This window comes from Zalophus californianus, chromosome 11 (genome assembly GCF_009762305.2).
Source record: "Zalophus californianus isolate mZalCal1 chromosome 11, mZalCal1.pri.v2, whole genome shotgun sequence".
Lineage (NCBI taxonomy): Eukaryota > Metazoa > Chordata > Mammalia > Carnivora > Otariidae > Zalophus > Zalophus californianus.
This window is the reverse complement of record NC_045605.1, coordinates 7,177,437-7,238,123: the sequence shown is the minus strand read 5'-3', so window position 1 is coordinate 7,238,123 and position 60,687 is coordinate 7,177,437. Positions and strand designations below refer to the sequence as shown.

At 40.7% G+C, this 60,687-nt stretch overlaps 1 long non-coding RNA gene and 1 pseudogene across 3 annotated transcripts; one reads left to right on the top strand and one right to left on the bottom strand.

Moving 5' to 3' along the window:
* Positions 1–18,310: 18,310 nt before the first annotated feature.
* On the bottom strand, positions 18,311–18,746 carry LOC113913746 (annotated as a pseudogene).
* Positions 18,747–48,321: 29,575 nt separating this feature from the next.
* On the top strand, positions 48,322–57,952 carry LOC113915184. 3 transcript variants are annotated; one of them, XR_003517601.2, is made up of 4 exons: positions 48,322–48,517; positions 48,894–49,024; positions 49,781–49,945; positions 57,481–57,952. It is a non-coding gene; the product is annotated as an uncharacterized LOC113915184 (long non-coding RNA). The 3 variants fall into 3 exon arrangements; XR_003517602.2 differs by having other exon boundaries at positions 48,894–49,087; XR_004819436.1 differs by lacking the exon at positions 48,322–48,517 and having other exon boundaries at positions 48,836–49,024.
* Positions 57,953–60,687: the final 2,735 nt, after the last annotated feature.

Here is a 60,687-nt window from a genome sequence, read left to right as displayed (position 1 = left end):
CCATACTATACAAAGCAATCTACAGATTCAGTACAATCCCTATACCAACAGCATTTTTCATAGAACTAGAACAAATAATCCTAAAATCTGTATGGAACCAAAAAAGACCCCAAATAGCCAAAGAAATCTTAAAACAGAATAACAAAACTGTAGGTATCACAATCCCAGAATTCAAGTTATACTACAAAGCTGTATCAATTGACACAAAAATAAAAACTGAGGTCAAAAAAACAAACTAGAGAGCCCAGAACACATGATTATTTGGTCAGTTAATATACGACAAAGAAGGCAAGAATCTGCAACACAAAAAAGATAGTCTTTTCAACAAATGGTGTTGGGAAAACTGGTTGGCTACATGCAAAAGATTGATACTGGACCACTTTCTAACACTATACACAAAAAGACAATCTCAAAATGGATTAAAGACATAGGGGGCAGAGCAAGATGGTGGAGGAGTAGGAGACCTGGATTTCGTCTGGTCTCAGGAATTCAGCTGAATAGGGATCAAACCATTCTGAACACCTACAACTCAACAGGAGATCGAAGAGAAAAATAGCAACAACTCTCTTAACAGAAAAGCGACCACTTACCGGAAGGTAGGACGTGCGGAGAAGTGAATCCGAGGCGATATTCGGGAGGATAGACATTGGGGGAGGGGGCCTCCATCGGCCACTTCTGGCAAGTGATAGAGCCGCGGAGCACAAAATCGGAACTTTTAGAAGTCGGCTCCGCTGAGGGACGTCGCTCCAGTGGCTGAGCTGGGGGTGGAACCCTCGCGGGACAGTGTGGTCTCAGGACCCTCGGGGTCACAGAAAGACCGGGGGAGCCTGATTGCGGCAGAGCTCCCAGGTATCGGAGTGGGGAAGCCAGATGCAGAGACGGAGCCGAGGTGTGGGCTCTCAGCTTGGGGTTGCCATAAACTGTGATCCGCGGCCCAGTCGGGCCACTGCTCCTCCAGCAAGGACCCAACAAGCGGCAGAACCGGGGAGACTCCCCTTCCTCCCCCTGGAGGAGCTGCCCGGGAACGCACCGCAGGGATCTGCTGGGATTGGAGACTTCACACCGAGTTGGGTGCCAGAGATAGAAACGCTCAGTCACAGGCCGGGGGAGCACAGAGTGCGGCCAGAGACCGGGGACACGGGAGTGACTAACTGCTTTTCTCTGGGGGCGCACTGAGGACGGGGGACCCTGAGTTCTCAGCTCAACCGGGGTGGAGATTGGGAGCCCACCATTCTCACTCTCGTCCTCCAAAGCTGTACCAAAAGCTTGCAGGGAACAAAAGCTCCCGAGAGCAAGCCCGAGGAGATGACTTAGCCCGGACCCGGCAAAGGCGGGGCAATTCCGCCTCCAGCAAAGACATTTGGGAACCACGGCAACAGGCTCCACCCCAGAAGATCCGCATGAACAGCCAGCCAAGACCAAGTTTACCGATCAATGAGAACAGGAGAACTCCAGCGCTAGGGGAATACTGCACATAGAATCCATGGCTTTTTTTACCATGATTCTTCAGTCTTTCAAAGTTAATTTTTTTAAACTGTCTTTCTTTTTTAATTTTTCTTTTTCCCTTTTTCAACCAACATCTTATCAATCCCTTTTTTAAAAAAACATTTTTATTTTTCATTTTTAGAGTCATATTCTATCCCTTCATAATAGTTACCCTTATTTTTGGCATATATATATATATATATATATATATATATATATATATATATATATATATATATATATATAAATTGTTCTCTCTTTAAAAATTTGAGATACAGTTTCTTCTAACAGATCAAAACATACCCTAAATCTCTTGTCTATGGCTTTGTTCTAGTGTCCTGCCTGAGCACATTCTCTCCCCATTTTTTTCTTTTTTATTTTTTTAAATCCTCTTTCTTTTTTCAAACAACTTCTTATCTTATCAATTCCTTTTATAAAATTTTTTATAATTTTCATCTTTACAGTCACATTCCATCCCTTCCTCATATCAACCTTTATTTTTATACATACATAAGTTTTTCTTTCTTTGAAATTTTGGGAGGCACTTTCTCCTAACAGACCAAAATACGCCCAAAATCTAGTGTGTGGAACTGATCTATGCACTAGCCTGATATTTGATCATATTCTGTTTTATTTGTTTTGTTCTGTTTTTATCTTTATCTTTTTCTTTTTTTTTTTCCTCTTTCTTTTTTCCTTCTTTCTCTTTCTTCTCCCCTGGTTTCAGGTCTTTTCTGATTTGTTTAGAGTATATTTGCTGGGGACGTTGTTAACCTGTTAGCATTTTCTCATTCATCTATTCTCCTCTGGACAAAATGACAAGATGAAAAAAAATCACCTCAACAAAAAGAACAAGAGGTAGTACCGTCTGCCAGGGACCTACTCAATACGGACATTAGTACGATGTCAGACCTAGAATTCAGAATCGTAATTTTAAAGATACTAGCTGGGCTTGAAAAAAGCATGGAGGTTATTAGAGAAACCCTTCCCAGAGAAATAAAAGAACGAAAATCTAACCAAATCGAAATCAAAAAGGCTATTCATGAGGTGCAATAAAAAATGGGGGCACTCACTGCTAGGATAAATGAGGCAGAAGAGAGAATCAGCGATATAGAAGACCAAATGATGGAAAATAAAGAAGCTGAGAAAAAGAGATAAACAACTACTGGATCACGGGGGCAGAATTCGAGAGATAAGCGATACGATAAGATGAAACAACATTAGAATAATTGGGATCCTAGAAGAAGAAGAAAGAGAGAGAGGGGCAGCAGGTATATTGGAGCAAATTATAGCAGAGAACTTCCCTAATGTGAGGAAGGAAACAGGCATCAAAATCCAGGAGGCACAAGAGAAGCCCTCTCAAAATCAATAAAAATAGGTCAACACCCCGACATCTAATAGTAAAACTTACGAGTCTCAGAGACAAAGAGAAAATCCTGAAAGCAGCTTGGGAGAAGAGCTATGTAACCTATAATGGTAGAAACATTAGATTGGCAACAGACCTATCCACAAAGACCTGGCAGGCCAGAAAGGACTGGCATGATACCTTCAGAGCACTAAACAAGAAAAATATGCAGCCAAAAATACTATATCCAGTTAGGCTGTCATTGAAAATAGAAGGAGAGATAAAAAGCTTCCAGGACAAAAAAAAAACTAAAAGAATTTGCAAACACGAAACCAGCCCTCCAAGAAATACTGAAAGGGGTCCTCTAAGCAAAGAGGGAGCCTAAAAGCAGCATAGACCAGAAAGGAATACAGACAATACACAGTAACAGTCACCTCACAGGCAATACAATGGCACTAAATTCATAACTTTCAATAGTTACCCTGAATGTAAATGGGCTCAATGCCCCAATCAAAAGACACAGGCTATCAGACTGGATTAAAAAACAAGACATCAATATGCTGTCTGCAAAGGACTCATTTTAGACCCAAAGACACCTCCAGATTGAAAGTGAGGGGGTGGAAAACCATTTACCATGCTAATGGACCCCAAAAGAAAGCTGGGGTGGCAATCCTTAGATCAGACAAATTCGATTTTAAAACAAAGACCGTAATAAGAGTTGAGGAAGGACACTATATCCTACTTAAAGGGTCTATCCAACAAGAAGATCTAACAATTGTAAATATCTATGCCCCTAACATGGGAGCAGCCAATTATATAAGGCAATTAATAACAAAAGCAAAGAAACACATTGACAACAATACAATAAACTGGTGGACGTTAACACCCCCCTGACTGAAATGGACAGATTATCTAAGCAAAAGATCAACAAGGAAATAAAGACTTTAAATGACACACTGGACCAAAGGGACTTCACAGACATATTCAGAACATTCCATCCCAAAGCAACAGAATACACATTCTTCTCTAGTGCCCATGGAACATTCTCCAGAATAGATCACATCCTAGGTCACAAATCAGGTCTCATCCGGTACCAAAAGATTGGGATTATTCCCTGCATATTTTCAGACCACAGTGCTTTGAAACTAGAACTCAATCACAAGAGGAAAGTCGGAAAGAACTCAAATACATGGAGGCTAAAGAGCATCCTACTAAAGAAGGAATGGATCAACCAGGAAATTAAAGAAGAATTAAAAAAATTCAGGGAAACAAATGAAAATGAAAACACAACTGTTCAAAATCTTTGGGATACAGCAAAGGCAGTCCTGAGAGGAAAGTATATAGCAATTGTTTCTCAAGAAACAAGAAAGGTCTCAAATACACAACCTAACCCTACACCTAAAGAAGCTGGAGAAAAAAACAGCAAATAAAGCCTAAACCCAGCAGGAGAAGAGAAATAATAAAGGTCAGAGCAGAAATCAATGAACTAGAAACCAAAAGAACAGGAGAACAGATCAACGAAACTAGGAGCTGATTCTTTGAAAGAATTAACAAGATTGATAAACCCCTGGCCAGACTTAACAAAAAGAAAAGAGAAATGACCCAAATCAACAAAATCATGAATGAAAGAGGAGAGATCACAACCAACACCAAAGACATACAAACAATTATAAGAACATATTATGAGCAACTCTATGCCAGCAAATTAGATAACCTGGAAGAAATGGATGCATTCCTAGAGATGTATCAACTACCGAAATTGAACCAGGAAGAAATAGAAAACCTGAACAGACCTATAACCACTAAGGAAATTGAAGTAGTCATCAAAAATCTCCCAACAAAAAAAAGCCCAGGGCCAGATGGCTTCCCAGGGGAATTCTACCAAACATTTAAAGAAGAATTAATACCTATTCTTCTGAAACTGTTCCAAAAAATAGAAATGGAAGGAAAACTTCCAAACTCATTTTATGAGGCCACCATTACCTTGATCCCAAAACCAGACAAAGACCCCATCAAAAAGGAGAATTGCAGACCAATATCCTTGATGAACATGGGTGCAAAATTCTCACCAAAATACTAGCCAATAGGATCCAACAGTACGCTAAAAGGATTATTCACCATGACCAAGTGGGAATTATCCCTGGATTGCAAGGTTGGTTCAACATCCGCAATCAATCAACGTGATACAATATATTATTAAAAGAAAGAACAAGAATCATATGATCCTCTCAATAGATGCAGAAAAAGCATTTGACAAAGTACAGCATCCTTTCTTGATCAAACTCTTCAGAGTATAGGGATAGAGGGTACATACCTCAATATCATAAAAGCCATCTATGAAAAACCTACAGCGAATATCATTCTCAATGGGGAAAAGCTGAGAGCTTTCCCCCTAAGGTCAGGAACGCGGCAGGGATGTCCACTATCACCACTGCTATTCACCATAGTATTAGAAGTCCTAGCCACAGCAATCAGACAACAAAAAGAAATCAAAGGCATCCAAATCGGCAAAGAGGAAGTCAAACTCTCACTCTTTGCAGATGATATGATACTTTATGTGGAAAACCCAAAAGACTACACCCCAAAATTGCTAGAACTCATACAGGAATTCAGTAAAATGGCAGGATATAAAATCAATGCACAGAAATCAGTGGCATTCCTATACATCAACAACAAGACAGAAGAGAGACAAATTAAGGATTCGATGCCATTTACAATTGCACCCAAAACCATAAGATACCTAGGAATAAATCTAACCAAAGAGGCAAAGGATCTGTACTCAGAAAACTATAAAATACTCATGAAAGAAATTGAGGAAGATGCAAAGAAATGGAAAAATGTTCCATGCTCATGGATTGGAAGAACAAACATTGTGAAGATGTCAATGCTACCTAGAGCAATCTACACATTCAATGCAACCCCCATCAAAATACCATCCACTTTTTTCAAAGAAATGGAACAAATAATCCTAAAATTTGTATGGAACCAGAAGAGACCCTGAATAGCCAGAGGAATGTTGAAAAAGAAAAGCAAAGCTGGCAGCATCACAATTCCCGACTTCCAGCTCTATTACAAAGCTGTCATCATCAAGACAGTATGGTACTGGCACAAAAACAGACACATCGATCAATGGACAGAATAGACAGCCCAGAAATGGACCCTCAACTCTACGGTCAACTAATCTTCGACAAAGCAGGAAAGAATGTCCAATGGAATAAAGACAGTCTCTTCAACAAACGGTGTTGGGAAAATTGGACAGCCACATGCAGAAGAATGAAACTGGACCATTTCCTTACACCACACACAAAAATAGACTCCAAATGGTTGAAAGACCTAAACGTGAGACAGGAGTCCATCAAAATCCTAAAGGAGAACACAGGCAGCAACCTCTTCGACCTCAGCCACAGCAACTTCTTCCTAGAAACATCGCCAAAGGCAAGGGAAGCAAGGGCAAAAATGAACTGTTGTGATTTCATCAATATAAAAAGCTTTTGCACAGCAAAAGAAACAGTCCACAAAACCAAAAGACAACCGACAGAATGGGAGAAGATATTTGCAAATGACATATCAGAGAAAGGGCTAGTATCCAAATATATAAAGAACTTATCAAACTCAACACCCAAAGAACAAATAATCCAATCAAGAAATGGGCAGAAGACATGAACAGACGTTTTTCCAAAGAAGACATCCAAATGGCCAACAGACACATGAAAAAGTGCTCAACATCCCTCGGCATCAGGGAAATCCAAATCAAAACCTCAATGTGATACCACGTCACACCAGTCAGAATGGCTCAAATTAACAAGTCAGGAAACAACAGATGTTGGCGGGGATGCGGAGAAAGGGGAACTGTCCTACACTGTTGGTCGGAATGCAAGTTGGTGCAACCACTCTGGAAAACAGTATGGAGGTTCCTCAAACAGTTGAAAATAGAGCTACCATTCGATCCAGCAATTGCACTACTGGGTATTTACCACAGAGATACAAATGTAGGGATTCGAAGGGGTACATGCACCCAATGTTTATAGCAGCAATGTCCACAATAGCCAAACTGTGGAAAGGGCCATGATGTCCATTGACAGAGGAATGGATAAAGAAAATGTGGTATATATACACAATGGAATATTATGCAGCCATCAAAGGGAATGAGATTTTGCCATTTGCAACGATTTTGCCATTTGGAAATGGAGGGTGTTATGCTGAGTGAAATAAGTCAATCAGAGAAAGACATGTGTCATATGACCTCACTGACATGAGGAATTCTTAATCTCAGGAAACAAACTGAGGGTTGCTGGAGTGGTGGGGAGGTGGGAGGGATGGGGTGACTGGGTGATAGACATTGGGGAGGGTATGTGCTATGGCGAGTGCTGTGAACTGTGCAAGACTGTTGAATCACAGATCTGTACCTCTGAAACAAGTAATGCAATATAGGTTAAGAAAAAAAAAAAAGAAGAAGATAGCAGGAGGGGAAGAATGAAGGGGGGGAAATCGGAGGGGGAGATGAGCCATGAGAGACGATGGACTCTGAAAAACAAACTGAGGGTTCTAGAGGGGAGGGGGTGGGGGGATGGGTTAGCCTGGTGATGGGTATTAAAGAGGGCAGGTTCTGTGCGGAGCACTGGGTGTTATTCCCAAATAATGAATCATGGAACACTACATCCAAAACTAATGATGTATGGTGATTAACATAACAATAAGAAAATTACAAAAAAAGTTACAAACTTCCAGTTATAACATAAATTTGATTTGGGAATACAAAGTACAGCATAGGGAATGTACTTGATAATATGTAACAACTTTGTACGGTGACAGATGGCAGCTAGATTTGTCATGGTAATCACTTCACAATGTATATAAAATGTTGAATCACTATGTTGCACACCTGAAACTAATATAATATTGTATGTCAGTACACTTCAAAATTAAAAAGTAAATAAATAAAAATAAAAAAAATTAAAAAAATGGATTAAAGACATAAATATGAGAGCTGAAACCATGAAAATCTTAGAAGAGAGAACAGGCAGTAATGTCTCTGACATTGGCCATAGCAGCATTTTTCTACATATGTCTCCTGAGGCAAGGGAAACAAAAGCAAAAATGAACTATTGGGACTACATCAAAATAAACAGCTTAGGCACAGTAAAGAAAGGAATCAAAGAAACTAAAAGACAACCTGTTGAATGGGAGAAGATACTTGCAAATGACATATTTGATGAAGGGTTAGTATCTAAAATACATAAAGAACTTATACAACTCAACACCAAAAAACCAAATAATTCAATTAAAAATAGGCAGAAGATATGAACAGACATTTCTTCAAAGAAGATATCCAATGTCTAACAGACATATGAAGAGATGCTCAACATCACTAAAAATCATCAAGGAAATGCAAATGAAAACCACAATGAGATATCACCTCACACTTGTCAGAAAGGCTAAAATAAAAAACATAAGAAACAACAAGTGTTGGTGAGGATGTGGAGAAAAAGGAACCCTCTTGCACTGTTGATGTGAATGCAAACTGGTGTAGCCACTGTGGAAGACAGTATGGAGGTTCCTCAAAAAATTTAAAAAAATGATATGAGGGGTGCCTGGGTGGCTCAGATGGTTAAGCGTCTGCCTTCAGCTCAGGTCATGATCTCCAGGTCCTGGGATCTAGCCCCATGTCAGGCTCCCAGCTCAGCTGGGAGTCTGCCTCTTCCTCTCCCTCCATCTCTCCCCCTGCTTGTGCTCTCTCTCTCTCTGAAACGAATAAATAAAATCTTTAAAAAAAAAATGATATGATCCAGCAATTCCACTACAGGGTATTTACCCAAAGGATATGAAAATACTAATTCAAAAAGAAACATACATCGCAGTGTTTATTGCAGCATTATTTACAATAGTCAAATTATGGAAATACCCAAGGGACCACTGATGGATGGATAAAGAAGATGCAGCATACACACACACACACACACACACACACACACACACACACACACACACACAGGAATATTACTCAGCCATAAAAAAGAATGAAATCTTCTCATTTGCAACAACATGGATAGATCTAGAAGGTGTAATGCTAAGTGAGATAAGTCAGTCAGAGAAAGCCAAATACCATATGATTTCACTCATATGTGGAATTTTAAGAAACAAAATAAACAAACAAAGAAAAAAGAGATGAAAAACAGACTCTTAACAAAGAGAACAAACCGATGGCTACCAGAGGGAGGTAGGTGGAGGGGGAATGGGTGAAATAGGTGACGGGGATTAAAGAGCACACTTATCGTGATGAGCAGTGAGTAACGTATGGAAGTACTGAATCCCTATATTGTACACTGTAAACTAATGTAACACTGTCTGCAAATTATACTGGAATTAAAATAAAAAAAAGAAAAACGAGGTATCAGTATACCTCTAGTAGAATGGCCAAAATTCAAAACACTAACAACACAAAATGGCAGTGAGGATGTGGAGCAATAAGACTTCTCATTCATTGTTAGTGAACTTCTCATTCATTGTTAGTGGGGATGCAAAATGATAGAGGCAATTTGGAAGACAGTTTGTCCGTTTCTTACAAAACTTAACATACTTTTGTCAAATGATTCATCAAGTACATTCTTTGGTATTTATCCAAAGGGTTTGAAAATTTATGTCCTCACAAAAACCTCCGTACAGATGTTTATGGCAGCTTTATTCATAATTGCCAAAACCTGAAAGCAACCAAGATGTCCTTCAATAGGTGAATGGGTTAATGAACTGTGGTCCATCGAGACAATGGAATATTATTCAGAGCTAAAAGGAAATGAGCTATCAATTCATGAAAAGATATGGAGGAACCTTAAATGCCTATTACTACGTGAAAGAAGTCAGTCTGAAAAGGCTACATACTATGTGATTTCAACTATATGGCATTCTGGAAAAGGCAAAACTATGTAGACAATGAAAGGATCAGTAGTTGCCAGAGGTTAGGGAGAGGGAGGGATGGTTTCGGTAGTGAAACTATCTTATTTGATATTACAACGGTGGATAAATGTCACTACACATCTGTTAAAACCATAGAGTGTATAACACTGAGAGTGAACCCTAGTATAAACTACTGACTTTGGGTGATAATGATGTGTCAGTGTAGGTTTATGGATGGTAACAAATGTACTGCCCTGATGTGGGATGCTGATAGTGAAGGAGGCTGTGTGCATATGGGGGTAGGTGCTAGAGAAGTCATTTCTGTGGCTTCCACTTGATTTTGCTCTGAACCTAAAACTGCTCTAAAAATAAATCATATTTTAAAAAACAACAACAGTTCAACATCCAATTAATAAAAGTAATAAAGGAGCTCTTTTGCTTAGACGTTAGCAGAAAAGATGAGGTAAGGTTGTCAGTCAGTTCACATAAACTGTAAACACACCAAGAATTCTTGCTGCTTAAAAATACTCATCATTGACTTTATCTGTTAATACAAGACTACTGACAAAATGTTAAGGGTTATCTGCATGATTAGTTTATATTTTCCTTGTTCAGCAAAAGGCAAGAGAAAAAATAACTCTGAGTTGCAACATGAAAGCAATTTACCACCTCATCACCCTTAAACAAAAGGTTCAAAGCAAAATGTGTTCAATCTTGACATACACCATATGCCTGAAAATGCTCACTGAATAGGAACCTAGATGTGAGAATAATAATGCATATGAATGGCAACCAATAACTATTTCAATGAAATTTCTTATTCTGCACAGTTGGGTGTTGGATAATTCAGGTGCTTGGGAGGGAGGGCTCAACTCCTTTTGAGATGAGTATACCAGGGTCAAAAACAGTGAAGTGAGTTAGCCAGAAACACAACAACGACTAAAGCTCAAGTTATTTTTGATTTCCAGGCTCAGTTACATTTTTTAAAGTAGTTCTAGGCACAGTATTGGCCTAGTACCTAACTAGTGGTAGGTACTCAATGAACACTTCCTGGAGAAATGCTGGTTGAATTGGAAGAGTGTGAACTCATCAATGTATCTCTAGAACTGTCCAGGGGAGAGATGCATCGATCAGGTGATAAATCAGAACCTACTGGAGTCTGCTCACCATCACTTGGTGAAAATAGGTTTTTTTTTTTTTTTTTTTTTTTAAGGTTTTTTATCTCCTTTCCTCAGTAAGTCTATAGTAACCTCACTTTTAGGCCAGCAGATGGTGAGGTCAGCCTGCCACCCAGCCCCTGTTCTGGCTCTCATTATGTCTCACCTGAACTACTTCAATATCGTTCTACATTAGCTCTCATCTTTTAGTCTTATACCATTTTATTCTCTTCTGCACGTGCCTCTGAAGTTGTTTTTAGAAAACACAAAGCTTGTCATATCACTTCCTATGCCTAAAGCCCACTGCCAACAGGCTAAAGTCCAAGGTCCTTAGCATGAGGTACAGGGAACCTTACAATTTAACCATGGCTTGCCTTTTCAACCTGTTCTTCTTCTCCTCTCCATGCTTCCGAATGCTCTATAATTTCCAGCTGATCTGTTGCTCAGGCCCAAAACCTGGGAGCGTCCATGACTCCTTGGTTTCTGTTATATTTCATATATAACCCAGCAGCAAATCCTGACAGCTCTACCTTGACAATACATGGAAATCACCAGAGGCCTTTTCACTGTTAAGCTAATAATGCCTTGTGAATGTATGAGAAACTGAGAAACCCCTCCAGTTCTATCTGCTCATGCTGTCTGCTGGAGGACAGATTTTGGATTTTTTTTCCCCCACAACAAGATAAAACAAAACACAAAAGCAAAATATAAGCAAAGTCGCACCATGTCTAGCCACATACATGGATACCACCCTGGTCCAATTAACCATAATTATCTCTTGTATAATTTACTGGAAAATTTGTAACTGGTTTCCCAGTTGTCTATGCATCATAGAGTAGGGTCATGGTTCTCTTACAACCTATCCCCTGCTCAAGTCCTCCAATGACTTCCAATTCACTTAGAACAAAATCCAGAGTCCTTACAATGGCCCTAGAGCTTCTGCTACTCTCCCTCTAGTTCACTCTGCCTCAGCCACATTGGCTGGTGTCCTTTCCTCCTGTATCAGGACCTTTGCCCATGCCCTCTCCTCTTTCTGAGCATGCTTCCCCAGCTAGTCACATGATCAACTCCTTCATTTCCTTCTTGTTTCACCCTGAATGTCACCTTGTGAATGAGGCCTTACCTATACAACTTATACAAAATAATCTCTCTCTCCTTACCCACGAACACTCTTACCCTGCTTCATTTTTTTCCCCTCCTGTATTCATCAATATCAGATGTGCTGATTTGTATATTGCCAGGCTTTCACATCAAGATATACATTTCTTGAGAGAGGGCAGTGCTTTTGTCTGCTTTGTGCATTTCTCCGTTTTTAATTCTACAACAGTACCAGGCACAGAGTAGGGGCTCAGTAAAATATCTCTTACATGAATTGAAGTGACCGAGAGTATGGGACAGTTTGGCTTCTTTCCCAGTGTTAAAGAGTGGATTATTAAGTTCAGCTTCTTGTGGGTCACTATCTGGTCAGTCCTTTGCTCTAAGTCACAGGGTGTCTGTATTGGGATCCCAGGTATTTGTATTTCTAATACCAATCCTCTATATAGGACATCTGTAAAAGGCTGTATTTTCTTTACAGTGATTTCATTTTTATTATTTTAGTTGGCCCTCATAACACAGTATGGAAAGTACCATCATTGTTATCTCCGTTTCTTTTTAAGTTAGGAAATCTGATACTTTATACCAAGAAGTGAAGCCCCAATACTTTAAAGATAACAGTAATCCCACAAAGCATATGGATTCAACCAAGACCTTAATTTAGTCTGGAAGAAAGGGGAGACTTAGGTAGATAATATAAAGATTTTGATACTTTAAGTACAGTCTGTGGAACGATAAACTTAACTACACAAATAGTGTGAGATAGATGTTTGTAACAGTTAGATCCATCCAAAACTGCAGCAGGCCTCCTAAGGAGTGACATCGTTAGAAATGGTGCAGCAGAGACTGGACCACTGGCCTCTAGGCAAACTTGTCACAGAGGGGGTACCAGAAAGGGAACTCCAGGTATTCTTGCAACCTACTCATCTATGAATCCAAAACATGCATCCCATTTCTTGCTCCAAAGAACATTTTCAATCCTTAAGTGATAAAAAAACAAAACAAAAAACCCCCAAGAGCTATCATGCGTAAGGGTGAAATGAGTCACGGTCTTGCACAGCTCCCTTCCGTGGCTCAGGCAGACGGTGAGAAGAAACTGTGGTAAAAGTTACAAGGAAAGAACTTGAGGGCTTAACAATGAGATCAAGGAAAGAACATCGGCTTGGGCAATACCAAGCAGTAGCACCAGAACAAAGACCATAAATTTCCTTTAATGCTTGATGCAAAATCCCAGTTCTGTGCTTAACCTCTCACCAGCGGGCCAGGGTGAGGGGGCAGCGGCCCAGCCAGAAGAATCTGTTGTTGACAACGTAGGAAACAGTCGCAAAAGGTCAGATGCTATTAGGAGATGGTGTTTCACATCCAGGGGAGGGAGCTGTTGTTTGCGAGTGGTTTTGACAGAAAGAGTTATTTATTTCCTGGCTTATCTGCAGCCAAGTGTGTGGGCCAGAAATTCTCAACAGATAAACAAGGGTCCCACCCCAAGGCACTCTCCCAGAGGCTCGCTCACTCAAATACTGTCTTTCACCTGCAAGGTTTAAGATAAATAAAATACCAGGGTGTCGCTGACATCCAACTCATTTTATTTAATAAATGTGATACTTGAAACCGACATCTGGGGAAAGGAAGAGGGGTCAAAACAGACCCCTTAACAAAAGGGCACAGGAAGAGATGAGCTTTTCATTTTGTTGAGTTTCCATTACAGGTTTAAATAAAAAACAACCTCCTATGCAATATTATGTTAATTATATATAAGAACACCATGGAAGCCACTGCCATGAATATATGAAGGGAAAACTGACCTTCTTCCAGGGTCTTCTATGAAGGAACTTCAGAGGCACTAAATTCCTATGGGTATTAGTTGAGGAACAATCCTGAACAAGAAACTTGAGAACTTAAGCGTTGGTTTGAAGAATATCCTGTTGTCTCTTTATTGTCACATAACTCGAATTTTTTTCCTTCCAATTTCTTTTCGAAAGCTCTCTCGGCCTCCTGTCTGATTATGTTGCCCTCTTGCTTAAGGGCTTCTGCTGGGTGCCTTCTGGACCAATCTCAGACTCCTGTGTGGCGTGGAAAGCCCTTGACAGCCCCTGCACCCAGGCTGAGTCTGGGCACCGGCCTCCGCCCCACAGCACAGCCCGGGTCTCCTGAGCCCGCCAGGGGCTCTGCCTTGGGACATTTTAACTGCGCTTGGAATGCTTTTCTTCCCCTCCAGCCAGCGAGCTCCTTCTCATTTTCAACCCCAGGGCTTGTTGGTGGTGGTGGGGCCGTGACCCTTTCTGAGGTGTTGCCCAAATCCCCGGATGGAATTATTTTTCTCTGTGCACCGAGGAGTTTTTCATACTCACCATGTTAGGCTGTTACAGCCTTGATGCACATATTTATGGCTCATGTTGGGTTATTAATTGAAACGAAAAATATCTTGTTCCTCCTGACAGTCTTCGGCATGATGAAGGTTAGAACACTGGTTCTGGATGGAGCCAGGCTGCCTGTCCCTTTCTACGTGATGAGCCTTCTCTTAGCGTGTAAACTAGGCCTATTACCTCGACTTCACAGAAACCATTTGGCTTAAGGTCGGTCCCTGTGTACTCAGCATATTTTAGCTATTATGGTTATCTTTATATGCCCAGAGCCTGGCAAGTTCCTGATTCTTAATAATCATAACAGCGAAGAAAAGCAGAAGATGTCACCCCAAAATATGGCTTCTTTGGCATAAGGATTGTTTTGAGAAACAGTGGGCATGAGAAAACATCTGCAAACAGCAAAGTTCCCTTTTGTAAGGGAAATTTACATTCATAAATCAAATCTCCATTCGTAAGGGTGTCTCCCTCTCTGTACCAGGAAGAGACGGTGACTCTAAATCACAAGAGAATCTTATCAGTGGAAAAGGTACCAACTTGACTCCGGATAACAAACCTCACCCTTGGTTACTGTGCTTTTCCTTGTAACTTCCCCTAACTGGCCTCACCGCTCCCTTCCTTCTCCTGTCTTCACCTGAAGATGGTATTTAAGCTAGTGGTTTAGAGGATACACAAGGTACACACATTAATAAACTGCATGTTTTTGTCTTGTTATTCTGTCTTTCATTACAGGGGTCTCAGCCAAGGACTCAGAAGGCTAGAGGTAACATTATTTTTCTTCCTTTACAACAGCAAACCCCAAACGTGTGTTATGTGTTAGTGTTAAGTACCTTTCATACGATGTCTCATTAGTTCACACATTCAAGGCCAAGACTTGGGAGAGACTAGCAGGCGCGTGGGGCACAAAACTTAAGAAAGTTCTCACTCTCAGGGTTGATAAGTGCCCTCTGTTGACCCTAAACTCATGTGGCCCTGAGAATGAGTGCCTTCTTCCACTATTGAACAGCTTTCTTGAGACAAAGTTCACACACTATACAATTCACCCATTTCAAGTGCATAGTTCAGGGGCTGTTAGTATAGTCACAGCGTTGTGCAACCATCACAACCAATTTTAGAATGTTCTCATGACCCCTCCAAAAACCCATGCCCATTATCAGTCACTCCTCAATTCCCCCCAAACTCCCAAACTCTGGGCCACCATTAATCTACCTTCTGTCTCTATAGATTTGCCTATTTCAGACATTTTATATAAACAGAAACACACAATCTGTGGTCTTCTGTGACTGGTGTCTTTCACTCACCGTAGTGTTTTCCAGGTTCATCTATGGACCATCTATCACTACTTTATTCTTTTTATAACCAAGTGACATTCCATTGTATGGAAGACCACATTTTGTTTATCCATTTATCAGTCATGGATATTTGGATTGTTTCCATTTTTTTTTTTTTTTACTATAATGAATCATGCTATTATGAACACCTGTGTGGATGTTTGTCTTCATTTCTCTTGGGTATATACCTGGGGGTGGAATTGCTGGGTGAAATGGTAACTCTGTGTTTAACATTTTGAGAAACTGCTGGACTATTGCCCAAAGGGGCTGCACCATTTTACTTTCCCGTCAGCAATTTTCCAAATCCTTTGTACCCTCACCACACTGTTAGTCTTCATCTGTTTTTGTTATAGTCACCGAGTAGGTGTGAAGTGGTATCTCATTGTGGTTTTGACTTGCATTTCCCTAATGCAAATGAGGTTGAGCATCTCTTAAGTGATTATTGGCCATTTGTCTATCTTCTTTGAAGAAATGTCTACTTAGATCTTTTGCCCATTTTTTTAAAGTATTCAGCTTTCTTGAGGTATAATTGACAAAGTTGTAAGATTTAAACTATAAATCATTGTTGTACATATGTGCACAATGTACATATGTGTGTAATGTGTACATATTGTGCAAGGATTCACCTCATCTAGTTAATGAACACATCCATCAGCTCACATATTTATCTTTGTCCCTCCCATTTCTTTTAATTGGGTTGTCTTATTATTGAGTTGTAAGAGATCTTTGTATATTCTGGATACAGGTCCTATCGGACATGATTTGCAAATATTTTCTCCCATTCTGTGGGTGTCTTTTTATTTTTTACAGTGCCCTTTGAAGCACAAAATTTTTAAATTTTAATTCAATCCAGTTTATTTTTTCTTGTGTTACTTGTGCTTTTGGTCTTCTATCGAAGAAAGCCTTGCCTCACCCAAGGTCATGAAGATGCACTCTTATGTTTTCTTCTAAGAATTTTATAGCTTTAGCTCTTGCATTTAGGTGGGTGACCCACAAGAGTTAATTCCTATGTGACCTCCTTAAATTTTGCTTTCCAGAAGACTCACTCATTTCACCCTAGGACTGCCCTGCTTTCAACAATTCCCTGAAGTCAATAATAATATTATCTCCATTTATAGATACTTAAATTAAGGCTGGGGTAGTGAAATAGTCTGTCACATGTTACACAGTGAGTGGCAGAGATACAATTTGTACCCAGCTCAGTGTTGGAACTCCTACTCACATGGCTGTACCGATGGTTTCTTGGTTTATACTGATGGGCTCTTGAATGAATATATAATTGACAAAAAGCTAAATTCCAACTTATGATATATTCTCCATTAGCCTGTTAAATAACAAAAATTCAACTGAGTACCTTTGAAGATCTAATTGGCTTTGTTAAACGATTCATGAATTGGGCAGAATCCCATCTAGCAAATCGAAAGGAGCTCCACTGAGCTGCAGAAAAGGAAAGGTTTTTAAAGGTAGAGAGGGAGTGGGAAAAAGGGAAATTATTAGCAAAGGATGCATTGTGCTAGACAAGGTCACCCTTCTAAGGGGAATGGAAGGAGTCTATCCGAAAATTTTCTAGTGCTGATCAGGAAATTCCAGGTTGACTTGCTAAAGGTTACATTCCTGGCATGAGGGAGGCAGGGTGCAACTGCACTTAGGTTGGGGGTTAAGTCTTGTTTTGCTGATGTGGGGCTCTTAACATAAGTGACTTCATTTGGGGTTTTCATTTTAATACACCTATGGAACTGTGGAAAAACATCCTTAGCTGCTATTTCTTCAGAAATAAAAACAGCTTGAATTACGGACATAGAGTAGACGAGACCTCTATGTTGCCCAGACTTTAATTGGGGTTGAGGATTTGCCCTGTCAGTGCCACAGGAGAGGGGAGAGAGGGCAGTTGAAGATCACGAGAGTTATAGTTTAACAAATCCCAGGTAGTGCATCTATTGTGTGGATTCAGTAATGTTTGATTATAACTTTCTGTTGTCAAGATACTGGGGTATCATGTTTCAAGAAAAATGTAGGAAAAGAAATCCATACTTAGACATAGCCTAGTGAGGTGTTATAAATATTCCAGTATAGAGAGACCAAACTCTTAATAATAAAACAAAAAACAGATTCTCTACAAAGGAACAATAAAATCAGGTTTACTATAGGAGAGAGAAAAAAAAAAGGACTTCCAGGTGTGAAGGAAACAGAAAAACCAAATTCCTGGCACATCACAAACACTTAGTAAATATTTGTGGGTTTTTTTGGGGGGGGTAGTTTTTATTTTTATTTCTTTTTTTGTTGAAATTGTTGTTAAATAAATGTATGTTCTCTTGTATGCAAGTTCTCAGAAAGTACACAACTCAGTTACCTTTCCTAAAGAAGTTGCTTTAACTAGAACAGTGAAAAATTATTGCATGGATGTCCTGCTGAGAACTCTGTTCGTCTTTTTCTGTTGTCTGTCTGTTCCTAGATCTCATGGCTTCTTCTTCCCTTCTTTGGTGGAGTGCAACCTCTCAACAGTAGTTCCCAATCTATTAGGCTTCAAGACTCTTATACTTTTGAAAATTACTAAGGACCCTCCCAAAAAACTTTTGTTTAAGTGAGTGACATCTATTTTTTTTACACAGTACGAGACTTTTTATTCACCAATAAACTAAAAGTCCATTTCTAGATGTTTCTTTCTTTTGCATGCTTCATTTGTTTTATTAGCAAGCAAAATCCTATGAGGGTTTTCACATAGTCTTCAGACTCAGATCCATCTTCACCTTGAGTAATCTGGAAGTAACAAAGTTTTTAAGTCTCCTTGTCGGATGCAACCACAGAAAGCCAATCACGAAGATTGTTGTTCTTAAGGTATTTCTTGGTAGGACATTTCGAATACGTTTCAGAGAACTATTTCTCAGAAACAACTGTGATTTTATTCTTGATGCGTTCAATGTGAACAACATTCCCCAGATTTCCAGTTTTTCCACTGACTTTAACCTTCTCTCTCAGAAACTATTCAAAATTTCCAGAATCAAGAATGTCATCTTCTACTAGATGGGTTAAGGTCCAAATTAAATTTCCAAGTTGACTTCTGAGGCTTCTTATCTTTTGGCGCCATCTTGAAAGCCAGCTTGGCAAACAGAGAGAAAGCTATAGTTGCATATGGACATCTATTAATTTTTATGTGTTAGAAGTTAAAACTGAGAAACTTAAAAATATTCATTCATTCATTTATGCATGCATGCATTCATTCATTCAAAATAAGGATAATGAACATATTACCTGTTCAAATATCCAAAAATTAGTGAGACGAGTGTCATTGTTTTACATTTTGGCAAATCTCTTTGATGTCTGGTTGAATAAAAGACAGCTGGATTCTCATATCCACTTCTGCATTCAATCTGCTGTAACATCAAATGCCATGTAGCTTCAAGGAAACCCTACTCTTTGCTCGTGAGAGAATAAGAGCAAAATACAGGTGACATCTCAGTATGGTAATGAAAATAGTTTGCTCTAGTGGACCCTCTGTAAGGCCTTAAAAATCCCCAGGTGTCTCGAATCACACCTTGAGAACCACTGCTCTAGTAACTTCCTGAAGAAAGGCAAAAGTAAAATTTTGAAGACTTGCAAATCTACCAAGTTGTTTTCCTACTTGCACTTGATTATTTAGGTAAATGTAAACTTCTGGGTTGTTGTCTTTTGCCTCAAGGGTCATTGGCATGATGTTTAGTGACATTCTGATTCCAATTCTTTCTACACGGCCCATTTTTCGTCACTTGAAGCTTTTAGGATTCTCTCCTTGTTTCTAGTTTTCATTGCATTTGTTCTTTCAATCTTCAAAGTTATGTCTTTTCTCTCTGTGAAATTTTCTTGCATAAATAATTCCATCATTTCTTCTCTTCCATTTCCTGTTTTCCTTCTGGAACTTTCATTGTTCAGTATGTGATCTCTTCAACGGATCTTTACATTTTCTCTATTTTCCAACTCTTGTTTTACTGTCTGTGAGATTTCCTCAATATTATATTGTAACTTTTCTGTTTTCATTTTAGTTACTGTGTTCTTTTAATTTCCAGGAGTAATATTACTTTCAATTAAGTTTTTTCTTCCTACTGTTTACCTTATATCTTTCTCTAAGTTCCTTTGTTAAAAATACTGTTTTCTGAGCCTTTCCTCAAATGGCCAGTGATCCTTGACTGTCTGCTTTCAGAGTGGGACATTAAACAACTAGACAGCAGGGCATGTTGAGTGATGGGTCTCCCTGAGGCTTAGGAGCAGGGACTGAGCCGCTTCACTGGGAGATCTGTATCTGTCAGCATCTGCAGACGTGTTCTCCTGGCTGGTTGGGAGGAATCCTCCCATTTTCCCCCTGGAGGGTACAAACCTATGCTCCAGCATCTTGAGAGAGGAGCAGAGAATGAAACTCCCCACTAAATCTTGGTTTTCACCTCCACCTTCAACCATGTCTGCCTTTGTGGACCAGATCTTCCCTCTTCTGAATTCTCTCCATAGTCAATAGCCTGCCTTCTGCTGGAATTGGGGAGGAGAACTCATGTGCCTACATGAACTGGGGGGCCAGGGGTTTGGGGGATCTAGTGTTGTCTGCTCCAGACTTGTCATCATTCTTCCTTTTCCAGTCCCAATTTCTGCTCTCCCAGGGTCTTTTAGCTTTTTGCATTACCCTCTACGAGCCCTTGGGTTTCAGCTTTCTCTGTTTTGCTGTCAGCTACCATCCATTCCATGACTCCAGTCTTCCAAAATGTGGTTTGCATGCCTGAGATCTCATCTCCCTTTATGTATTTGAGGGTGTAAACTTTAAAAGGATTCCTTTTTCAGAAAGGAACAGATAAATGTGTGCTCCATCTACTGCATTTACCTGGCAGTCAGCTGCAAGTCTATTCATGCTTTAAAAATAATATAAAAAAGCCTGTTCATGAATTTTATAGGTTTCCCCACGGACCTTTGTCTTTATACTTGAAGTCAGAATCCTTATTTGGTGTATCTTAGATCTCCAGCATTTATTCTAACCATAATCTTTTTGCAAAATTTTGAATTACTACATAACAAAAATCAAAGTCATTAGTTATATCTTTCAAGGAGTATAAAAGAGTTAATAATTTTGTCTCTTATTTTATGGAATTTATATTTTCAACAGTAAGATACAAGGTGGGTTTTCTGGAAAGTTTAATAATCTCTGAGGACATGGAAGAAGAGATTCAAGGTATAAGTCATATGCTGGGAATCACATGGATGGTTACGACATTAAATATTGCCTTAGAAGGTTTGTGGAAAAGCAGAGGCATGTTACTTTGTAGATGAAAAAAAAAAGAAAAAACAACAGAGGAAAGGAAAGGTTAAATGCCTTAGCAAAAAATCATATTTTAGTTTTTATGGGGCTGGGATTTAAAAACCTTTGTTTTCAAACATCTAGTTTAGTGCCTTTTCTTCTTGACCCAGATAAACATTCTGCTTACACACCTATTTAAAGAGCCCCAGTGGGAAGACCGTACTAGGTTTCAACAGAATTTATTTCACATGCCTGGCTAAAATATAAAAATTCCATGCTTTTAACCAAGAATTGCTTACTTTTCTTAAATAGCTACTGTAAGTCATCCCTAGAGAAGTCATTTTTCATCACAGGCACACAATTCTACTGTAAAAGGGATTACCATTTTCATGAATATGTTTTTTCCTGAACTGACCAATTAGTACATAAATACATATAGCTATTAAATCTATCTTTATAGGAATGAATAGCACACTCTATATCTCAGAAGGTTAGCCTGGACTATAACTTGAGCAAATCCTCTTGAGACCAGGGCTGTGCAGAATATATTATTTATGGTTTTCCCCTCTCTGCTAATATGCTGCCTTTTAAGGAGTTCATATAAGGAATTTGAGGATGATAGGTACTATAAAAATGCAGGGTTGCTATCAGTACTAGAAAAAAATAAATATGAATCCTTTTCTGATTGTACTACTATGGATTTATCAGATGTTGTGCCTTTTGGTGTCTGGATTACCTTGATTCTGAGAACATTTCCTACTGATATCGTATCTTCTATCTGTCTTATAAAAATTAGTTAAAATCTGTTTTACTTAATCTTCTTCCTACAATTTTTTGTACTTTCTTTTAACCTACATTTCATATTTAGAAAATAACGCTCGTTTCATACCCTTTCCTCCTCTGCCCAGTCGCTCCAAAATCCCCTGTTCTGTCAAGAATCCTTTATCTACTATCTGAATGTGGAACTTACTCTTTCCTTGCATGGAAAGTTAAATTTTTTTTTAGTTATTATTTTTAGCATATGACTAATAAATCTTCCCTAGAGCAGTACTGTTCTCATTGTTTTTGTCACTTTTCACAATAAAATCTTAGAAGGCATCACCTATAGTCATTTAAATCTGTTTTTAAGGCTTCTATTGTATCTGAACAAATGGGTTTTCAGGTCTAGCCTATATTCTAGTTCTGCTCCAGAGCTAGGGTCATTGAGTTTCCACCTGCATGCTCAGTCTTGCTTGTCTTGTGGACTCAACACTGAGTCACCCAGCCACCAGGCTGACTTTACAGGGACATTTTGGGACTCGTGGCTGAGTTCCTCTATCATTCCCAAGTCCCAATTCCTCCTCCATGTGTCTGAATCCTGGTAACTGGGTGTCTCTTTGTCTTTAAAATCCACTCCATCTCAAGTGCTCTAAGACATATTCCTGACATTCTCCCCTGATCCTTATCTATCCAGTGGTGGTTTCTATCTAGTATCCCAGTGTACTCCCAGACTGAGACCCTGCGAGTTTTTCTGCCAGGTCACCTCCTAGGAATGGAGCTGGTTCTTAAACATCAGCTGGGTGGCTAGGCCTGACCCCAGCTCTCCATCAGGATGAATGCTGTGTCATTCACCCCAGACATCCGATTCCTATGTACACCTACATGCTGGGAGCTCCATTATTCTGTTGAGAATATTTCTTTCTCTAGATTGAATTTTTTTTTTTTTAAATTGCTGTATCTCTTGAACACTTCACATGGCTCATTAAAGGAAAGAGAGGTAGAAATGAAGATAGAAAGGAAGGAAATGAATGTTTATTGCATACATTTTATTTGACTCAAAAGCCGCTAGGCACTGTCATGTACCATTAATGAACTCTTGTTCCCACAAGAATTTTGTGAAATAGCTATTGTTTCCATTTCACAGGTTAAAAAAAAAAAAAGGAGAAAAGGGGGGAAAAAGCCCAAAATGAGCAACTTGACTCAGCAGTGAGTAAGAAGCTGACCCAGGAATCAAACCTGGGTCTTTTGCTTCTGAATATCTGTGATGTTCTCAGCATACCAGGCTGCAACCTGCCATTTGGCCAATTTAAGTTTTATATTCTGCACATCCCTGCTTCTCTGTTCTATGTTATTTGATGTTCGCTATTAGGGAGAATGAAGACAATGTAGAAAACGTGATTATAGGTGACGAAATGGAAAGTCAGTCTCATTATTTTATAGTCACAACACATGTTGATAAGTTTTGGTGATGATGACACGGAACACATGCATTCGATAGGGAGGACAAGACATCACTTAACTGCTAATGGTTAGAAAGTAGGAAGACATCTTTTAGAGTTGCTCAGCACGAATACTCAAGAGAGTATTTTAATTATGGTACGGGTTTCTAAATTATTTCCCTTGGACCATTAAGAAAGATACAAATCATTAAGCATGATTAATGGAATCCACAAAATTCTCAAAGAAGAGCAACAACTCTGTTGACTGACATTTATTTTAAATAAAAGGAAGTGTCTGTAATTACAAAACCTGAATTAAAATGCCATCAGCAGCATTAATAAACATCAGTCCTGTTCTTCCTTTTCACTAATGCTAGTGTTTATTCATTAACTTATGAAGATCTTAGGGAAATTAATTGGGGGTTATCTAAATGAGAGACTATGGAAAGTCTCATGGAATGCCCTCCAGCAAAGGCCACACCCTTTTGACCAGTGCTAATTAAAACAGTAAGACAGACTCTCTTGCTTTCTCTTCTCTGGTGTCTGCTGTGGGTCTGGTCATTCCTGAGTCTTTCCCGAGTGGACAATGGGTGAAATGGAGTCAGGGGATTTTTTCACATTACATCAAAATCACTCTCAATTCATCCAAGTTTTAATCAGAAAACTAGTTAATTTAGAGGGAGAAATATGAAAAAAATATTTTTTGATGTACCTATTGTGTATGATGGGGAGGGTCATGTTTAGATGAAAACAGTTACTGGTAGGTAAAGTTTTTGTTTGTTTTTATATGAAACAGACATACCTGGGATCATTTGAAAGGTCAAAGAACTCCTGAAAAGTGGGTTTTATAAATGTGATGACTTTTGCAACCTAGCCATTGGTGGAGTGGACATGTGATGACTTTTGGATTCTACCCCTTGGTGGAGTGGACACCTAAGTATTTTTCGAATGAATGAGACCACATGGGTCAGAGGACAGTCTTAATAATTGAATTAACTTTGTAATTAGGTTTATGTTCATGCCAGTTTGCTCTGGGGTAGCTTCAGAATCTAACCTGAATCCAAAGTGACCTCCGGATAGCCTCTGGCCTGATGCTGGGTGTGTCCTGGTCTCTTCCAGATCATTTGGCCAAGGGGTTTGGTAGGGCCTCTTGGAATAACTTTTGTCTGCTCTCAATTCCATTGATAAACTTGAACAAGGGCAGGGGAAATGGAAGCCTGAAGGGTGAGTTATACAGATCTTTTCCCAGGGACATTCTGCTAAATGTTAGAATTTCTTCATGGGATGGAAGTAGACTAGGGAAAACTAGGAACAGTGCACCCAGGGACAATGTAAAAACAAGTTCTTCTTTCTTGGCAAAAGTAAAAAGAGATAATTTATATAAGAGGAGCTAACAAAGAGCCTGAACATGGAGCAGATATTTAATAAATATTAGTTCCTTTCCTTTTCCTTCTTGACAAAGTATGCCTGGAATATCTTTTTGGTGGTAGTGTGTGAGAGTGTGTGTGTGTGTGTGTGTGTTTGGAGGAGGATGCTAGGTAAGGAGAGAATGAAATAATTATATTCCCAAAATGGCATAGGTGATAGGAGAATACACGGACTATATATTTGGTGCCATCCTCACAATCTCTTCTAACCCCACTTTGGGGATTAACTAGGCAAGCCACACATCCCTCCTTCCTAGAAAAACTCGTAAAGGAAGATATGATTCTGCCTTTGAGTGTCACAGTAGACATTTGAAGACCCCAGCAGAGATAATGGCTTTGGGAAGAGGGCTGAACTGCAAGAGCCTGGATCTTCTAAATGTCAAGGGTAGGATGTTGACCTAAATATCCTAAATATCCAGTGGTGTTGCAGAATTGATGGTAAGTCAGGACAAGTAAGTAAAGATTCCCCAAGCTGGGGGACTGAGGAGCACATTATACAAAAGGCAAGAAAAAGAGATGCTGGTGGGCGTCTCTCACCAAAGGACAGCTTCCGGAGCCGAGCAGAGGTGGGGGATGGATGATGGACACCTCCTGTATGCTCAGAGATCTGGAAAACAGACCTGGAAATTGGCATGTGACCTAAATCCTGAGTCACCAAGGCATGGAAGCAGTAGAGCACCCCAATTCTCCCAGGCCCATGGGCCGTGAAGAAGGTACAAATACTAGCGAGCACAGAGAGCTGGTGGAGCTGAGCAAGTCCCACATCCGGGAGGAGGATGTGCTATGAATGGATATCCGAGCATGTCATGTCGGACTGCCCTTTCCCAGCACATGCCTCCCAAGGCAGATGAGCTTGACTAACCTTCAAACCCAGCCCTCCCAGGACTCACTGCAATCCATGATGCTATATTATCTTCCAGCACTTCAAATTAACCTCCAGGAAAAGAGGGCTAAGGGAAAGAAGAATCCTTAACTGACAAGGTTTACCACCAGGTGGAATGGGGCCATGAAATAGAAACTCCATTTAGTTATATATAAAAAAAAAGAAAATGTTTCATACACATTTGAGTGTGCACAGTTTAAAAAATATATACAAATATGTGCAAATGTGTAAGAGCTGGATAGCTTTGGGGGCACATTTGAGAATGGAGGAGAAAATCAGAATTTTGTTTCTTCTTCAGCACTGAAGAAAAGTTAAGAGGGCCAAATGTCAAACAGTAGGAGATAGCGGGCCCTGGGCCACTTTGGAGGGCTCCTGCCTCATCTAAACACAAAAGCATCTGAAAAACACTGAGTGGGTTAAATTATACCTGGGGCCATTTTTAAAATAAGAGAATGTTTCTTACCGTCTCAGAGGCTGTGTCCTGACTCACATATTTCAGATGGCTCTGTTCACCATTTTTCATAAAGACAAAATAAGCCCCTAGTGCTATAAAACTCCTCTCCTGAATCTGCCTTCTCATACTTGACCTGAAACTATTTTTCTCATCCTTTGTAATAGAAACTGTTTCCCCTATGGTTTCACAGCTTTTTTTTTTTTTTAGTTGAAACTGTGGCTGTTTCTGGCAGGAAGCCCACCTTGGGTGGGGCTTCAGAGCAGAACGGGTCCGACAGGAGACCTCAGGGCAACAAGAATGCTTCACTTGATAAAAGTGAAACACGACCTAACCACACACTAAGATAAAGGAAAACCGCAAGAGAAGATTAACATCTCTCAAAGGCCATGGGATTTCAGCCAGTTAAACATTATTATTTTCTTTCCAATGCATTGATTTCATTTTCATGCTAGTACAAATTTCTTTCTTGCCCTTTATAAAACAATTTCAGCAAAAATACATCACTCTCCAACCTGTCAGATGATTTCTCCAGAGGAGGTATGTTTTGGTGCAAACAGCCCTGGGATAAGAGAGGGATCAAGGTCCTGCGCTCAGTGTCACCCCTTATGAGATTTGGGGGCAAATGCCCCTGTGTATTAGTCTGCTCTGCCTGTCATAACAAAATACCATAGATGGGTGGCTTGAACAACAAAAATGAATTTTCTCACAGTTTGGAAGGCTGGAAGTCTGAGGTAAGGGTGCCAGCATGGTTGGCCTCTGGTGAGAGCTTTCTTTGGCCTCGTAGAGGCCACCTTCTTGCTGTGTGCTCACAGGGCGGAGAGGGAGAAAGGTCTCTCTTCCTCTTCTCATAAGGCCACCAGTCCCATCAGATTAGGACTCTACCCTTATGGCCTTATTTAACCATAATTACCTCTTAAAAACCCTATATTCAAATACAGTCACATTGGGGATTAAAGCTTCAACATAGGAAATTGGGGCAGGGGAGGGTATATAATTCAGTCCGTAGCACCTTGTATCTTAGTTTCTTCATCTAAAATAAGCTCAAAGAGTAAAAGAGCAAATGAGATAATTAATGTATATGAAAATTCTTTGCAAATTATAAAATCCTATGTGAATGGAAGATATTAATTAATTAATAAAAATAATAATATGGAAGAAAAACCCCGTCAGTAGAAAGGCCAATATATTTCTGACTTCTGAGTCAGGACATTTGAAAAATCCCTTAACCGCATACCTCGCCATAGGCAAATTGGAACAGCAAAGTCCTAAAACAGACGACCTCAATGAATGTGTAATCATTTTAACTGATAATGAAATATTTGTTCTTGTCTAAGCAATTAGCTTCAGGATACCTAATAATTACATCCCGCATCCCTTCTAAATTGCATTCCACATGTGAATATTGAATTACTACCCTAATAACGTTTAAATATCACTAATAACCCCAGTCAACACATCTGAAAACCTTCCGCAGCGGCCTGCACTTACATTAAGTGTCTGATTTATGTAAATAATAGCAAAAATTAAAAGCTTTTCCATTTCAATCTCCTTAACTATTATTTATTATTTTTGAATACTGGCAATATAACTGGTGCTGTGTTACATAAGAAAAATATTACACCAGCCTGAAGACTTGTGATTTAATCAGAAGAGCAAACAGTTCAAGTAGTTTTGAAGCATGGTTGTTAGACTTTGTAGCTTTCCTTCTTTGGGGTGTTAGCTATTTTTAGAGCTGCTTCACCACAGTGCCCTCAGCAACTATGACTGGCGATCACACAGGGCATTGCTATTTTTGAAGAGCTATACTCAGATCCACTGACTTCCTGTTTCTGTGTTAGTCAGTATGGTAAGAGGGGACAGACATTCTTCTCAAAGAAAGGATCTCCCCCTCCCCTGGAATCCAAGGGAACAATTCCTCCCCAAGCATGGGACATTCTGATCTCTCATTCTGTAGAGACAACTGACCATGTTTACAATAATAACAATAATAACAATGAACAATAAAAAACAGTAGTTTTTAAGCTGAGGTTCATGACTGGCTTCATGGGATCTGTAAACTCCATATAAGTTAGCCTTCAATGGTCTCTCAAAAGGTCCATGACTAAAAAGGTCTGAAGTCACAGAAATAAATGTTGGTTAATTGTGTACTTCTTAAGTTAAGAAGTTAAGAACACAGTTAAGAAGTGCATACTTCTTTCCCATAGGACTTTTCTTTAATATATCGTGTTGTTAATGGTGATATTACAAAAGAAAACTAAAGCATACTCTTATGCTATCATAAGAGATAGGTAAGTCACTATGCTTAATGACATGGAGAATACAAATGTGAACAAAGCATGTGGCCCTTACATCCTCAGGGTCATACAGTCTTACAGAAGAATTAAGAAATTTATAAAAACAACAGTAAAACAAAGCGGACGTAAAAAGGCCACAGAGTAGTCATAAAGGAATTCTTTTTTTTTTTTTTTTTATTTGAAAGAGAAAGAGAGACAGACAGAGAGCAAGCGAGTGCACAAGCAGGGGATAGGGGCAGAGGGAGAGGGAGAAGCAGGCTCCCTGCTGAGCAGGGGGCTTGATGCCAGGACCCCAGGATCACAACCTGAGTGGGGCTCAGGACCTGAGCCAATGGCAGATGCTTAACTGACTGAGCCACGCAGGTGCCCCGGCATAAAGGAATTCTTAAGGAAACTGTCAATGAGATTAAACTCCATGGAGGAAGTAGTATTTGGACTGGGCTTTGAAAAAAATATGGAATTTCACCAGGGATAATTCAGGGAAGAACATTCTAAACAGGAGGAGTAGCTTAAATAAATGTGGGGGAGGGAAAGCAAGAGGTGAATTTAGACTATTGATTTGGGGAGCAGTGGGAAAGAACATCGTCAATTATTGGGTCTCTTGGCTCACAGGGTAACTTAAAATGTCATTTAGAAGGGAGAAAAGGAAATTAAAAATCTGTCGCAATAGTCCAGACCAAAAAGGAATGACGCCCGAAGTCAGACATGATCTTTGGGATAGGAAATCAGGGTGGGGATGCATGTTCTATGTAGGTTCCAGCAGTAAATATCTAAGAGAACCATGAGGCAGGGAAGGGGACTGGGGACACATGGGGCTTAACGCGTGTGAAACGTATCACAAGCTATGGCATTGGGAGTGTAATTTTTATGGAGGGGGTTGAATTTGATCCCATAGGTATAAAATGATCAGTTTTGTGATCATTAACCACTCTCTCTAACCTCAATAGGCTGCTTTAATTAACCCTTCCTCTGTAGGAGTGTGATGAGGGTTCTCTTGTTTTTGAGAAAGAAGACACTGGATTTTAAAGATCTCTTACAACACCTGAGAAGAGCCATACACACCCAAACACAAGGCCAAGCTTTGTTCCTCAGCAGAAGTCAGTGATGGTCACCAATGTGGGTGAGGAAGAAGAAGAGGAAGGTGCAGGCAATAATAATGCTTAAGGTCACTGGTCCATGGTGACTCAGCCAAGCCTCGAGACGCAGGTTCGCTGGGATCTCCCCAGTGAGAGGCTGTTGAGGAAGGCTGTGTGGGAGAGGAGAGAGGGAGGAAGATCCTTTGGGAGGATACACCTCAGAGAGGAGGGAGGAAGTTTTGGGGTAATGAAAGCAGCCTGAGAAGATAACAGGGAGGAGAGGATCACATCGTGGAAGCAAAGGTGTGAGAAGAAGATGGCGGTCAACACTGAGCAATATTGAGAGAGACTGAGAAACGCACGGTCCAAGAAGAGGCCATTGGATTTGAGATTAGTACTTTGTTCAAGACCTCAAAGAAAGCAGTGTTAACAGAGCGATGGGCTGGAAGCCCCATATAAGGGAACTGGGGAGGAACCCCTGCTGAGGAGGTGGAGAAGGGAGTGTTGCCCCCACACCAGAGAGGTGCGCTGGTGACTGCCCGCTTGAGAAGGTCAGAGAGCAGGAGAGAGGGAAGAGAGCTAAAGAAATAAAGTTGAGGAGAGAGTGAGAGAGTAGGAAAGGAATAGAAATGTTGAGAAATTCTTCGATGAGGATAAAGGTCCATAATATCATGATATATCATATTTATCTTCACATGAAATTTGTTCTTTGGTAGAGAGTAAATTTAGCATCAGAAATGTAAAGGAATGCAAAGAATCAGAACAGCCACTGACTATCCCACAGCAAAGAGAGGATTAGCTGAGTTTAGGAGAGTATAGATTTGCAGGGTCTCAAATGGCCCCAGTCTCTGGATCTCTTCTGGCTCGATTCAGCAACCAGGGAACCAGAGCAAAGCAGACAGAGGGCGTGCCCTGGGGGCTGGGGGGGTGCTGGCAGAAGGTCAAGGAGCATGAGGTCCGTCGGGTCCCCTCCGAGCAGAGAGGAATGTGCAGCCAGAACGTGCAGTGATTATTTCACGTGCATTGGTCCTGTGTCTTGAAGTTCACTGTGAACTTCTGGAGATGGTGCAGTACAGGGATGAAGAGCACAGGTTTTGGGGTGAGAACTGAGCTGGTTGAGAATCCCAGCTGAGAGAGACTCAAAAAGTGGGCCTTTGTAAGGCAGCAAACCAGACCCAGGAGGTGGGATTTCTGGATACCCATGATCAAGAACTAATGATCAAAACACATTTGCTTCTTGTCTGCTGCCACTGAACAAATCAGTCTGACACCACTTAAAATAAAATAAATACAATAGTAATAAATCTTCTGTTAATATCCCTGAGAAGCATATGTTATAAAACTAAGGAAGAATCTTTAATGTTACTGTTGAAAGTCTAAATAAATACAGATACATATTTGCCCATAAATAATGAAGCATTCAGCTTCAATTCACAGGAATTTAAAAAGTATTTAAGTGTTTTGATGAGTGCCAAGCAGACTTGCCGTGTCTTTCAGATATTAATTAATGTATTAAAGAGAAAAAAAATGCAACCTCCTTCCAAACCCATATTGCAGTCTGGATGACTCTAAAATACATATTTTTAGTTGGAAGATAGTTTCTCTTTGCTCAAGGAACTGCACTCATAATTTGTGTTTTCCTGGGTTTTTTTTTGCCCTACAGCTAAAAATTAATAGGGAAAAAAATTGAGAACAAAGAGGTTAATATCTAATTTATTGAGGGAATGACTTATTCCTTTCCCGGGAATAATTTACATCAAAGGTCACTAATCTTGACATTAAATATTAAAGAATAAAACAGTCAACTAAAAACAAAAGCAAGTCTTTTCACAGGTATCTTTTCAAATACCTGTGATAAATCTGAACGAGAACAAAGGACCCATCAACACCTTATTTCACAAAGGATGAAATAATTATTTTTTCTTACTTTCAAAAAGTTCTTAATTTTTAAAACTTTTTACTTTTAAAAATTAATGTTATTGTGGTATGTTTACATATAATAAAATGCAAATAAAATGCATTTTAGGTATATGGTTTGATCAGTTTGGGCAAATGTATGTACCCGTGTAGTCACTACCACCATCTTGATAAAGAATATTTCCATCCCACCAAAATGCCCCTGGTCTATTTGCAGCTAATTCCCTCCCTATCTCCTGCCCAGAGCAAGCCCTATTCTGCTTTCTGATGGACTATTGATTTTGCCTGTTCAAGAATTTCACAAAAAGGGAATCATATAGGATGTATTCTTTTTTTCTAGCCTCTCTCACTAAACATAATGATATTGCATTTATCAGTAATTCATTTCTTTTTTTTATCGCAAAGTTGTATTCCCATTGTAACGCTTATATCGAAATTTGTTAACCCATTCAACTGTTTGGAGGACACTTGAGCTATTTCCAGTTTGGGGCTTTTATGAATAAATCTGCAATGAATATTTGAGTCCCAATCTTTCAGTGGACACGTTTTCTTTTCTCGTGGGTAAATTCCTGAGTGGAATTATCTGCATGTGTGGCAAGTGTATGTTTGACTGTATAGGGCCAAGCAGTTTTCCAAATTAACTGTACCACTGTTACATTCCAACCAGCAGTGTAGAAAGTTCTAGTTACTTTACATTTTTGCTAATGTCACTAATGATGTCTTATTTGTGCTTTGAGATCTTTCTCTTTTCTTTCTTTCTTTCTTTCTTTTTCTTTCTTTCTTTCTTTCTTTCTTTCTTTCTTTCTTTCTTTCTTTCTTTCTTTCTTTCTTTCTTTCTTCTTTCTTTCTTTCTTTCTTTCTTTCTTTCTTTCTTTCTTTCTTTCTTTCTTTCTTTCTTTCTTTCTTTCTTTCTTTCTTTCTTTCTTCTTCTTCCTTCCTTCCTTCCTTCCTTCCTTCCTTCCTTCCTTCCTTCCTTCATTCCTTCTTTCTTTCTTTCTTTCTTTCTTTCTTTCTTTCTTTCTTTCTTTCTTTCTTTCTTTCTTTCTTTCTTTCTTTCTTTCTTTCTTTCTTTCTTTCTTTCTTTCTTTCTTTCTTTCTTTCTTCTTTCTTTCCACTTTGAGTTCATAGAAGCACTTTGAGACCTGTTTGAGGAAGGAATTCTTCAGAGAGGTTTTGTGCTTTCTTCTTCTAGCTGAATCAGAAATGAAAATCAAGTATCTCTGCATCGGAAATCTCTTCATGCTCCAGTTTTTGCTCTTCTGAGGCCTTGCTGTTCAAACTTCCCTGATTTTCTAAGCTCTGGTAGGAGTTCTTCTCTGTGGACCAATGTCCCTGTTCCAGTCCCACTCCCAATTACTGGAAACAATGAGTGGGTCTTTACTTCTTACAACTAAGTGAACCTAAGGACATCTCCTGAATTGTAAGCAGTTGTGGATACAGTGGGGACTACATCAGGAAAGAAATCTAGAGTTTCTTCTTTCATCTGTTACATGATCTTGGGGCCTCCACTTCTACCTTTTTTTTTTTAAAGATTGATTGATTGATTGATTGATTTGAGAGAGAGGGAGAGAGGGGGAGAGAGAGCGAGCGAGCACGTGGGGATGGGCAGAGGGAGAGGGAGAGAGAGAATCCCAAGCAGACTCCCTGCTGAGTGCAGAGTCCGATGGGGGACTGGATCTTATGACCCATGAGATCCATGAGATCACAGCCTGAGCCAAAACCAAAGCCAGACACTTAACCCACTGAACCACCCAGGTGTCCCTTCACTTCTACCTGTTTGTTAGAAACAAGTCTACCTTCCATTGCCCATGCTAGGCTATTGTGGAGTTACTTTGTTGCAAATCCAACAAACCCTGGGATGCCCCCAGGGCTTGGTGTTAGGCTTCCAGTGGCTGATTCAGGAGCCAATCATATGCTAAGTCAAGGAAAGAGGGGAAATGGGTGTGGGAGTTCCATATCAAATTCCACACACAGAATTAGTTCTGGAAACGCAGCAATATCCACCTTGCAATGTCGATTTCTGGTTATATGAAATTTAGGGAAATGTCTTCCTCTGTTAAGCAAATAGAATGCTGTACTATAGATATATGGCTTTTGGGGGCACCTGGGTGGCGCGCTCTCTCTCTCTCTCTCTCAAATAAATAAATAAATAAGTCTTAAAAAAAAAAAGAAATATGGCTTTTGCCTACCAGTGCAAGTGTTCGAACACTTGGTGATGTTTTCAGCTATCGATTCTTGGCTGTGTCTCAGGTTCACAAGGTAAAAATAGGTACAGCATTTTCCAATTTCTAGTGCTTATTTACTTGGTAATATAGTGCCCTTTTGGGTTAGTTGGCTTATTGATTAATCACTGCCTTAGGCAACTAATTTTCTTTTTCCTAGTTCAAAGGCTTTTCAACATTTGAAAGGTTGTATCTGCACAATAACTCATCAGAGGTCAGTAGTTTACAAGTACATTTTTTACTTGTAGGTTCATCGGCCCAGAGTTTAGAATGACAAATTCAGTCACAAACATGCACTCCATGTTCTGGCAATGAGCAGGGAGTACTAGGCAGTACAAGATTTAGCATGCACAGGCGCACATTTGCAATGCCTTTGTGTGTATAGAAGGAAGATGAATTAGAAAGAAATAAAATTCAATGATAGGCAATATTTTCCTTCATTACTGTGTTCTGAACATCTACATACAAATCATACTGTAGGATTACTTAGATAGAGAGAACTGGGGATTTTTTTAATAGACTATTTTTTAAAGTGGGTATAGTAGGTTCACAGCAAAATCAAGCAGAAGGTAGAGATTTCTTATACACCCCCTGTCCCCGTACAAGCCCAGCCTCACCTACTATGGGCATCCAGGCACCAGGGAGGTACATTTCTTACAACCCATCAAGCTACACTGACACATATTTATCACCCAGCGTCCATCATTTACATTAGGGCTCACTCACTCTTGGTGATGTATATTCTATGTGTTTGGTCAAATGTATAATAAGTTATATCTATTACTATGATATCCTATAGAGTATTTTTCTTGTCCTAAAAATCCTTTGTGCTCCATCCAGTCATCACTTGCTCCTCCCTAACCCCTGGCAACCACTGATCCCTTTACTGTCTGCATGGTTTTGCCTTTTCCAGAGTATCACATGGTTGGAATTACACAGTATGTAGCCTTTTCAGATTGGTTTCCTTTACTTTGTAATATGCATTTTATGTTCCTCTATGTCTTTTCATGGCTCATTTCTTTTTAGTGCTAAATGATATTCCATTGTCTGGATATACCACAGTTTAACTGGTGGATTTTTTAAAAAAAATGTTACTCTTCAGGGGGTGTTTAGGAGGTAATCACATACGGAAAAAGCCACATAAAGTTGAAACAGGAAATGAAAAACCTAAGATAGTTGTGGGATTGGAAAAGAGATTGCTGTAATACACAGTAGGCAAAGCACTAAATGTTTGTTGAACTGAACAGAAAGAGGGTTGTTTCCTGGAATACAACTTAAGAGCTGGGAGGAAAAGCAATGTGGGCCACAATTAACCGTATTCGTTGTCACGTCCTCTATCAGACGATGATTGCCTTCTAGTGATTTCTAGCATCTTCACAACTCAATCTTAGCAAATGGGCCAGTGTTTCAGGGGAATACTTGGAAGAAGTCAGAGAGTTTTCTCTATGCACGGTCTCTAAATAAATACAGGTATCCTCTGCTTTCTGAAGGTTCACGGTACAGCACATTGCTTTTACCAAAGACCTGCACTAGTGCCTGTTTGCACTGACCAAAAGAAATCCAAAGAGGGTTTTCGCTTTTACAAAAAAAAAAAAAAAGCAAAAAGTGAAAATAGCGTTCAGCATTTGTTTTGCAGTGAGCTGTCGTAGAGACAGCCTGCAAAGCTCCTTCCCCGGGAACTCTTCTCAGCAGCTCGTACCAAGCCTCCGTGGCTTTGAACTGTGTCTGTGAGCATCTGTGATTTCTCCTGATTTATTTTGTGCATCCGTGAGCCCGATGTGTCCTAAGACATCAGAAAAACCTAAAAAAGGTTATTGTTTGGGTCCAGGAATGCTCAAAAATGTCTCCGTATAAATGAATGGTAATTGTGTCATTGCTTTACTTCATTTAATCTAATAAAAGCTTGCATGGGAACGCTCTACCTCGGATAGTGGGGAAAACCTGTACTTATTTTTTTAAGGCAATTAATGAAAAATTCAGATTCTAAGAGGCACTCTTAAATCAAAAGTCCTTCCGCAAAATTCCAATTATTTTCTACTCAAGAGAATCCTAAGCAATAATCTGATGCATTAGTATCTATTTTTCAGCCCTGCTGGTGAAATTTTCCTTCTTGAATTGTTTCAAAATTCCCAAGAGTGCCTGACATGGGATAGATAAAGAAAGGTTCTTCCAAGGTGAAGCTCTGAGGACTGAGCGGGCTACCGTTTCTGGGCTCACTTACTTTGAAAAGAGATGACCTGCCTCTATGAGATGACCGGCAGTGGGGACACCCAAACAGAAGTTTTCATTTTTTATTTGGGGCCTAAAGATCAGCCTTGTCTCTGGTTTCAAAAAGAAATGTCACCAACCAGTAAGCATGTTGAATTTTCTACGACATCAAGCAACTTCCCTCCTCTCATTGTGTAACTTTTCGTAAATTTTTTCTGAGATTGTAGCAGTCCAGACATCACATGTTTATTTATTGATAATTGCTTCATTAATTCAAGCAATACTCACTGAGCACCTAGTATGCACTCAGATATTCTTCCAGGCACTAAGGATGCAACAGTGAACTAGAAAGAAAAGAGCTGTTCTTTCATGGACTTTATCTTCCTGAGAGAGAAATAAACTATGAGCAAGGAGACAAATTAGATAGCTTTGAGGGTGGTAAGAGTTCTGAAGGAAATACAATAGGTTAATAAACTAGAAAGTCACTGGTCGTGGGGACAGTTTGTCATAAGGTGGTCAGTGCAGCTCTGGACAACAAAAAAAATCAATTTTTCTTTAAATAATTGAATTAAATTGCTAGGTACCACTGTGGACATATACACTCATTCCCCACTCTGGCTGTTAGGGATTCTCTGGCTCTCTTGCCCTAGAGTGAATCTTGCTAGCCAACAAGCCCCCCGTGTACACAGTGGTCTTTTTGCTTCATTTAAAAATAAGATTAGAGCATCAAGAGTCTAGAGATACTTAGGGAATATGGAAACATAAAAGAAAGACCTCTCTACACTCCAAGAAGAAAAACAAAATCAGAAACAACCCCAGAGGAAGTCAGACTAAGTGGTAAAAACCTCAAACAAACAAATGGGCGGTCTGCGTTGAGCTCAGCGAAGGGGCATTTTTGCCGCAACTGGGGTGTACAGGAGCAGAAATACGGAGGACTTCTGCAAGGTATGCCTTGGAACCAAGAGAACATGATGGAATAGATAACAGGACTGAAACTTTGAAACTCTGGGAGATGATTAGGGCACGGAATACAAGGAAAAAAAGGCAAGGCTCTCAGACACTCCAGTGAACAACAGCCAACTAACCAACAAATTACATACGACAGTTATAATCCAAAACTGCTATAAACCAAATGCGGCATGACTTTTAGCAATTGGTAGGTATAAAGCAGGAGAATTCATTGGAACTAAATTTTAGGATTATTCTCTGAGTAGCAGAGGGGGTTATAGCATTACAATCTTGGAGAAAGAAGAATATTCATGGCACACCCAGCATCTCTGCATCCAACATGACGCGATTTACGATCACACAAACGCCGTTCACTAGCATTGACCTTCGCAATCAACTTGTAAAGAGATCATGAAAACTGTAACCAGTAACCAATTGTAACTGCTGTCAGCATTGACAACACGAAAGGAAAGCTAGAGCTGACAGATGTCAGAGGGTAAATGGGGAATGGAAGGTGAATGGAAGAGGGAATCCACTGAGATCACCAGCTCCCAAGTGGGCGACCCCAGAGAACTGTCCGTCTGAATAAGATGTGGAGGGTTAAGTCAGAAGTCACAGATGCAAAGCGAGAACAGTGATATAATGGTGTTGGGAGGCAGAGGGCAGAGGAGGTGGGAGGGGGTACAGATGCCCTCTCATGCATCTATCACAGTAGGAAGTTACAGATAATCATTAAAAATGATGCATCATGAAATAGCACTTTAAGCATACTAGTTAGGGATTTATAGGCAACCACCAGAAGAATCATGTAAAAGTGGTGCCCTCTAGAAAAAGACATCACAGCTGTGGATGGGTTGACCAAATAACTGGTCTTTTCCATTATAATAAGCCTGTGGTGCTAAATAATTTATATATATATATATAAAATTTGTATCCCGAGGAAATTTCCGAGCCATTTTTGCTTCCAGCCCATAAGGAGAGCCATAGATGCCTCCATCATGTGATGACATGAGGCTACGGACCTCTTCTGCATGATGATACAAACTTTTAATAATTTTGTTTTGGGAGGCAGGAGAGAAAGCCCCTGTGTTTTGAGGACAAGGGGAAAATCCCCCCTTAAGTTCTTTAGACTACCCTTTTCAGAATATCTGTTGGTGTTGTAAATATATATATGACATAAAATTTGCCACTGTAATCATTTTAAATGTAAAATTCAGTGGCATTCGTTACATTCATTAGGTAGCATGATCATCACCACGATTTCCAAAATTTTGCTTGCCCCTCAACAGAAACTCTGTACCCATGAAGTAATAAATCGACACCACCCTCCTCCCAGCCCCTGGTACCTTCTATTCTCTCTCTGCTCTAGGAATTTGCCCATTCTATGGACCCCATCTAACGGCGAATCATACCCATATTTGTCCTTCTGTGTCTGGCTTATTTCACTAATCTTCAAACTGCCTTTTGACAATTTTCTGAAACCTTCTTAGGCCAATGGCAGGATGTGAAAGCCTGGGGAAATGTGAATTAGAAGTATTCTACTCCATATAAAATCTTGGTGGTACCAGAAAACAAAAGTATTCTATCCATTAGGAATAATGGCTGCTGGATTTTCCAGAATCCAGGACCGGTGACTGTGCCCACACTGTCTCTTCCTGGGTTATTGCAGCAGAACAGCACGGTCGGCCAGAGTGGGGAAGAAGGTCGTGTGAGAGCTGATGCCCCCCGTGCACACCGATGTGGGACCACCCACCCTAGAGCAGCTTCAACACTCAGCCAGCTCACTGCTACCTCTCTCAGGAGCTGAGGACATGGTTGCTCTGTGCACCGTCCAGTAAGACGGACCACCCAAATCTTACTTGACCACACTGGGGTGAGGGGTACATCGGTCCCCAAGGGGCATTTTGTTCTTGCCAGTGGAATTCCTGCCTTTTCTCTGTTCCCTGATACTGTTTTGTTCATGCTCCGCATTTCTTTCTGGAACTTCTCACATCTTCCGGCATGTTTGCAAGGAATGGAGACGGGTACAGTGATGTGAGCTACAACATACCTAAGGAGATTAAACCATCTCTTGTTATGTGTATTGATTTTCTATTGCCAACTAAAATTAGTTTCAAGGGTATGTCAATTTGTAAGAAAACTCAAGACAGGACTGCTCACTGGTGGATTATTTCCCATGATTTCTTGGATCATTGTCACTCTTGACAGATACCCTACAAGCAGTTATGCAAGGAGATGCTAAACTATCAGCATTTCATTAAAAACAAACCTCTGGATATAACAGGGTGACTACTTACCATACCCGAAAGCACAGGGAATGCCAGGATGGTGGCAAGAATGTCCCCAGGGAGCTCCAGAGCAAAGCATCTTCGTGGATTGATTCACCTTTCCGGTGTCTGCAAAAGCACGTCAGGGAGAATCTTAAATTTCCCTGAAGTGACCACTCCTAGGAGGGAAGTGTGGCTGTAATGTCAAAATGAACTGGTGGGTGGGACCCCTGATTTCACGAGCTACCAGACATGAGGGTATACGAATGTATGAGTGTGAGAGGGTGTGCGTGAGTGTGTGAGGGTGTGTGTGTGTGCGCGTGCGTGCGTGTTCAGGTAATGGGAGGAGAGCTTTGAAGAGGGTTGTTTTATTTTGAGAAGCAAGTGGCGTGTCACCTACCAGGAGACCCTATAAAGAATTATGCTGTTGGGCTGTTTTGAAGAGGACACCCATAAAAGGGAATTCCAGTGCAGACATAGGGATGGAGATATTAAGGGCCTAAAAGAACGTGACAGGAGAAGCAAGCAATAGGGTCTCAAAAAAGAGGTTGAATTTGCACCAGGCATGAGGCTGTACTGGTCTGTTGGCTCTCGGGAAAGCTGGGGCGGGGGGGGGAGGGCACCGTGGAGACGGCTGGTGTACGGGACACGGGACAGAGGTCGCGAGCAGGCTCTACAAGAACGCCCATGTTAAGTAGAATTCATCAGTTATGTGCATCTGGAGGGTTGTGAGAAGGATTGGGTTGATGACAGCTTAAGATTGCTGATTTACAGCTCAATGGAGAAGGTAACTAAGGAAGGGCTGCTCTCATCGTGTGTTCATGCACCCTCACGAAGCGTGCTTTCCCACTCTGTGTTTAAGGTAATTTATTCCTGGGGCGCCCGGGTGGCTCAGTCGGTGAAGCGTCTGCCTTCGGCTCAGGTCATGATCCCGGGGTCCTGGGATGGAGTCTGGCATGGGGCTCCCTGCTCAGCGGGGAGTCTGCTTCCCTCTCTCCCTCTGCCCCGCCCCTGCTCCCTGCTTGTGCTCGCTCTCTCTCTCAAATAAATAAAATCTTAAAAAAAATAAAATAAAAAATAAGTTAATTTATTCCCCTGTACAAGTAAGAGGGAAGCAGAACAGTAAAGCTGACCCGTACGTGCGGCTAGTCTCAGAGGACTTGCCATCCCAAGTGTCAGGTGTAACCCAGGGACGGAGCTCCCTTGGCCTTACAGGATCTGAAATAGAGCTTTTGGGGATCATTTGACTTTTTGTTTCCTTGTCTTCCATCCTCACAGCTCATGAGCAGATTCAACCACCTTTTTTCAGGCACCTGTTGTCTTGGTGGGTTTGGGGCATGACCATGTAATGCTACTGCCCAGTTTGGCCTGGCCTACTCCAGATCAGGCCAAAATTCCTGGGGTCCTGCTGGGGCTCTTCTCTTAGACATCACAACTGACCTGTGAGGACATGAGTCAGTTTTACCTCCAGGTGCGTCTGGAATCCAGCCATGTTTCACCCTCTTCATGGTGAACACACGGATGCTCCCTACTGCTAAGCTGTTTTCGCTCTGGCCCCAGTGCCTCACTGGGCACCTCTGCCCAAAGCCCTCCAGGGGCCCCGCCCCACTCACAGTGAAAGCCAGGTCCCTGACACGGCCTGCAAGGACGGTCCCATGTACCGTGGCGCCTTGACACTCGGGCCTCAGCTCCACTCACCCCTGCACGCGTCCCCTCCAGCCACTCTGGCCTTTCTCTGCTTACTTGGACACACCGCCTCTGCTCTGGCCTCTGTGCCTTGGCTCACTCTGTCCCCGCGGTCTGGAGCCCTCGCTCCCCAAAGATCCTCATGGCTCACCTCTTCACCTCCTTTGTGTCTCTGCTCCCAGGACTCCTTCCTAGAGAGGGCTTCCCTGGCCATCCCACTTAGAACCTCCCCCTGCCCCCATCCTGTGTTAGTCGCCATCTGCTACATACGTTCTTATTTATTGTACTTATAGCCTATCACCCCTGAGTGGATGCAAACTCACTGCGAGCAGGGATTTTGTATGCTGCTAGATGCCTAGTGTCTAGGAGAGCATCTGGCATAGGGCATGTCTCAGTGCACATTTGCTGAGTGAATAAGCGAATGACTGTCTCTTATTTTCTATTCCCGGAACCAGGACCCGGGTTTGTTGTAAGAAGTGTGTTCCCGATTCAGTCTCTGTGTCTGAGATCCTCGTCTCAACAGCGTGCCCTGCCCCTGGCCCTGGGTGACTCGGGCTTGTTTTCTCTTGTCACCACTTTCCCTTTGTCCCATCCAGCACTGCAGCCTCTCAGGCAGTGGGGGCAGCCTTCTCCTTCCTTCTAGCACTCTCTGCGGCTGCCTGCCCGGCTACCTGCACCGTCACTTGAGAGCATCTGTGTCCAGGGCTCCTCCCGTCCTTGCCGACTGTTACTGCTCTCCACAATTCCACAGGGCCTGTAGGAAGAACAGCCTGCCCTCCGTCACTGTGCCCTGCAGGAACAGTCCTTCAGCCCTGGGGTTCCGTCATCACCCGTCCAAGTAATACGTACAATTTGGGCACAACATATGGTCCCGTTTTCTTTCCACATTCAGATGAAGTGATTGAGCCCCCATCTTGTCTATGGTAGAAGACGTTGCTTTCACCTCTGGGATGCCCTGTCCCATGATAACAAGAATCTCAAGGTCTTACTCACTCCAGAGATTTACATCAAGGGAAAAAAAGCAACCCAGAATCTATATTCAGTCCGTCGGGGAGTCCTGGGTTGTTGTCACTGCCACATGGTGTCACTGTTGAAATGTGGGAAGCCTGTGAGTTGGTGATGCCCTATAGCCTGCTAGCAGGTTAGCTGCAGGTAGCTGGTGTTGAGCAGTGACCTGCTACCACCAAGCCCGGGACATCCAGGAGCCCGGGCCAATCCCGTTATCCAGTGAACGGAGATGCTTCAGGGACTGGGGCTGTAGCTGCAGGCTCTGGGTGAAGGGTTGAGAGAGAAAGTCCTGCTCTCCGAGTGTCCCCCTGAGCTCTTGCCACGGCACATCAATGTGGGATCCCAGTGGGGCGGCTCCGTGAGAGTTGGCTCATTAATTCGTGCGTGTGCTTGCGTGCGTGTGTGCGTGCACACACACACACACACACACGTGCACTCTCCCCCCACCCAGACCTAAGAGGTCTTCAGCAGAGTCCTGTGCTGTCTGGGATCAGGCTCGTCCCTAAACCCCCAGTTCTGATCTGAGAGTACGAGAAACCCTTCTCTTGCCTTGATCCAAAACATGCTCCACTCGGGTGCCTGGGTGGCTCAGTTGGTTGGGCGACTACCTTCGGCTCAGGTCGTGATCCTGGAGTCCCGGAATCGAGTCCCACATCGGGCTCCCTGCTTGGCAGGGAGTCTGCTTCTCCCTCTGACCCTCTTCCCTCTAGTGCTCTCTATCTCTCATTCTCTCTCTCTCAAATAAATAAATAAAATCTTCAAAAAAAAACAAACAAAAAACAAAACATGCTCCACTCTATATCTCAGAAAGAATGACATTTCTTTTAGAGAGAGAGAAAAAAAACACTTTATTACACACACAGTGAGGCCCATGTCTCAGGTACTTGCCTTACCCAATTAGATATGTATACTTTTTAGACTGACCAATACTTCCTGGTCTTTTGTTTTTGCTGGGGATGTGGTACGATAGGACAGTGCTTTGCTTTGATGGAAAAAGAAACCCAAAACGAGTAGAGTGCTTTACAAGAATGATGCTATGGGGAGAAAGAGCAAGGAAACTCAGTTGCTCACTCATTTATTCACTAACAATAAAAATAATCATAATGGTTACCATCCACGGAGTGACTAGTACGTGCCTGGCACTTTGGGGTACATTATCTCATTCAACCCTTATAAAAATCCTGGAAGGGAAACATTATTAACAGGAAGGTAGAGATGAGAAATCTGAGGTGCAGAGAAGCACAAAGCCAGAGATAATGCAGAAGAGTCAGGATTCACATTTAAGTCTTTCAGACTCTCAAGCCTGGCCTCTTTCCAACGTCCTACACTCATTCTGTAGGAACTGAGTAGCTGCTGGAGTGTCTCGGCCCATGACTGCTGGCGGATACATACATTATCGATGATTCCCAGACCCAACTACTACAGAGATGGCTCACCTACCGCATAAAATCGTCCCATCCTTTCCATTCTGGGAGGGTGCGATTCAGTTAGTATCTCCTTTCCCTTTTGAAATTCTACTTTGACTCATTGTTTTAGAGCAGAATGAGAGTTTTCTGGTCTGCTTCTTCCTGTCCCAGATGCAGGAAAGGGGGGAGCATCCCAGCTACGTGGACTTCTGGAGCCGGAAGACCCTTGGAGATGCCGTGGAGCATGCAATTGTCCTTATTCGCAGGTAACTCCTGGGCCTCCAGTAAAGGTGAGGGTGTACTGGATGGATGCCTCCCTTTTGATGTGTGAACAAAGCCCCGGGCCTAGGGATTGCACGGTGCATTTCTTTTTCTCTCTTCGGAGTTTAAATGACTCCTGTAATTGATAGGCACTGTAGTCACAAAATGAACTTGTGAATTGGAGAAAATAAAAGGCTGCTACCCTGGAAAACAGTGAGAACTTCTCCCATTTGGTGTTGCCTTATTCTCGTAGTTGGTAACTTAGTAGGGTTTGGACTCTCACCCTACAGCGGTTTCCTTCTGACTCAGAAAAATCCCCCAGGCTCTTGCTCTCTATCTGAGGTCATTAAAATGCTTGAATGAGCTTCCAAGTTCCTCTCTGTTTAAGAGAAACTGACGTAGGAGTTGTGTCTGGGACTGGCAACAAAATGCCCCAGGAATGATCTCAAAAGAGGAACATTTCATTTTCCAATGACTTCATATGAGCATCAGGGATTCCAAATCCTCTTGTATTTTCGCACTTTTTCTTGGTTTGTCTTAAGGATTTCTCCATAGGAATTACTGGATTACATATTTGTGTTTTCGATGTGTCACAGCACATGCCAGAGGCGGGGTAGGGGGTATCTCCAAATGGGGAAAATGAAACCAAATCTCTTAACCTTCTAAGCTGGAATACTTATCATTAAAGATTTTTGTTTTCTTTTCTTTTCTGAAATGCAAGTAGGAAAATAAATGACAGAGTTTGAGGTCCTTGATACTAGAGCTTTTACCTACAGTAGGTGTTCCTTTTGCCCAAGGATCTCAATTTTACTGAAAACGCAAAGGCATTAAGAACTTCACCTGACATGGAAGGACATCATCAATGCTATGGCAAAGACTCTAACTGTCTCCATGCTTTGTGATGTGAATTGTATTCCTGTTCCTGACTCTACCAATGCATACACGTTGGTCTGCCTCTTTGTGAGGATAATGGTGTAGAACTCAAACATTTTTCATTTACTAAATGGATTTTACTTGAAATATGTACTCATTAATTTTCCCAACAATATATAGGTCATACCATTAATACTGAATGTCAGGGGATGTCTTGCTTTGGAGACAGCAGGCTCACCAGGTGTTTATTATTCATTTCTAAGGAGTTATTCTTCAATCTCTTCAATCAGCCGCTGTGAACTTTCCTTCTTGATTATGCTAGAAGGTAAAACAGAAATTTGTGGTTTGGCGTGAGGAATTAGACACTGGAGTCCAGAATTTCTCCACTCTACTTTTTACAGTATGTTCCAAGGCAAACTGATGCTCCAAAGTGGCTCGCTAATACAGACAAGGACCGTCAGTGTTCCAATCTCTAGTTAAAATTCAAAGAACTAAAATATTTCAAAAAGGCAAGGGAGTCTATTCCAAAGTAATAAAAATAAATTCTCCTCTAAAGAATAAGAATGTTAAGTATGTGCGATGCTTACTGGAACTCTGGATGTGAGTCTATAAGCCTCAATGAGGCATTACAAACCCAAACATCTCCAGGACCAGGCCAGTGACGTTAATCTTGGCTTGTGAGGACCGAGATGGTCTGCAGAGCGCTCAGATTATCGAGAAGGGGCAGCTCTTGCCAGTTGTTTCCATGTGGAAATGGGGACCTGGCCTTGTCAGAGTTTTCATCTCTTCAAGGGAAGCTCTCAGTCCAGATTTGTAAGAGAAAGTTCCCATACCCTTGACCTAGATTTTCATGGGCTGTTCTATTTCATCTTAGATATTATCTCTACATCTCGAACAGCTACCACCACGGAAACAATTTTGTTGGACATTTGGCCACATGAGTCAATAATCCAAATTTCCCTAAGGGTAGCCAAAAGAAAGGGAATATCACATCATTCAATGATTTTATATATATTTACACATAATACATATAAATATAAAACATATATATATATATAACAAGACAAACTCTTTTTTTTTGTTAAATATTTTATTTATTCATTTGACAGAGAGAGGCAGCGAGAGAGGGAACACAAGCAGAGGGAGTGGGAAAGGGAGAAGCTGGCTTCCCGCGGAGCAGAGAGCCCGATGCGGGGCTTGATCCCAGGACCCTGGGATCACGACCCAAACTGAAGACAGACGCCCAACGACTGAGCCACCCAGGTGCCCCAACAAGAAAAACACTTAAAAACAATCTACACAATCATATAACTAAATAATATTGTTTAAAAAATGAACCTTTTTATTAGCTAATTTACTCACTAATCCTGGATTAATATGTTTTAGGGATTATATCATTCAGGCAAAATTCAATGATCCACATACACTTTCTTGGCTAAGAAGTCTTTAGCTTTGGTTTCCCTGTGAGGGTTCTGGAGACCTTGAACTCACCGCAGACATAGATGACACAGGGCTAAGTCTCAGCCCTTATTTCGGTACTTTTGGACTCAAGATCTCTTTAGTTGCAAAAGATCTTTCTTGGGCTTGCTTCTCTTTCGCCTTTGATCCCTCTGTAGTGGATAGATCTGTTTACAAAATATCCACATTGATGTGAAGGCTCTCCTAAACTCAGTTAAATGCCTTTGCTTGTATTTCTTGGTGAACCTTACCTACTGGCTCCAAATTCCTAACTCATATAAGCTTGAATGAGTTAACCTCTTCATGCCTGAGTACTAATATGAGGATGCTCACACATTTCCAACGCTCTTCACTATTCTGGCCAATGCACCGTGTTATCTGATGTTCAGGGCCATCCTCTGGTTAGGGTATAATCCATTTCTATAGTTTGATGACGCTAGGCAAGTTGGAGATGTCTTCCTAACCCACTGTGGTTTACTCCTCTTCCTCCTCCTCCACATTCCCAGTGAATAGCTCCTCCATCCCTGTGTCAGGACCTACCAGCCTGTGTGGGATGTGTGCGTGTTTAGTCTTAGAACTCCTCAAAAATAAGGACAGCACATTTATCTTATATTGCCAGTATGTCGTGTAGTTTCGACACATATAGGCATGTGATGAATGAACAAATTCTCACATTAGTGTTCCTCATTTTATCAAACATTTTTTTCTCTGAATACTTTTAAATTGCCTTTTGAAAAAAAAACACTTCTTAATTTTGAAAAAGTGGGTTTCTTCAAAGTATCTAAGATCCAACTCATGAAAAAAATGAGTTGTACTGACAGTTTGGTTCCTACTTGGGTTCCACACTATACATACATACATACATACATATATGTATGTGTCTCATCCATAGTTTTAGATGTTGATGACACTGATTAGGACAATACTGAAGCCCAAATTCATAGACCTAACCAACTTGGCCCATCTTTGTGTTTGGGTCCAAGGGACTAACTGCACTCCCAAACCAATGTTCTTTTACACACATTTCATGTCCAGTACAGTGTGTTTTATAGTTTGAGAACAGTTATATAAGCACAGAATAGGCTCCGGATATGACACATGGTGGTTATTTTTTAAAAAATTTAAGATGACCCAATTTTGAGCACAGTTAAGTGGTTTTTGGACATATGAAGAATGCTTACGTTTGCCTTAGGGATATTAACTAAGAAAAGATAACCATCTTTAGTTTAAATATCATTGAAATTACATTTAAAGATGCCTCAGCCAATTCATCGCATGCAGAAAAATCTCCTAAAAGGAATATTGTATTGTAGCTCTTATGTTATTTAGCTTTATGTACTTAACAAATATATAGAAAGATGCATATTCAAGATTCCAAGAGTGGAACCTCAACTTACATAACATACCTTTACACTGTTAAAAAAAAGAGGGGGGGTTCATTTAACAATGGTTTGCTTTGTGATCATGATGCAGAACCAATTAGATTGTAAGTCTCTTCCCACCAAATTCTAGATCCAGAACCTAAAACTCTGAATTGCTCTTGCCTGGTTCTACTGACCTGAAAGTCCTGTAATTATCACATTAAACAGAATTAGAAAGGCCTGGATTCACGATTTAAATCTTCTGGATTTGTGTCTTTATCAGGAAGTAGATTATTTTAATTTACTGGTCAAAAGAGGCAGCTAAGAAACAGAGGTAGAAACACTATTTTACTGTTTTAGAGGCAACCACATGGGTAGGCAAGGGAAGCTTTGACTGTAATCAGCACTAGTCATTATCTTGGTCACTGGTCCTCTACACAGGGGATAGTCTTTTATGTGCCAGTATGGAAAGGACCGGTTGTCTGATGATACTTAACCACTGGGATTGCTGAGAAGTAATTTGTCAGCACGCATATCCTCAGGAATCGACTCTCAACTCCTAGCCACCCTGATCACTGTTTCTCAACCAATGGGGAAGATTCTACTCAGGCAGTTTTTTGGCATCTATGGGTCAGACTTTTGTAAGAGGGAGATATCTTCTGGAGATGGGGGTTTTCCTGGGGCCATCACTGCAGGAGAAAGAGATCAAAGCTGGGTAAAAAGGAAAAGAAGTCTGGCATTCACCACTTCCCTTTGAATTCTCACAAAGAATATGGACTCCTTCTGAGGTCTAATGTCCAACAGTCCCTGGAGGAGCCTGCCTTCTTTCTCAGGATTAGGATGAGAAGATGGGACTGGGCTTCCTCCTCTGGAGTGTTCAGAGACTAGTCTGTGAAAAACAGCTTGGCCAGATGAAAGATTGTTCTTTGGAGGACTCAGAGGGAAGTGGTTAATAACTTAATAACCCTACAAAAAGTAGAAATCTATAAATATTTCCATTTAAATAAATGTCTCCTGTACTCTACCATAACTTGTATTTAGGTAATTCAATTTAATTAAAATTAAAGATATTCAAAAGCTATTCCTTTCTCTCAAAGGCCTTATAGAAAGATGAGATCACATGCCCATACAGGCTTTTATTTAAGCATATTCTAAAAGTGGCTTTTAGTAACATCCCTGAACTTTTACCCTAGTATCCTGTTAGTGCGTGATGTCAGGGATTCTGGCCTTCAAGGACATGATTCTGGCCTTGGCCATGGCTGTTATTGATTCTGTAGTGAGTCAGGTTCAATTTTGATTTAGGATGAAGCCATTTCCTTTGATGAGGTGAATGAACTCTTCCTGGATCACTGCTGGTATTCATTATCTGGCAGGAGTTAGTCACAGAAGTTAAATTGGATTCTTAGGAAAAAACAGGTCTAAAAAGAGGACTATTACTGCCCAAACTTGTGGGGAGAAAGGGAATGTGATGGTGAAAGTCTCCTTTTAACAAAAGAAAAAAATCCTCTCATCCCTAGGTTATCACATCTCTCTTCATCTGCCTGAAATCTTACTTCAGATTTACTTCATCTGCCTGAAATCTTACTTCAGAGAGGAGACCAGGTCTCCTTTCAGAGGACGCCTTTCAGACCCAACCTTGGCATTTGTCCAACAAACTGGTAAGGAGCTCAGGTATTCCCCCTCATCTAGAGTGCTCTTCTCTTTGATGAAGGGCTGTGATTTTGAAATCAGACAGAAGTGGGTTCAAATCCCAGCTCTGATTCTTCCTAACCTTGTGACATTCCACACGTTTTAAAATCACTCCAGGCTTCAGTTTTACCATCGGGTAAAATGGGGTTAATAACACTTGTCTCTGAGTCATAAAGAGAGAAGAGATGAAGCACGTTAAGTGTTTACACAGACTGACAGGTAAGTCCCCAGTCACGTACTGATATGTGAATATCCTGGCTTTTTCTCCCAATGTTCCACTTTGCTCATGAAGTGTTTTCTAGTACTCTACTGACATTGTCTTAACCACCTTCTATGTGGCTGTAGGAATTACTCTCAGAACTCCTTTGACACTAACACCACACAGCTGGCTATGGTACCGTGGAAAGGACCCTGGCTTCCAAGGCTCCTGCTCTGGGCAGTACTCCCGGCTCTGCTATGTCCTAGCTACACTCCGAGTGAGTCTTTAACCTTCCTCACCCTAAATAGAGCACACACAGAGTCCTCGGATTATTGATTAGGTAAGGTAATTTTTTACTGAAGGCTTAATCTGTGCCAGGTCCTGTCCTAAATTCTTTATGTGCATTAATCTCATCAAAACCACCCCGAGATAGCTACTGTTAATCTCTCTGTACGTGTGGACAGGGAAACTGAGGCTCAGAGAGGTGCAGGCACTTGCAGGAGGTGGAGGTGGGCTGTGGGCTGTGGGCTGTGGGGACCAAGGCAGGCCTTCCCAAAGTGTGCCATTTCGGCATGTTGATTATTTCAAATAAAAGTTACTTAAGAGACAGCCAGTGTTAAGAATACTCAGACCCTCCTCTGTCCCCCTGAAGGCAGGAAATAAATCTCCCACGTAAAAGGTACCTTCTCTGTACCAGGAGGTGAAGAGACATCCTTTTCACCAGAGATGGGAAATTTAGAGCTGTATAAACAACCAACCCTTATTGCCTTTTCACTAATTTACTACCACAGCCCAAATTCTGTTTAGAATTCCTTACTAATTCAAACTCCCAAAGTTAAGTTTTTTTTTTTTTCTTTGTCCTGTCAATTCCTCACAGATTTATTGTCTCTTTGTCTCAAAAGTATAAAAACTGCCTGCCGTGGTCATTTCTTTAGGTCTCAATGTCATCATTGGGCCTCGGTGTGCACGTGATAAAGCTTTGGGTTTTTTTCTCCTCTTCATCTGTCTCATGTAAATTTAATTCTTCATCCAGTTGGAAGACCTTGAGGGTAGAGAAGAATTTTTTCCTCTCAGAGGCCAAGCACGCCACTCACAGAAGGGCTTTCTATTCGCTCAAGTGTGACACCAGAGGAAGGCTGGGATATCGCCATCCGCGCAGCAACGCCGAGGTGCTTCATGTGTGTACTTCATCTCCCCGGTGAGATTGTAAGCTTCTTCAAAGCATATGGTGTGTTTTTGATTCGCTCGCTTTTCCCTACTATGGAGCAGAGCATTGCATTCTCACAGGCATTTAATAAATGTCCTACTGATTTACATGTGTAGTGGTAGCATTCCCTTCTCCTGAGGGCTTTCTTGAAGCTTCCCACTGTAGCAGTGGTTTAGTTGTCAACAGTAAGAACCACACAGGAATGACAATAACATAATAGTTAAGAGTTTCTGAGCACTTACTTTGTACTTGCACGTCAATGTGGATTATCCGATTTACCCCTCTCGGCAATCCTAGAAGTTACATGCTATCATCAACCCGTGTTACAGGTGAGGAAACTGAACCTTGGAGCCACTTTGTGATCTGCCTAATGTCTCTCGGAGCTAAGAAGGGTGGAGGTCAGAAGCCCGGATTTGAAACTAGGAGTCTGCTTCTGGAGCTGGACCTCTTGACTTCTTAAAAATTGGCCTTAGATCACCTGACCACCTTCTCATTTCTTATTTTACAGTTCTTCATTACCAGAATTCTTTCTGCAAATTTTTTTTATTGTGGTAAAGTATGCATGATGTAAAACTTACCATTTTAACTATTTTTAATTGTAGGGTTCCGTGGCATCAAGTACAATCACATTGTCGCGCAACCATCACCACCATCTGTCTCCAGAACATCTTCATCTTCCCAGACTGAGACTCTGCGCCCATTAAACAGTAGCCCCTCATTGCCCTCTTCCTCCCCCTTGGTCTGAAAATGTTTTCTTCCAAGGTGTGTATTTGACCATTTCAATTCTTGAGGACTAGTTTGAGAATTTCTGTGATGGAAGTCTTGGCAAATACTCTACCCTGATGACTGTCTCTCTCAGCTTGGTCCTAGAGCCTCGTGACCTTGTTTTCTATCTAATATCAGCGGGCCTGGGGGCAGAAAGGTCTTAGGTGGACAGAGGGCTTCTCCGGGTTGAATCAGTCCTTTTCCAGGTTTTCTCATTTCAGGCCTTGTTCATTTTTCTTTTCTCACGGCCACTCCCCCATGACGTGGGCCCAGAGTTCTGAGTCACTAGCTTTACTTCCGTCAGAGAGAGACACAATGACAAAGGAAAACTGCTGTAATTATTATTTGCCGTAAGGTGTGTGCTGACTTGCTGGGTGAGGGGGCATTCTCGTATTCTGGGTGTAAAATTTTCAGCATCACCCATAGCTCAGTCACAGATAGAGTTGAAACAGTCTGGCTAGAAGTACGAGAAATAATCCATCTGTATATAGGAGGGGAAGTGACAGACTCTGTTCCTATTGTCCTGTCTCAGACATGCCTCTTCAGGTTGTGGATGGCATGACCTTTTTCATCTTGGCAAGGCCAGTTTATGAAACAGACACAGGGGCCCAGCCAGAAGATCACAGTGGTTTAATGCTGCGCTCCAGCCAACGTCCTTGTGAGAGCCACTTCAAGTCACCACGTCTTTAAAATAGAGCCAATGTCCACAGCAGTGACAGTGCCTATGTGAAATGAGATTATTTTGCATAATGGCTATGTGGATACAGATATAATTAGAGATAATGTTAGTTTTCATCTTCGGTTTCCAGGTTGATACAGACAATCTTTTTGATTCTTCCCTTCTCAGTGCGTATATCCCTTGAAATTCACTTTTTTTCCATTTTCCCAACCTTCTGGCCTTTATGTCTGCTCTCACATATGATATAAATCTTGTGCTCTTTGTATCTAGTTTTATTGAGCAAGATTCTTTTTTTTTCAAATTTTTTTTTTTTTAAGATTTTTATTTATTTGACAGAGAGAGACACAGCAAGAGCAGGAACACAAGCAGGGAGAGTGGGAGAGGAAGAAGCAGGCCTCCTGCTGAGCAGGGAGCTGGATGTGGGGCTCGATCCCAGGACCCTGGGACCATGACCTGAGCCGAAGGCAGTCGCTTAATGACTGAGTCACCCAGGCGCCCCTTTTTGAATGTTTTTAAACAATTCTATCATTCCATGAAGGCTTCCTTGACAAACCTAAAAGGAACTTGATAATTTTTTTCATTTAGCTCTCTTACAATTTACCTTTATAGGACCCAGGCTCATGTCATTTAAAACACTTTTTATTGAATGATCATATATGGAAAAATGCCATAACTATGCAGCTCACTAAATCTCATCTGAACATACCCACAGAACGAGAGTAGAGATTAAAGAAACAAAATATTATAGTAACTTCTAAAGCACAGATGAGTTTTATCTTCAAACTTTTTTTTTTAAAGATTTTATTTGTTTATTTGAGAGAGAGAATGAGAGATAGAGAGCACATGAGAGGGGGGAGAGTCAGAGGGAGAAGCAGACTCCCTGCTGAGCAGGGAGCCTGATGCAGGACTCGATCCCGGGACTCCAGGACCATGCCCTGAGCCGAAGGCAGTCGCTTAACCGACTGAGCTACCCAGGCACCCCTATCTTCAAACTTTATATAGACAGACTCACACCATTTCCATTCTTTTGCTTAAAATATTTTTTTTTCCCCTATAATTTGAAGTTGGGATCCAAATAAGATTAAAATTGATTGTTATGCCATTTATGTCTTTTATATGTATCCTGTCCATCTCTTATTTTTCTTTGAATTTTTTAAAAAAGAAACTAAGATGTTAATCCTGTAGAGTCTCCTGTAGTCTGATTTTGCTAATTGCGTCCCTTTTTAGATATGGGCCTGTCAATTTCCTGCAAATTGATGGTCTGATATAGAGGCTTCATCAGATTCAGGAGGTATATAAAGTCTGGCCTCACTATTTGTGGTGTCATCAGCCACTGGAAAACCACTGATTGGCTCCTGGATGAGGCTATGGAAGCACGTTAAGTGATTTGGCCCAAGTGCTCCAGGCAGAGCTGAGGTCTCCAGGAGTCTACTCCCATGCACTCTACACCACAGACCAGCACTGAAAACTTGCTGTGATTTCTGAGTGTAATTCAAGTATATTTTTAGTTACTAGTAACTCAAGTATCTGACTCTTGCTTTTGTGTTTCATCTGGAAGGCATGGGCCATGTTCTTTATATTGCTTCTACAGTGCACATTATTTACGATGGCAGTGGTTTTGTGCATGTTGGGAAGGAAGAAGTTTACTCTGCCCTTCAAGATTCTTCTAGCTGGACTAAGAATTAAAGTGATAGGAGATAGATTTAACAGTAGAAAATCAAACAAAAGTTTAATAACAAGTATACCCCCTGTATATATAGGTTTTCTGGGAGAGATCCAAGACTGGTTCCTGAACCAGCTGAAGCTATCTCCTTAAATACCTCCAGCTAGAAGATGCTGGGAGTAGGGTAATCAGTTATGGGAGGTTACATGGCAAAGCACAGTAAACAAGAGTAAGGTTGTTATGCAGATTTAAGTCCATGCCTTCTCTACTGATAATAGTTTCTAGAGATTTAGAGTCATCTCCCTCTTCCTGGTACTGAGGGAGACACCCTTACAAATGGAGATTTCCATTACACATTTAAATGTCTCTTAAGAAAAGGTAACTTCTACTGGGGTTTCGGAGCTTCTCCTGTGTCTGCTGTTTCTTAAAAATAGCCAGTTTAGACTAATCAATATGCTGAAAATGCCTATCTTGGGATGGCAACATTTGCTCTCCTACATGTGAAAATGGAAGAAAAAGACGTACTTTTTATGACATTTTTCTTTTAGAAGAATGGTGTCAATTACGTTCAGTTAAATATGTGTTTAATAAGCACATAGTGTGTACTTAGCAAAATGAAAGTATGAATAAAAACAAGGATAAAATTAACATCTCTGCCATTAAAGAGCCTCCCATCTTTTTCACAGAATCTTATGTCCGAGAGTAACTACTCACATATATATATAGTCAATGGAAAAAAGAACTAGTTTCTGAGTCTGAGGACAGGGATTAACACTTCACCTGTGTTGTTTTCTGGCCCCGTGACTGGGCGGGCAGTTTAATGACTATGTATTTTAGTTCTCTCATCTATAAAAACTGGGCCTGTCCCACAGAGTGGTTATGAGTTTAGATGAAATAGTGATTGTAAAGAACATTATAGTAAAGATACTTTCATATCATCTCTGCTTGGATATTATAAGAATGGGAGAACCCATTACTTCAAAAGCAGGTGCTCTACTTTTTGAAAATCTATGATTATGATAAAATTTTCCTTTGAATGAACACAAATCTCCCTTCCTGTAACTTCCATTTGTGGATTCTGGTCAGTCTCTCCCAGTATGAGTATAAAGCAGTCTTTCTGCACAGTGTAAATGTAAATCTTTCTCATGTTAGTCCTTCAGACACATGAAGATCACTATCATCACATTTCTATTGTCCAGAAAAATCATCCCCTACTCATTCAATCATTCTCTCCATGTCAGGGTTCTAAACTAATGATTTTTTTTTAACATAGAATACATCAGAATCACCTGGGAATTCTTAACAAGCATGCATTTTGAAAAAAACTCTCCAGTTGATTTTTAAATTCTTAATTCCCTTAGTATCTTAAGTTATTTCTAAAACTTTTCACGCTTCCCAGTACCCTCCTTAGAATATGATTCACTAATCCAAACAAACACTACAGATATTTGTGGACCAGTTGAAGTAGTTAGGGTTTGGTAGCTGTTGTAGCAAACAAATCAAAAAGATGGGGAAGGATTAAACACAATGGAAGTTGATGTCTTGCTAACAGGAGTTTAAAGAGGACTTTCCTGATTGGTGGGTGGCTCTCTTCCAAGCATTGATTTAGGATGCCAGACTTACTACCTCCTATAGTTCTGCTATTTTTGAAACATGACCTTAGGGGTCATTATGCTCACTACATCAAGTTAGGAAAAAGAAAAAAAGAGCATGAAGCATATGGGCATTTTTATGGACCTAGCCTGGAGTAGTGCGCATCACTTTGGTTCATAAAATCACATGGCCACACCTAATCGCAAAGAAGTGTACCTAGGAACAAGACAGATTGAGTTTGGGAGACAGCTAGCCAGTCAGCATGGCTATTGTATATGATACGTTATGACTACTTCTTCTGACATTAGGCATACCACCTGTTAAGGAGGTCACAAGGATTTCAACTGTCTGGAAGACAGAAAATACTATAAAGTTAAAAGACAAGTACAGAGTGGAAGACAATGTTTATAACATCTCTGGATGTTCGGGGTAGCTCTGTCATGCTGTGAACTCACTGAAGTAATGGTCAGCTAAATGTTTTTAGTTGTTTTCGGAAGACATGCCAAGTCAGGTTCCCCCTAGTAGATAATTACTCATTTGTTTTTTTAAAACCTCTTCATAGGACTTTGTATTTACATCATGTTAGTTGAGGCCCACCAAGCTACTATGCAATATATCACAAAGCTTTGCAGTAGTCATACATTTAGTAAGAAATTCTTCTTTCTCTTTAGCAGAGATATCATGTTCAGAGAAAAGGTACAACCTGTGTCATCTAATTAAATTTATATTATATAATACTGATTTCTATTTAGTGCTTATATTTTTTCTAGGCACTCTGCTAAATATTTCACCTGCATTTAATTTTTAAATATTCACAACCACTGTCTTAATGGATATCATTACCTTCTACCCTCATCTTTCAAGGATGAGACTAAATAATTTGCCCAGAGTCACAAGAATAGTGACTGTCAGAATGAGGGTTCAAATGTAGGTATATCTTACTTCAAAAATGAATTTTTAATTATTTTTCTGTGTCATCTCCTATATAAGCAATACCTCTTATAAAATGCCAAAGAGGGAGAGAGAAAATGTGGTGAATGTCATCAGGAAAGATGTTATTGGAAGATATGTTATGACCCTAAATAAAGGGTAGGATTTAGCTAAAATGATAAAGGGCAGGAGTTTATTTGCATACCATATTTTTCTCTAGGGAGAAAATACCATTCTATAAGCAACCATCTTTTGAACTTTGATGGACAGGATGTTAAAAATGAAGATATAGCTATAGGGAAGTTAGGTCTTATACCCACCCAGGTGATGCAGTGGCTTGAGACTCTTCAAGACACATGGATTGCCAGTATTTGTCTCTGTATAGCTGTATATTTTCATTGCTATACTTGAGGAGATTTTAAAAATCCACAACTGAATACAGGAATTATTCATGTAGGAAGCCACAAAAAAAAGTACTCAGATGGATGGCGGGGGGGGGGGGGGGGGGGGGGGGGGGGTCCTCTGGCCAGCTTGCTCATTTCTAGTGCTATGTCTCCGCCTCGTGGGAGGTAGTGGAATTACAGTAAATTTACATGGGCCACTTGGGTAGAATAATGATCACATCCACTGTAAAACTCAGTCAGCTAATTATAGGAAACAAGGAAAAAAAAAAAAAAACCCAAACCTAACAACAATAAAAACATGCAGTTTCCTGAACCTATCTTTCCTTATTGCAGTGAATTACTTAAGATATATTGATTTCTTCCCCATAGAGAGCTATACTGTTTTTCTGCATGCACTATTAGGGACATTGATTGGAAAGCATCAAGACTATTCCATTTAGGGGCTATTTCACCTCTTAAAAAGTATTGCTTTCTTTGATGGTATGTATTTGATGGAAAGCTAAACTTCATCTAAAATGATATTAACATCAATTCAAGGGGAGGGGATTGTGGTAGGAGGAAGGGTCAGTAGTAAATTTCAAAACTTTTCCATGGATTCATCCCATTCACATACATGACTAAGATAATGGGAAATGGAAAATTATAACAGTATTGATAGGGTTTCACAAATTTTGGTTGCAGTTCGTATATCTTGGCCTTTGTAGCTTTTATGAGTCACTTCCTTCTACTCCCTGGTAAAAGCATAAATTAACAATATCAGCCTCTTGGTTTAGAAACAGAGATGAGAATTCCTCTATCTTAAAATCACCCATGGTGTCTTTGGGTATAAACACCAGAGTTAGAAATGGCATGCAATGTTTTTTACCATATTAGTTATGTATGGTAGCGCTGAAACCAGACTGAGACCTGTGTTACAAGGGCACCTACCCTGTGTGCGGGAGAGCCGAGCTAAGAATCAAGTCACAACAGCTTTTAAAAAGTAATTGGTTCATTGGATGGCCTATGGGAAATGGACTAACAGTTGGCAAATATCCAGTCCCAAATCTGGTTAGGTGCTTTAAATACATAACCTGCTTATGAAAAGCAGGTGCCAGTTCTCCAATTTACAGAGGGGGAGAGAGATATTTAAGTAATTTGCCTCGGGTCACATTGCTCTTACGATATAGCAATATCATAGAAATTGTTGGTAGGACTAGACCCCAAACCTCGTCCTTCCTACTGTTTCATTTATGACCACATTCTTCATTTTAGTGACACAGCCCTACTGCAACTAGCACTTAAATGGAGCAAGGCCAGTTAAGGAGGTGATTCAGAGTCAAGTCAATTAAAATGCTTAATAAAAATCAAAACGTGTGAACACCTTATAACGCTATGTAATTTCTTCTATTTGTAATACCCGTCAGTTTACAAAAAGTGTTTTAGACATGATTTCATTTGCTTCTCAGCAATCCCAAGAGGAATGCAGAGCTAATAGTGCTCTTCTCTTTTACAGGTCGAGAGACTGAGGCTTGGAGAGATTATTTTTCACCCAAGACCATTAAGCAACTTCTGATGTGTGATTTCTGGATGCCCAAAAGGAGAGAGTAATCATCACGTGTCTTTCCTCTCCAATTCCCATCCTTCAAACCTCATCATGGGCTCTCGGTGCCAGGCACAAGGCAGGCTGATGGTGCAGATGGAATCACAGTGGATTTTACCCCCTGGCATCTTTGTCACTCTTTGGTTCAGTCTCTCAAAGGTTTAACACAGAAAGGCACACTATGTATTAACTCATTTAATGCAAGTTTCAAAGTGGTAAAAAAAAAATAGACAAAGTACAAATGCTAAGCTAATCATGAAAATAATGATTTTAAGCTGCTCTAAGTCAACTGGTTCAAATGACCATCAGCTACATGTTTGAGCTCTCATTCTACTATAAGATACACGTGTTCAGTAAACATTAGCCAAATTGCTTGGTTCCTGACTTCACCGTACTGAGTGGAGGGGCAGGATGGGAGAGGCGGGGAGACAAATTTGCCACTTTCTCACTGTGAGACCCTCCGCTGTTCAACCTTTCCCAATCATTTCTGCATCTTCCAAATGGACCTGGTATTGTCTAATTCATGGGGCTTTCGTGAGGATTAAATGCCCCTAGCACACAGGGAGGACTTTGTGAAAGGGAGTGTACCTAGAGGGAACTCAATTCCCATGGATATTTATAAAACATTTTCTGAATTGTCTGAGAGAATTATGTTTTAAAGGGGAGAATAAAAAAAATTCCATTAAAAATATTAATGGCAGAGATATTTAAACATAATTCCTATTGTAGCAATATATGGGCATAATCTAATGGCATATTTTAGTTCTCAAAGAAAATATGACACTTAATTGTTTCTATCATAATGGAAAGAAAATTAAATTAGGAGTTAAAAGGAGTCCTGACTCTATTATTTAGCATCTCAGTGACATTGAGAAAGCCACCTAGATTCTTTGAAATTCAGTGTCCTTATCAATGAAATGAGATTATCTACTCTAGTTACCTTCTATATATATTGTTACAAAGACAAATGGATTTCTGAAAGTGAACGTGATTTTTTTTTTTTTTCTGTGCTATATTCTTATATACGCCTACCCATACCTAGCATCGCTTTCTGGCTATCAAGGTGAGGAATTGGGGTCTCCTTTGCCAATCTTTGAGTCTCAAACCCAGGAGAACAGTGACTCTAGTAGATGCTTTAGGTCAAGAGAAAAGTGACAAATTATTTTGAATACACTGCTTCTGTTGTATTTTTTTGGAAGCCTCTTGGGTTGGCATTCATTCCAATCAACCACACCATACGGAAAGCTGCTTTTTTCAGGTGTGGGGTGCTGGAAGGGCCTTCATCCTTTGACACCAGTGACCTTCTTGGACTGATGCTGATGCTCTAATCCTCAGAGAGAGCCTGTGTGCCCAGGATATCTAGAGCAATTTTTCAGTCCCAGGAGAGGCAGTCTAGATTGAATTAGCTTTGGTTCTTCCATCACTAATTAGATGGCACAGCAGGCCTGCCTCAGGGCATAAAAGCATCGATTCAGTTCCAGTAATAAGCTTAATGAAGTACCTTCACCCTGATTCTGGGTGCCAATTCTCTAAAAATCGCCCTGAAATGTAAAGCTTCAGAAATACTGGAGCTACCCAATCAATTTAGAGACACAACAGGAAACAAGAAAAGTTACATAGCTATTTTACAGGATATGCTTGCATTCTCTCCAACCCTAGGTTTGAAAGGCATCTTGAGAGCAATGAATTTATTCCTCAGATTCTGCGGTGGATTATGCTTGAACCGTCCTAAGGAGTCAGGATCTCTTCTAAACTTCTAAATGCTAGGTGCCACAACTGCTTTGTAACACGGCCAACTTTCCAACAACCTTTGCCGCCCTCATTAGTATGAAATATGACTCCTGCTCATAAATGAGTATTGCCCCCTTGCCGAATACCGTCTTGATCCAAGAAACTTCCATGTGAGGGTTAATAACCAGATATGTAGAAATGAAAGAAAATTAATGGGGTAATATAAAATTCTCAGTATAAACCCATATTTTATACACTGTGGTGCATTTTCACCCCCAGTTTCTCATAAGAAAGAATCTGCCGTGAAGTCTACGGGTCTGGAACAATAGGCTGAAAGAAGACAGTTAAAGAGGAGCCCAGTGGAGACAGATAAGGGGCAGAGTCACAGTGTCTTAACATTGAAAGGAATCCTAAATTTTTATCAAGGCCGGCTTCTCATCCACAAAAGAATTATCTTTGTCTGCCTAACTGACAGCGGCTCCAGCTCCAGCATTCCTAATGCAGGGACCCGTTGAGGTGATGAGGCGGGGCTGTCCATCATTGAGTGGCTCCATCTGCTAGGAAGTAGTTCGTTATATTTAGCCAAAATCTGCCTCCTATAACTCCTTCCACTTCTGCATTTGCCTTTGGTGACAAGAAAGCACAAGTCTGTTCTTTATTCATAGGGAAGTTATTCAAAACTTAAGGACAAAATAGGTCCCCCCCCCCCCCCCCCCCCCCCCCCCCCCCCCCCCCCCCCCCCCCCCCCCGGAAATCTTTTCTGTGCCAAATGGTCCAGTTCTTTAAGCAATGATCACTGGCTGATTTTGAGGCTCCTAAGTCCTCTGGGTGCGGACTCTTCTCTGGAAAAACCCGAGTTCCTTGTTATTCAAAAAGTGCTCCGAGGCCCAGCGGCTTCAGCCTCCCCTGGGAGCTTGCTGTAAATGCCGACTCTCAGACCCCATGCCAGACCTCCTAACAAGATGGTCTGCATAAGCGATAAAGTTTGAGAAGCACTGTTGTAGTTTGCTGGACTATGTCTTAAATTATAGCAACTGGAATTATGTAAATCCCTCAAGTGTGGTCCAAGGACCACTAAATATAGTGAGATTATTTACCTTGCTCTGTACATTATATTTGTATTAAATCTCTTATCATTGTTGTATTTTTCTAGCAAATGCCTCACACAGTTAGTACCCCCTAAGGTGATGACTAAGAAGACAATCCAGGCCTTTTTCACATAAACCATGGCTAATCATATTTGCTTCTCCTCACAATGGTATAATTGATATTTTGCTCCTATATATGAGAATATCCACATATGATTATTAAATTTTATCCTGTTGGCTATAGCCAATTTTTCTACTCTGTTGGGGTAATTTTGAAGCTTTATTTCATCAACCATCACAT